This window comes from Lissotriton vulgaris, chromosome 5 (assembly GCF_964263255.1).
Source record: "Lissotriton vulgaris chromosome 5, aLisVul1.2, whole genome shotgun sequence".
Taxonomy (NCBI): domain Eukaryota; kingdom Metazoa; phylum Chordata; class Amphibia; order Caudata; family Salamandridae; genus Lissotriton; species Lissotriton vulgaris.
In genome coordinates, this window is record NC_141693.1 from 1,854,752,582 (window position 1) to 1,854,824,670 (window position 72,089).

The 72,089-nt window shown below is 46.8% G+C and overlaps 1 protein-coding gene across 1 annotated transcript; it reads left to right on the top strand.

The window, feature by feature from the left end:
• Positions 1-31,748: 31,748 nt before the first annotated feature.
• Positions 31,749-46,452, top strand: LOC147717529 (P43 5S RNA-binding protein-like). The gene is made up of 9 exons (XM_086920524.1): positions 31,749-32,042; positions 35,989-36,089; positions 39,998-40,082; positions 40,831-40,919; positions 41,394-41,467; positions 42,204-42,284; positions 44,134-44,363; positions 44,627-44,680; positions 45,763-46,452. Exons 1-9 carry the CDS (start codon positions 31,911-31,913, stop codon positions 46,012-46,014), a joined length of 1,098 nt encoding a protein of 365 aa, XP_086776650.1. The 5' UTR covers positions 31,749-31,910; the 3' UTR covers positions 46,015-46,452.
• The last annotated feature ends 25,637 nt before the right edge of the window (positions 46,453-72,089 follow it).

Here is a 72,089-nt window from a genome sequence, read left to right on the forward strand (position 1 = left end):
GGAAAGTGGTCGTCATTGGTAAGTGGCGTTAGTGAGAGCACTGATTGTGGTCAGTGTGTATACCCACAGGATTGTGGCTTGTGTAAAAAGAACAGTCTTACGGGACTCTAAAGATAGAGAACAGTCTTACGGGACTCTAAAGATAGAGAACAGTCTTACGGGACTCTAAAGATAGAGAACAGTCTTACTGGACTCTAAAGATAGAGAACAGTCTTACGGGACTCTAAAGAAAGAGAACAGTCTTATGGGACTCTAAAGATAGAGAACAGTCTTACGGGACTCTAAAGATAGAGAACAGTCTTACGGGACTCTAAAGATAGATGGGCTTGAGTGAGCACTGAGGGTAATCAGTGTGTAATGGTAGATAATCAGAACTGCCCCAGGGTAGATTAGTCTGGACCCATGTGGTCGCGAGACTATGAGGTATGAGTGTGGTGTAGGGCATGGATGTCCTTAGTAATCAGTGAGTATTCTTAGTATCCCTATAGATTTAGTGGTGTTTCTGATGATATGAGCTTGTATATTGCGAGTGCCCCATCCTCAGGTAGGTACCCAGGTGCCTGGATAGATGGGTCCTGAAGAGGGAGGTGGTTACGTTCCGGCTGGGTTGGAGGGGCTCTCAGGAGCTGATCCCATCTGGTCTAGAACCCGGTCGTTACATCTGGCGTCGACGAACAGTTTACGAAGCCTGTGTGCGCTGTATTTGTTTTTATCTTGATGGTTTGCACTTGGCACGAAAATTGGCCTATGGACTTGAACAGTTGCAGTGTAAGGAGATTGCAGTACATCATGGCATTTGACTTATGCAGGGTGGAAGAAATGCTTTTCATCTTGGTGTTTGAACTGTCAGGCTTGAAGGGTGACATTACATGAGGGAGCCAATTACATCTTTGTGATGGTCCAATTGTACAAATGTGTGTGAAAAATGCTTTTAAATTGCCCATTAAATTGCTTGCTGCGTTTGCTTATGCTGTGCAATGTGAAATGTGTTCAATGTAATATGATTTGTGGAGTTCCTTGTAAATAGCGCCATGTAAATGTGGCTTGTGAGGTGCATGTTCTCATTTTGACTTGCTGTGTTTCTTGTGAATTGCGCCTTGTATATATGCCTTGTGAAGAGCATGTCATTATTGTGACTTGTTGACTTTCTTGTTAATATGGCTTGTGAATAGCGCCATGTAATTATGGCTTGTGAGGTGCATGTTCTCATTTTGACTTGCTGTGTTCCTTGTGAATTGCGCCTTGTATATATGCCTTGTGAAGAGCATGTCATTTTTTGAACTTGTTGACTTTCTTGTAAATATGGCTTGTGAATAGCACCATGTAATTGTGGCTTGTGAGGAGCATGTTCTTATTTTGACTTGCTGTATTCATTGTGAATTGCGCCTTGAATATATTCCTTGTGAAGAGCGTGTCATTTTTTGAACTTGTTGACTTTCTTGTGAATATGGCTTGTGAATAGCGCCATGTTGATATGGCTTGTACAGAGCATGTTATTGTTGCGTTAGGCAGGAGAGAGCTGGATCTCTTTCAAATGCTTGGGAAAATGTTTTGTAGATGTGCGCGCGTGTTATTTGAAAACGTGGAGTGATACGTTCTTGAATTTCCCATGTACTGCAGACATTGGGGAATGATTGTGTTTGAGCTGCCAAAGGGTTAATATCTTGAATTGTGACGGCAGTATTTATTTTAACATGCTGTTTAACATGCATGGTTATGTGAGCTGACACTAAAAGTCGGTGATTGTTTAGATGAATGATGGTTTGATTTGACTTTCATTGGTTGCTGGGTTCTGCCTATGTGCTTTGTCAGCTTGCTGACAGAATGGTAACATCTTGCTTAGAGAGAAAAGCTATGTTCATTTAACATTTTATTTGAAATGCGTCCACGTATTTGTGTGGGTTTGCCTTGGAACACATTATTTAATGTGTCTGACTTAAAGGTCGGAAAGTTATAAATCAACCAGTCGGATTGAGATAAGGGTTTTCAGCTGTGGATGGCACACGAACCAGTGTTTTAGAATTAGTGCGTTAGCGGTTGTGAAGAACGAAAATATAAAAACAGACCCATCATAGAATGTGCTTTTAATTAGTGAAAGGCAACCGTGTGCTTTTAAAAATAAAATGTGTGTTCTAGAAATTATACATGATTATTATTTTTTCCAATGCAAGCTGCCCCTTAGAATAGCGTGTGAAGGTTAACCCACTCAGTTAGAAAACTGGCTATTTGAAAAATAAATGATGTTGAATCTGGCCCTTTTTAATAAATAGAATAGAAGTGCTTGCACTCTAAATTATAAATTCTTGGTTATGTAATGCAAAATTACATGTTGTTATTTTCAAAAAGAAGTATGAAATGTGTTTGCATCTAATTATTTTTTCCCTTTCAGCCAGTAGCTGTTTTTATGATAGATTTATTTTAAAATGCTAGCATGTGACTTAGTTGCAAAAAATATGTCCTTATTAATTACTGATTTTAGGATGCTTTTCATCACGTTTTAATTTTGCTTCGGTTAGTTAGAGAATAATGGTTAGCTCTCTGGCCTGGGAACAGATGTGTTTTGAGTTACAGAGAATTTGAAATGACCTTGACTGATATGAGCCAGGCACCAGTTCTCAGCTCGGAGCTTTGTAAGGGAGGAGGCCCAGTGGGTAACTTCTGAGAGCAGCGAGAGCCAGCTTGTTATTCTTGGCTATATTCCAATTTCTTTCCGCAGAGAAATGTTTATGTAAGGGGGGGTCAAGTCGCTCTTCCTTGCTGTCGGCGCAGACAGCTTCATTGCCTTCAGATAAGGGATCCTTGCACATGCAGAATAATTGGCAGACGCTTGGCCCTTGGAGTTAGATAAATACAGTAGGCCTAAGTGAGCTTCCCTGACTAGAGATTAGAGATGCTTGGACAGAATGGTTGGCAGCAGCCTTGCTCCTGCAATGAGATCAGCACTTGGCAGTGATTCAAAATTACATCGCACTGTAGCCTGGCTTCTGCTTATTTTGATTGGATCGGATTCAAAACTCTGAGCGCAAACATCTTTCTGAAGGGAGGGGCTGTTTCTCGGATGAGTTGAGAGTAGCTAGGGCCCCAGCCCTTCTGGCTGTGTATGACCAAATTGGATTTTGCCCAAACAAATTTAAAAGAATATGATTTAAATCATTCCTTAAATTTAGAATAATTGTTTTTATAAATTAGGAGGTTTCTTTCGACAATAAAAAGCACTTGGGGTGCTCTTTAAATGGAAAATTTATTTTTGCTAGATTAATGATACTTATTTTTTCGTTTCAGGTTGTTGGGTTGTGGTGTTTGGTGTGTGCGTCGGCCCACCCCCCTCCCACTCCCTTTGTTATTTTACTTTTTTGTTTTCATTTTTTATGTTAGTTTGTTGTTTTTGGAAGATGGAACCAGACCAGACCGGATTGGTGGCGGATGAACGGCGGAAGCTGGTGACTAATGACCAGATCGGAGGAAGTGCTTCCTTGCCACCGGATACAGATGAAGATGAAGGGTGGTGACCTACACTGATGAATCCACAATTGACTGCCTTGAACCCCAAAATTATGCTAAAAGAACTCATTTTTATTTGGTTATGATGTTTCCCACAAAAGGAATCTGCAATGTTGTTTTTTGGCCTGCATTCTTCTATTTCAGATGGACATTATGCCACTTTTGCAATTACCACAAACAGGCCCCAATTGAAAATTTCTCATGGTTTTGATTTTATGCAGTGCCACATTTATGATTAGGCATTTGGTTTAATGATTCCTTTTGATATATGCAAATGAAATTGTTTGAATGTCATAGGGTGCTATGTATAATCAGTGAGCTGCTTTAGTTATATGATGCCCTGTGATACATGATATTTTGATTTTAGTATGCTATGCTATTACAGATTGACTTTACACTGGTTTATCTTTCACCTATTTCATAGTTTTCCTGTTTTCTGCAAAACAGTCTTGCCAATGGAAGAGTACACAATGTTTTAACTGGTGGTGCACACATGTGTTCCACAGTGTGATACAGTGAGAAACTAGGTGCTAACTGTTTTGTGATATTGTGTCCTTTACCTATTGCCTTTGGCATGGTTCAAATTTATCTTTTATATATACACCACATTTAGATAACTTTTTTCTGATTTCATTCTTGATAAGCATAGTGCTACAACAGCTATTTTGTAGGAATGGGGTTATCCTTATTTTCCTGTTATTCCACTTTCACTTTGTTTCATCAACTCTTACTTAGAACAGTGGGATTAGTTCCAAGGGTGGTCACCCTAAACTTTAAGTTGTCCTGGGAGTTGTGTCTTTTAGTAAGATTATGTCTTACATCTATTAGTAATGTTTGCCCAGACCTTGAGGACCGTTTGTCATGTTTATTTGTCAGATTTCACCAAATTCTTTCTTAAGTTGACCAAAGTAGGTAGGCCTCATTTAGGCCCATTGTTATTTTTATTCCACACACATGGCCCTACACCAATAGATTTCATGAGTTATCATTAGAAGTTGAAGTACATTTAGTTCTTAAGTTGACCAAAATAGGTAGGCCTCATGTAGGCCCTTTGTTGTTTTATCATTAGAAGTTGAGGTACATTTAGTTCTTAAGTTGACCGAAGTAGGTAGGCCCCATTTAGGCCCCTTGCTGTTTTCATTCTACATACATGTCCCTACATCAATAGATTTTATCAGTTATCACTAGAAGTTGAGGCACATTTAGTTCGAGGGTGCTTTGGTTGGTTTCTGTTGTTATCAGATCAATCTTAGATATGTTTCAGCATTCAGGTCAAGGGTGCTTTGATTTGTTTTCAGTTGGTTATTAGATTTGTATTCCCTACATCAAGTTTCAGGTGGAATTTCCTTAAGTTGTCATTTATTTTAGAGAGCCTTTTGGTTTTTGGTTTTGTTGATAAATTATGTTGATGTTTGTTTACTTGGATGTTGTTGTTTATAGATGTTCGCAAGATAAAGTCTAAGGGTGGAATGTCTTGACAGGCTTTTTGGCTCTATTTCGGAGTGATACAGACTTTAAGCTTGCTCACATCTAGGATCTGTATTCTTAGATGTGTTGGCCCTTTTAAGCCCTTTCTTCCAGACCTAGAAGAGGATAGCTGCTTTATATGATGATAGATCCCTTACTCGAATCCATCTATTGCCTATTGGCTTTGCCTTTCATTATTTTGCCTATAGTAGAGGGTGGATCCTGTGGTTCTGACTTTATATTACAGAGCTAAGGGTTATTTCATCCTTCTCAGGCCTACAAGGCCCAGAACTAGAGAGACTCCATTTTGCTTTCTATCCCTGCAGAGCTGAGATGCTTTAAGGGGAAAGGTAATGTTTATAGTTAAGGCTGTTGTGTGCTAGGGGAAAACCAGCCAGGACTGGTTCTTATCGGAAGAATGTGTTTGTCTCTTGGGCCCAGACGTAACATGCAGATGGCCACTGCGGTTGCGCAAAGAGCTCTGGAGCTAGCACAGGAATTCGGTGGGAGGCAGCCCTCTGTTGGAAATTTCCATGAGGAGAGAGGAATCCATATCAGCGAAGTGCAGAAGAGGAGGAGTGGTCAGTTTGGTTCTTGAAGAGTGGAGAGTAGGATGTCTGCTGGAGCTGCAGAGTGCAGTGCAGTTCTATTGGTTTTCTGGAATGGAGAAAGAAGGCAGATGCTGGAGAGAGAGACTATCAGAATGCATTAAAGCAGATGGAGGAGTTGAGGCTGTAAGCTGAAGTAATTGAGCCATAGGCGTGAAGCTGTGGTGACGGAGGGAGAGACAGAGAGAGCCCTGATCCCACCAGAGACAGAGAGAAATCTTCCTTCTAATAGGTGAGGTAGTCTAAACTAGTCCGCTTTACACTTACACCTTAATCTTGTCTTTATTCCCTAGGCTATTGTATGTCTAATCCTTTTCTTTCAGCTGTGTGTTAAAGTTCCTGTTAATCAAGAGACCCCGCAGATAACCTTGTCCTCATACTCTATGTCTAATCCTTTTCTTTCAGCGGTGTGTTAAAGTCCCTGTTAGTCATAGAGACCCCGCAGATCTGTATATGAATCCTTTTCTATTGTTATTGTAATAAAGATACCCCAGTTCTTAGTGAACTAGTGTGCATGTGTTGTTCTTATGATAGAGAGCGTTCTAATCAGGTAATCATACAGTGAGTGTCTTCTATTCTTAAAGCACAGGTAACCTTTCCTTCTAGTCAGGGGTTACAGCCAGAACAGATGCTGCCCCTGATCCGGTAAGTAGCCTTTGAATAATTAGGGAGAGAGAGGAGCCCTTGAGCTAGGGAATTATTGACACTAAGTGATTCGGCCATCCCATAATATTATTGTAGTAGCGAACCCTTAGTGAATAGTGAGAGAGACTTCCCAATATAGAGAGACAGAGAGCTGAAGGTATTCATAGGAAAGTGGTCGTCATTGGTAAGTGGCGTTAGTGAGAGCACTGATTGTGGTCAGTGTGTATACCCACAGGATTGTGGCTTGTGTAAAAAGAACAGTCTTACGGGACTCTAAAGATAGAGAACAGTCTTACGGGACTCTAAAGATAGAGAACAGTCTTACGGGACTCTAAAGATAGAGAACAGTCTTACGGGACTCTAAAGATAGAGAACAGTCTTATGGGACTCTAAAGATAGAGAACAGTCTTACGGGACTCTAAAGATAGAGAACAGTCTTACGGGACTCTAAAGATAGATGGGCTTGAGTGAGCACTGAGGGTAATCAGTGTGTAATGGTAGATAATCAGAACTGCCCCAGGGTAGATTAGTCTGGACCCATGTGGTCGCGAGACTATGAGGTAAGAGTGTGGTGTAGGGCATGGATGTCCTTAGTAATCAGTGAGTATTCTTAGTATCCCAATAGATTTAGTGGTGTTTCTGATGATATGAGCTTGTATATTGCGAGTTCCCCATCCTCAGGTAGGTACCCAGGTGGAGGAGGGAGGTGGTTACGTTCCGGCTGGGTTGGAGGGGCTCTCAGGAGCTGATCCCATCTGGTCTAGAACCCGGTCGTTACACAAGGCTTAATGCATTTCAATTGAGGCCTGTAGTCAGGCTAAGTTAGCTGAGCATGTAATATGAACTTGAGCACATGATTGTACATACACATGTATAATATGAATATCAAGAATAAGTGCAAAACGTGAGCAAAAGATTACATGTTATATATTCCAACTGAACATTAATGTGAACATGTATAAATATCTAATCCCTACAATGGTTTCAATCCATTAATACATTTAAATGTTTCACTCATGTTAATGGAGTTAAGGCACACAGGGAATATAATGTACCTCCTCAACAGCACTACCCCGGACATAGAATTCTTATATTTAAATTATTTTTTATTTATTTTATTAACAAACATACAGTAGGTGGTGGTAATCACAATCAGGCGAATAACACTCACATGTGCATTTCGGGGAATCACATTACATACATAATACATTTAGTGCAGAAGATGTTCAGAATAGTGCATCGTAATACCTTTACAATGTGAGCGGTTCGTCAGTTGGAACAATTCGGGATGGGTTCACAAATGTTGCCTCTATAGTCATTCAAATTGGACCACACTTCTATCCATTTCCGCGGACATCCTCATGCCACATACACCGTTTTCTCCCGGAGCATGCACCAGTCAATATCAATCTTCCAGGATCTCAATGTAGGAGGGCCGGTCGTCCCCCAAGGCCTGGCAATGTTACGTTTAGCGATGGTAAATCCCAATGTCGCCCATAGCTTCCCCCGGGTGGCAGATCTGTGGGTTCCCAGATGTTTAGGAGGCACCTCTTTGCTTCCACTCGTAGTTCCACCCCCCAGACCTCCTGCATACAATGGGTCACTCGGGTCCAATAAGTCCTAATCAGTGGGCATTCCCACAGTATATGGAAATAAGTCCCAACCTCCCCACATCCCCTCCTGCAAATCCCATCCGCACTCCGGCCCATTTGCTGCAGTCTAGTACCAGAGAGATATACTCGGTGCAGAATTTTCAGCGGAATTAGCCGCAGACTGGCCGATATGGCTACCTCCTTAGGGGAGGCAAGTGCATTACCCCATTTCTCCTTGTCTATTTCCAGCCCATCCGCTTCCCATTTCCCTTTGAGGGGCAGCAGCAGTTCTGGGGAGTTGTTAATGATTTTTTTATATGTGAGTGAGATGGCGTGTTCGGGGAGGTGGCCATCTAGGAGTCTATCCTCCAGGGGGGAGTAGGCAGGGGTCTGTGTTTCCGCGGGGATGTTCGCCTGAAGGGAGTGCCTAACCTGTAAGTATCTGAAGTACTCTGTGTGGGCCAGTTCATAAGTGTGTTGGAGTGATGAGAAGGATACCACACCCTCCGGGCCCCACAGGTCCTGAATGCGGGAGATGCCGATGAGGTCCCAGTTTCGGAACCCCTTGGTGCGGCCCAGCGTTCCCAGCTTCTCTGAGTCCCACAGGGGGGTAGCCATCGTGAGGGTGTCAGCCCATCCCAACTTTCGCTGCACTATGTGCCACAGCTGTACCGAGTGATGCGTGGGTCCAGTGAGTTGATACCGACTAGGCCTAGAATAGAGCGCCGCCTCGAAGTTTCCCCCCAGCAAAAGCCAGCGATCCATGCTATACCCTGGGTCGTTACCGTCACAGTATGTGCCTTGATTGATGGCTGCGAGGTGGGTAGCCCAGTAGTATTTACGGATGTCTGGGAGCGCTATGCCTCCGTCAAACCACCCCAGGGTCAATTTTTGGAGGGATATACGAGGTGTTCCAGGCCACAACAGCTCCCACTGCGTGGCCTCAATGGCCGTGAAATATGAGTGCAGGACCAAGTCTGGATAGTTCTGTAGGGCGTATAAGAATCTTGGCAGCGCCATCATTTTGAAGAGCACCGCTCTTCCAAGGAGGGACAGAGGAAGCTTCCGCCAGGAGGCCGCGTCCCTCTTAAATCGTTGCAGGGGCGGCAGGAGATTCCTCTCATATCTGGTGGTCTTGTCCTTGGAGATAAAAATCCCCAGGTAACGGAACCCCTCAGTGGCTACTGTGATCGGGCAGTTTCGTGGGGTGACTGGAGGGCTTCTCTGCAGGGCATATAGTATGGATTTGCCCCAATTGATGCTGTATCCAGAATTCCTCCCGAAGCTGGTGAAGATGTCCATGGCCACTATAAGGGACTTACGAGGTCTCGTTAGGTATAGGAGGATGTCATCCACATAGAGCCAAATCCTGTCCTCCCATCCGTCAGCCCAGCGTATCCCTTTCAGGGAGAGGTCCTGTCTAATCCAGGCAGTTAGTGGTTCTAACGAAAGCGCAAAAAGTGGGGTGAGAGGGGGCACCCCTGTCCTGTCCCTCTCTCAAGCGCAAACACTTCAGAGGTTTTGTTATTGACAGAGACCTGAGCCAGGGGTTCAGAATAAAGGAGACTCACCCATCCTATGAAGCTAGGTCCAAAGCCCAGTTTTCGGAGGACCTCCATCATGTATGGCCATTGGAGCGTGTTGAATGCCATTGCAGCGTCTAGAGACACTACCACAGCATCTTCCTGGAGGGTATGGCAACGCCCCAGCACTCCGTGTAGCCGTCGGAGATTGAGCGCTGTATTGCGGTAGGGCATGAAGCCAGACTGGTCTGGTTGGACCAGAGCGGGAAGGACAGGTTTGAGCCTATTCGCGAGTACCTTTGCCAAGATATTAGGCTCTGCGTTTAGCAAAGATATGGGCCTGTAAGATGCGCAGGAATCCCTTGGTTTCCCTTCTTTTGGGATAGCCACTACCGTGGCAATACGCTGGTCGCGTGGCAGAGCGCCCTTTTCCCTGCTCTCCTCGAACATTCGCTTTAAGTATGGACTCAGGCCGTAAGGCGTTAGCTTGTACAGCTCTATCGGCAAGCCATTGGGCCCGAGGGCCTTTCCCGGCTTGAGGTCCCTGATTGCCCTGCTCAATTCTTCTACAGCAAGCGACGCTTCCAGGACGTCCCGCTCCGTATCGGAGAGGACGGGCATACAGATGTCGGCGAGCAAGGAGGTCGAGTCTTCTTCCGGCCTGTCAGAACACCTGCTGTAAACTTTCAGATAGTGCGACGCGAATTCCCTGACTATCTCACGGGGCTCCACAATGACTTCTCCAGACTCAGTCTTGAGTTCTACCACCACCCTCTGAGCCTGTTGCTTTTTATCTAGCCAGGCGATTAGTTTGCCAGCTTTGTTCCCCTGGTCATATATTCAGGCCCTGTACTCCGCCGCTTTGAGTTCCATCAAGTGTATTGTTCTCGGTTCACCTCCCCACTTGGGCCGCCGTTTCCAGCGCGAGGAGGTCTTCCTCCATGGTAGCCATTTGTTCCTCCCGCTCCCTGTGGCGTCCGGCAATAGCAGACAGGGCCTCCCCTCTTAGCACGGTTTTAAAGGCCTCCCACAGCACCATTGATGAGGCCACCGTGCCATCATTGTCCTCAAAGTACCGGTCAATCGAGAGAGTGAGCTTTTTCCTATTTCATCGCTGCGCAGGTACCAGGCGTTTATTGGCACAATACAGCCCCCCTGCCTATCCCCGACTGTGAGGTGGGCAACCACCGTTGAGTGGTCCGATATGCCCCTTGCGAGATGTGTAATTTCGTGAATCGTTGTGTCGGGCTGCATGGGCGTTAGTATGTAATCTATACGGGAGAACGATCTGTGTGGGCCGGAAAAGAAGGTGTACTGAGTGTCCCTTGGGTGGCGGAGGCGCCATAGGTCAGTGAGACCAAATGCCTCAAGAAAATCTGATAACCACCGGTGCCCCATTGGCATGTCTTTGGGTGGGTTTCAGTCAAGGGTCCCTGAGACTACAGCGTTAAAATCGCCTCCCACTAGAAGGTGTCCCTCTGGGAGGGAAAGGAGTAACTTACCTAGGTCCTGATATGATTGGGTTTGAAGACCAGGCGGAATGTAGGCCGTAACCAGATTAATCCTGCAACCCTCCCATCAGCCCGAAATAGCCACAAAACGCCCTAAGGGGTCAGTATCTGTGTGGTCGATGACTAGGGGAAGATTGCGACGAAGCAGAATGCCCACCCCTTGGGATCCAGAGGTGAAGCCGGCATGTGCCGCCAAAGAATAGCCCCATCTGTTCAGCGCGTGACATATGTTGCCTAATAGATACGTCTCCTGCAGGAGTACCACATCAGGGGGGTGCCTCTTGACAAATTGTAGTACAATGGTTCTTTTAAGCTTATCCCCCAGCCCGTTGACGTTCCAGCTCATTATCTTCAGACTTTTATCCCACTTCATAGTAGTGCATGCATCCTCCTGAAACACCCTCCCCAAGATTCCCAACCTCATGCACATGCGTAAGCACACATTTCTGACGTAACGCCCTATGTGGACTAGTGGTGTGTGCTTCCTGTGTGACCGCTTCCACCAAACACCCCCAACTCCAGGCATTCTGTAAACATATAGCAAAACATTTCTGGTGTGGCCCTTCCAAGCATCCTCCCCCGCCACCCTCACCTCCCCCCCCAACTCCCCCCCCAACTCCCTCCCCAACCCCAGCATCCATACACCCCCGCAGCCCCTTCCCAGTCCAAAGGGACTCACCCCCCAACTGAACATTTCACCCCCCACCCTGCTCCCTGCTCCGTAGGTTTCAAACTACCCACTGCCCCAATTAGCAGAGCGCCTTTCGCCCAAATACCAACCCAGGAGAGAGGGAAAACAGCCCCCTCCCGTAAAAAAACTTCTGTCGGGGAAACGCGCACCGGCCCCACCTCCAGCCGCCGCCCAACCCCGTCCCCCACTCCTTGTAAGTACCCTGAACAGTGAATCGCTCAGTACAATCTTAAGTGACCAAGGGGCCTTGAAGCAGGGACGGGCTAGTTCAAGAATAGAATCAAATGTCAGCAGCCCCCGAACCCAGTGTCATACATTACAGTTCAGCTGTGTTCCCATCCTGTGGTCGCCACCTTCAACTGTCATTGTGTCTCGTCCGGATCCCCACTTGGGGCTGGCCGATCTCGATCTCCACGATCGCTGGCTCTGGGCATCCTCATCCAGTCTGTCCGCCACTGACCCAGGCAAGGCGAGGCGGTTCTCCCTCCATGAGCTACGATCTTGCTGCGGCTGCTCGGGCGGGGGTGTACTGTCCAACCAGCTCTGGACCTCTGCCGACGATGTAAAAAACAGGGACTTGCCCCCCGTGATGACTTTAAGTTTTGCCGGGAAGAACATCATGTATCTGAGTCCCCGCTCGCGGAGCGCCGCTTTTACTCCCACAAAGGATCTTCGTTCCTGCTGGACCTGCAGAGTGAAGTCGGGGAAGAAACGGATCACGGCTCCTTCATGCTGTAGGTCGCCTCTTTGCCTTGCCGCTTGGAGGATGGCATCGCGGTCCCTATAGTTGAGGATTTTAGCTATGAAGGTTCTTGGCTGCGCCCCCGGTTTGGGCTTTGGGACCGGTGCACGATGTGCACGCTCCACCGTGAAGATCTTGGACAATCTCTTGGGCTTGAGGTGGGTGAGGATAAGATGTTCCAGGAACAGCTCTATGCTGGGCCCCTCCACCCCTTCCGGAACTCCCACTACTCGGATGTTACTCCTCCGGCCCGTCCTTCCTGATCCTCGAGCTTGAGGGCCAACTGGCGGTGCTGGTGCACCAGGTCGTTCACCCGGCGTTCAAGTGCCTTGGAAGAAGCGTGCAGCGTTTTTATCTCAGATTCGTTTGCTTTGGATCTATCCCACGTTTTGCCCAGGTCCTTCGGATGAGGTTCATTTCTATGGAGATCTTATCAATTTTCGTTTCAAGATTTGCACCCAGCCCCTGTATCGCCGCCATTATAGAGGTCAGGGACGGCTCCTTTTGGCTCACCTGGTCTTCTGTCGAGCTGCCTGTCTGTCCCTGTCCCACCGGAACTGCGTACTTGTCCAGTTTGTTGGTTTGGGTGCCAGCCCCCCCCCCCTTTAGGCCTCATGGTGATGCGATTTCTGACCACGTGGCAGCCCGTCCCCGCTGTCGGGTCACTTCCGGGGTTTAGGCACTGAGGTGAAGTACCACTTGTACCTCCCGTAAGTCCGAGGGCTCTCGAGCCAGTGGCCCACAGAGTGTTCGAGCGTCGCCAACCAGGGATCTCTGAGCTGTCCGCCACCAGGCCCGCCACCAGCAGGTAGCTTCAGCACTTCCAGCACCACTCCACGGGCCCCTGCGAGGTACGCGGTGCGCAGACGTCGTCTCCCGGCCCAACTCCGGGCACCGTGGAACACACTGGGTTTTCAGGGCCCACAGATCCACTGCCAATGAGTCCGGTGCACACAGCCAGCCAGCACCCCCACCGCTGTCGAGGCCCCACCGACAGCTCCACCCTCTGTTATCTCCCTGGGTCCGGTTCCTGCCTCCACACTTGAGGGGCCCTCCAGAGGTCCATGCAACACGGCACCACCAGGCTGCGTCTGGTTAGGGGCCGTCGGCGGTAGGCCTCCGCGACGTAGCAGCCAGGTGCCTCCGGGGCACTCCCGCCGGTGATCACTGGGTTGGGCCAACTCTGCTCTCCACAGGGGCCCCTACCGCCTCTGCACTGCCAGGTTTTCCCTAGGTCTGGCCCACCACAGACCTCGGCTCACACGCCTCCCAGCTGCAGTCCCGGTGGTCTTATCGGCCGTGTCACTGTTTCCCCCCTCCTGTCCTCGGAGCCACCAGGGGGGGGGGGGGAGAAGAAGGGGGGCCGTCTCCTCACCCCGGCAGCCTGGTGCAATCCGCCGGAGCCTCCCGGCCAATCTTCCCGCCCGGCGCGGCAGCCAGGGCACCACCCCGAGCGGCCGCCGTGATGCACCTCCGCAGCTAGGCCCCAAGCCGGGGCCTCCAGTAGGCAATCTGTCCGGCCGCCGGGCTCCCGCGCCGCACCTCCACCCAGGCCGCGGGTATGTCCAGGGGCGAGTCTCCGGCCCCCGGCAGAGTCAGGGCATGAAAAGGATTCCTTCCGGGAGCGCTTCTCGTCGGGTGTCCAGGGCGCTCGAGCAGCAGCGCCCCGGCTCAGATTTATGGTGGATATTTAAGGGGACAGGGTCAGTCCCGGACGAGCTCGCTTTCTAGGCGGCCATCTTCGTTGGCGCCCGGCCACGCCCCGGACATAGCATTCTTTAAACCTGGACCAACACCACCTCGGGACCGGACATCGCCATCGCCATTCCCCAAGGATACAAGATCTCCAGGAAGGACCGCCCCACCTGCCCTGGAGGAGGAATCCCCATCGTCCACAAATCCACCCTCCGCATGAGCACACTCCCCGACGAGCCCACAGACCCGATGGAACACCTTCACTTCAAGATACTGGCCAGCCCTACCTCCACACTCTGTGGAACCCTCATCTACTGACCACCTGGGTCCCGCTGACTTTTCGCCAACTCCATCACGGACATCATCTCCCTGCATGTCATCGCGTCCACCAACTACACCCTATTGGTAGACCTCAACTTCCACTTCGACAACCAACTGGACCCCAGCACCCCTTCCCTCCTGGACAACCTCCACAACATTGGACCCCGCCAGATCGTGACCGAACCCACGCACTCAGCAGGATACACCCTCAACCCATTCTTCACAACAGGAAACTCCATCACCTTCAGCCACACCACCAAACTCCCATGGACTGACCATCGATGCGCCCACTTCACCTTCAGAACACCCACCATCCACAGACATCAGCACCTGCTCCCACAAAGAAACTGGACCAGAATCACCGACAACCAGCTAACCTCATCACTCAGCAACTCCACCACAACCATCGCGGAAAACAATGACGGCAACACCGCAGTCCGAACCCTGCACAGATGGATCTCTGACAGCGCCAACACCATAGCCCCCCTCAAGAAAAACAACCACACCCACGCCAAGAAAGCTTTCTTTCACCACCGAACTTCGAGAGTCCAGACGAATTTGCCGCTGCCTCGAAAAGGCCTGGAGGAACACCAAATCCACAGAAACCCACAACAACTTCAGAGACGCCTCCAACGCCCACCACCAACTCATCAGAACGAGGAAAAAAGCAATTGAAGACAGAATCTCCACTCATGCGCACAACAGCAAAGAACTCTTCAACATCATCAAGGAGTTCGCCCAACCCACCAGCGAGTCCACCGATATCCCTCCTTCACAAGACCACTGCGACATACTCAGCACCTTTTTCCACCACAACATCAAGAGCATCTACGACAACTTCAACGAAGACAACCAACACACTGAACCCTCACCAATCACCCACGACACCCTGAAGCCAGCGATCGACAATTGGACAGCCCTCACCACCGAAGACACACTGAAGACGATTAGGTCAATCCACTCTGGTGCCCCCACAGACCCCTGCCCCCACCACATTTTCAACAGAGCCGCCGACACCATCGCACCCATGCTCTGCCACACCCTCAACCACTCCCTGGCAACCACCTTGTTCCCTGATGACTGGAAACACACTGAGATCAACCCCCTCCTGAAGAAACCCTTGGCAGACCCCACCAACCTCAAAAACTACAGACCCATTTCTCTGCTCCCGTTCCCAGCGAAAGTGATCGAGAAAGCCATCAACAGCCAAGTCGCCACATTCTTCGAAGAGCACAACATCCTTGAGTCCACCCAATCCGGCTTCAGAAAAAAACACAGTATGGAAACCGCCCTCCTTGCCGCAACAGACGACATCCGTACCTTACTGGACAAAGGAGAAACAGCAGCGCTCATCCTCCTCGACCTCTCAGCGGTGTTCAACACATTCTCTCACCACACCCTAATACGCAGACTCCACAACGCAGGGTTCCAAGACAAGGCCCTCGACTGGATCCGCTCCTTCCTTCCTTGGCAGAACGCAGCGGGTCAGACTTCCCCCTTTCCTCTCAGACTCTACACCTACCACCTGCAGAGTCCACCAGGGGTCCTCCTTCAGCCCTACACTCTTTAACGTCTACAGGGCTCCGCTCGCCCCCATCGTCAGAAACTACTGACTAGTCATTGTGTCATACGCAGACGACACCCAACTCATCCTCTCCCTATCCAACAAACCCAACACCGCCAGACACAACTTTAGAGAAGGCATGGAAGCCATCGCTAAATGGATGAAAAATAGTTGCCTACAACTAAACACAAACAAAACGGAAGTACCCATAATGGGCCCAAACCCAGACACCTGGAACGACACCTGGTGGACCCCCGCCCACGGAAGCCTGCCTACCCCCACGGACCACGCACGCAACCTGGGAATCATCCTGGACTCAGAGCTCAAAATGGACCGCCAGATCAACTCCGTCTCGTCCTCCTGCTTCCACACCCTCCGCCTCCTACGTAAGACCTTCAAATGGATCCTCCTCGAAACCAGAAAGACCGTCACTCACGCCCTGGTCACTAGCAGGCTCGACAATGGCAACGCACTCTATGCTGAAATAAACAAAAACCTCACCCGCAAGCTACAGAACATCTAAAACACCGCCGCAAGACTGGTCCTCAACCCGCCATGCCACTGCCACATCTCCCAGCACCTGCGCACACTCCACTGGCTACCCATCGAAGCTAGAGTCACCTTCAAGATACTAACCCACGCTCACAAGGCCCTCCAATACACCGGACCAGCATACCTGAACAGCCGACTCAAATTCCACGCAACCCAAAGGACCCTACGATCAGCCCAGCTCTCCCGCACCAGAAAGACCAGATCGGGAGGCCGCTCCTTCTCCTTCCGCGCGGCCAGTGCCTGGAACGACCTTCCAATCCACCTCAGACAGATAACATCGCTCCCCATCTTCGCGAGAAACCTCTAAACCTGGCTCGTCGACAGACCCCCTTCTTGATGGACTGGAACCTGCGAAACCCCCCCCCCCCCCCCACACACACACACACACACACACACCCAGCGCCTTGAGACGCTTAAGGGTGAGTAGTCGTACTTAACAAACACCTGATTTGTTTTGATTTATAAAATACTGGTATATATTTGTAAAATCGTGATGTACAAAGATGGAGCATCAAGAGCCCTCCTCCAGCAGTTTTGAGTTCATTCCTGATAAGATTAGATTCCGTGAAGTGGTTAATGGTAGTTTTGGCTGTGTTGACTGCTGAGGAAAATGTTCTTCAATATGCTTTCTTGCCATGGTTCTGACGGTGATTCTAAAGCACACAACAGGCTTTTGTGAAATGGTGTGTTTTTTTGCAGATAGATGGTTGAAAGAAATTATCTCTATTATAGAAGGAGTTGAGAGGTGAAGGCAATGTTTGAGTTGACTTCCAGGTCTTTCTTGTCTATTCATCAATATATTTTTCCAGATCTTTGGCTTTGGAGATGATGTGGTCTGCTCAGGGGTTACATTGACTTTTTGTGTTTTTAGACTGAGCATTCTGGATTCTAGAATTCTGCAGGTATCATGTGAAGTTCTATAATTAGGCAGAAGGCTTCAGAGGTGTGCTGTGGCTCTACAGTCTGGTGTAGTACTGTAGGGGCAGTTTGCCATTTTGTTAGTTTGTTATTTCCTATTGCCTTTCACAAGATATTTTATTTGATTGATTTTAGATCTGGTGTCATCCAACCAGCTTCTTACCATTTATGTGATGTTTGAAGACCTTCAATTGGATGATATTGTCAAGGATGGATATTGATCAAAAGTGCAACTGCAGAGTCGTCATTTTTTATTGTTAGGTAAGAAGTTAGTTGAACATAGGAAGTTGGGAATGCCCAGTTTTTTCAATGCTTTAACAGCTGATTTAAACATTGTGGAGGTGCACTTCATTGGCAGAGAAAAGATGCAGAGGCTGATGTTTTTGTAACTGAGATAGGGTTATGAGCCGCAAATATTACATTGCAAGTGTATGCCCAGCTGTGTGGATAGGGCTGCTAATAAGTGATTTTACATGCATTAGATTGTGGACAATTCAGGTTTATCACACTGGGTTTTGAAGCCTCCAGGGATGCTGAAAATGGGGTTTTAAAGTGGTATCAGAGACTTAGGGCCTGATTATGTATTTGACAGTCCTCTTGTAGGATTTTTTTTTTAATCTTTTTTTTTAATAACCAGCTCCGTAACATGGCACATCAGTTAGCATTGGCAATACATCGGCAATCAGCCATAGAATCAAACACAGCTGCACATCCAATAGTTAGGCCCACCACCCACAACAGTCCCTCCCACCAAGCATAGACGTAACCCCAGCATCTCCCACTTGCGACTCAGCAACGCACATCCAGAGTATTCACTACCCCCGACCCCACTCCCCCCTGCCCCCATCAAAACCACACAACACCCCTCCTGAAAACCATCACCGCCCGAGGAGTCCAGGCCAGGTCAGGCACCCCAGGCCCCCCATAATGAGTGCAGCAACCCAGTGTAAGAAGGTACACCCTGTTCCCCCCTCATGTTGGGTCTCCATGTCGCCTGAGAGTCCATCCACTCCGGCACTCCCCTCTATATCGCCTCCACGCCACCCATATGTGGTCCCATTTCTTAGGGCAGCCCCGGCTTTTGTAAATCACCTTCTCCGCCCGCTGGCATCAATCCAAATCGAGTTCCCACTCTTCCACCGTAGGCACTAGATCACTGCCCCACAGCCTTGCAATGTTTCTCTTGGCCACCATACTCGCAAGGGCTAGCCACACTTTGTCCCATTTCGGCCAGGTAATGTCACTGGTGACCCCCAAAACATGCTATCTGGCCTCCAGTGGAACTTCCGCTCCCACCACCTCCGACATGATACCTATCAATCTGGACCAGTATGCTCTGATCCTAGCGCAGTCCCACAGTATATGAAAGAAGGTCCCTTCCTCTCCACACCCCCACAAGCAAAAGCGAGAGTCTACATAGCCTATCAGATATTGCGTAATTCTTGGGGTGTATGACCTATGCAGGATGCGTAATTGGACGAGCCGGAACCTCGCACGAATCGCCACTTCCCGAGGACACTGCAGGGCCTCCCCCCAATCATCATCATACAACAGTCCCAGATCCGACTCCCACCTTTCCCGCAGGGGCCCCAGCATGTCCGGAATGTTGTTAATAAGTTTTCTATATATGAGGGAGATTGCATTCTCTACCATGGGGTCCAGTAGTAATCTATCCTCCAGCGGAGCATACTCCGGTAGCTCCTCCCCTGGGGGCAAAAGACTGTGCAAGGCAAATTTAAGTTGTTGGTAATGTAGGAATTCCCCACTCCCCATCTGATATTCCGCCTGTAAATCCACAAACCCTACCATCTCTACCATCTTCCAAATGTCCCCCAGTACATCAATGCCGATTAGACTCCACCGACGTAGATCCTGCAACCTCGTCACTGCTGGCAAGAAGATCCCGGACCGCAAAGGCATCCGCTCTGTAAGCATTGCCTCCCATCCAAGCAACTTTGTCACTCGCTTCCACACTCCAACGACCGCTGCCGTTTGGGGAGGTAAAGGGCGGCCGTGCCTTCCCTCAGTATATAGGGCTGCGAAATATGTGCCATTCCCCAAGGCTAGCGTATCCATCCTGTAAGCTGGTTCCTCCAATGGGGCAAACACCCATCCGTTCACATTAATCAACTGTGTCGCCCAATAGTATAAACGGATATCTGGCACAGCCAGACCTCCCTCATACGACCCCCTCTGCAGTTTCTTAAGAGCGATTCTGGGGTACCCACCACTCCAGAGTAAGGAGCGTTGTTCTGACTCGATCATTTTAAAAACTTGGTCTGGGACCAAGAAAGGTGCACACTGCAATGCATAAAGCAGGCGGGGAAGAGCCATCATTTTGAATAACACGGTTCGTCCCATCAGGGAGAGCGGTAGAGATTTCCAATGCTTCACGTCTCCTCGAAGCCGCTCCAGTTGCGCCGATACATTCAGGCGCAGGAACTCCGAGTCTGATTGTGTGATCCAGATTCCTAAGTATTTGAAGACATCCTTCCAGGCTATACCCCCACAGTCGGCCAATAGCTGTGGTGGCGGTCCCACTAGGACATGACCCAGGGACTTATCCCAATTTATACGATATCCGGAGTAAGTGCCGAACTCGCATAGGATTTCCATTAACCTCCGAATGGAAGCAGCCGGCCTCTGAACATACAGAAGGATGTCATCAGTGTAGAACGAGATACGCTCCTCCCATCCCCCCCCAGGTCTATGCCCCATACCAAGGGGTCTGCCCAGAGGCGTAACTAGAGCCAAATTTCGGGGGGGCTAAGAAAAAATTTCGGGGGGGGCTGAACCTTTAATCAGTAGGCAGAGTGGAGCTGCAGGGGCTCTTAGAAGGGGTGAAACAACTGCAAGGCCTAATTAACATTCAAATGGTCTTTTAAAGACCTGTGAAACATTAGGGTGAGACTCTGTGTGTGCCTACGATCTGTCTCATCCGGGCTACCACACACGACAGGGGGGCTGAAGCCCGGTAAGTCCAATGGGTGTTGCGCGCCTGGGTCTGCCCGGATCAAGTGCGCCAGTGGTTCAAGCGCCAGCGCAAACAGGGTGGGTCAAAGGGGGCAACCATGACGCGTGCCCTGGCTCAGGCGGAACTCTCGTGACATCACTCCATTTACTCGAACTCTTTCGAGTGGCTCGGTGTAAAGCAGCTGCACCCACGCTCGAAAGTGTTCTCCGAAGCCCAATTTCTCCAGGACTGCATAAAGATATTGCCATTCTATGCTGTCAAAAGCCATATGGGCATCAAGGGACAGTAGGGCCGCCGGCACCTCCGGCCTCTCAGACACTTCCTGCAGAACCCCAAACAAACGCCGAAGATTTAAGCGTGTGCTCCTGTGGGGCATGAAGCCCGACTGGTTCGGGTGGATCAACGACTGGATAACTGCCCTCAGTCTCGTAGCCAGGATTTTACCCAGGACCTTTGTTTCAAAATTAAGCAAGGAGATGGGCCTATATGAGCTACACAGCTTCTGCGGTTTGCCGGTTTTATGTATTACAACAATTGTAGCCGATCGCAGATCCTTGGGGAGAATCCCTACCTGTTTGGCTTCATTAAACGTCCTCTTGTAGGATTATGTATTTTCCCATGCCTGGTGTTTTGGGCTAATCAAAAATTTTGAAGTGGTAAAAATGAAAGTCAGCGATGATTATCCATAGAGGACAGAATTATTTTTATCAAGTCGCAAAAATAGAGAAAGGGTCTTACATGTACATGTGGAGTATCCTAAACGGCTGACAACTAGTATAACAGAGGAACATATCGAGAAGTTAAGCAAACCCAGCTGGCGATCCCTTTAGAAGGAATTCCATCTAAAAATGGAAGCACCTGGTTTGAAAACACAATAAGTAAGTTGGTGGATACCCTAAAGATAAAATTTAAATCAAGAAAATCAGGGGCTGGAAGTCACAGAGTCATTAAAAAGGCGAACACTTGGTTTGACAAAGAATGTCGTATAGCCAAGGCACAAATCACACAAAAGGAGAGAAGACTAATGTGAAATTATCTCAGACCCTCCTGTCATCAAGGATAAAATATAAAACTTTAATTAGAAATAAAAAAATAATTTATAAAGATAACTGTTGGGCACACATGTTTGAGGTAATAGAAACTAGAAATGTCAAAGGATTTTGGAAACTGGTCCAAGAAAGTGTGGGCAGAAAAGTAGGATCCCTAGACTGTATGGTCCCTGAAGATGACTGGGTGGGTTACCTGGGAGAAATATATGGGAAATGGTCTATACATGATAAGGCAAGGGGGTTAGTTTGGTCACGGGTGAGAGATGACATAAAAGAATATTTTACTCCTAGCCATGTAAAGAAGATTATAGTAAGTTTGAACCTTACTCGTGCCGCAGGCCCAGATAATCTTCCGGCAGTGATACTAAAAATTAGACCCGAGTGGTGGGCTGAGTTGCATGCAAGGATGTTCCAAGGGATCTTGGAGACAGGGATTGTACCAGAAAGCTGGAAGGGTGCAATTATAAGACCAATTTATAAGAAGGGTGGTCTAAAATCACCAAAGAACTATAGCCTAATAAATCTCCTGGATATTGGGGAAAAAGTCTTTGCGAAAGCCATTTTGGGTTTACTTAAAGACTGGGCAGAGGAAAATCAAATTATAACCCCGGAACGGGGGGTTTAAAGCACGCAATTCCACAATTGATCATTGCTTTGCTCTCTGGTCCATACGTGGAAGTCGATCGAACAGCAGGGAAGCTTGTTCTGCTGTTTTGTGGATTTCCAAGCAGCCTTCGATTTGGTGGACCGGGAACTGTTGTGAGAGGCACTAATTAGATATGGTATCCCAAAGGATTTGTTATGCCGGATACAAATGCTCCATACAAAGAACTGGGCCAAGATAATCTTAGATACAGATGGAAGTTTGTCTGAGAAGATTGAGATTGGTAACGGGCTGCAGCAGGGATGTGTATTGGCCCCCCTGCTTTTTCTCTGTTCTTAACAGATCTGCAGTTGACCTTAGGGAACATAAATGGAGCAAGCCCGAAACAAGATGGTAAGAATATGGCTTGTTTGCTCCATGCAGATGATCTTGTGATCATGGATCAAACCGAAATAGGCCTGCAAAGGAAACTAAATATATTTAATGATTATTGCTTCAAGAAAGAACTTGTTGTAAATATGGACAAAACTAAAACCTTGAGCTTTGGACGGAGGAAAGTTGGGTTTACATGGTTTTTGGGGGCTGAGAAAGTTGAAACGGTTACAGAATATTGGTATTTGGGAATGTGGCTAGAAAAAAGTTTGAAATGACATACCCACCTAGATGCGTAAAAATTAAGAACATCAGCATCGATTAGCGGACTGAAACTATTCAATAAAGCTTATGGTGTGATGTCAGATAGACTAGTTTTAAAAGCATATTCGGCCATGGTACCCCCGCAATTTCTGTATGGCGCTGAATCGCTATAGCTGAGCGGCAAAGAGAGTTGGGATGTTGAGGAAGGTAAACATTTTAAAAACCTATTCACTCTTCCTCTGTCGTCAATGGTCCAGGATGTATGATCGAACTGGGATTGACATTATGGAGTATTTTAGCTGGTATGTCCCTACTTCGCTTCTGACAACGCCTAAGAGTAAAATATCACAATGGTGTAAAAATGAAATCCAGAATAGTGAATTAAAATGGGCGAGAGAAACTAGAGCTATCATGACGAAGCTGTGTTGTCTGATGAAGGTTAAATTGTGCCCCATTACTTATATGATTAATATTGATAAGAAGGTACTTAGGATGCAGGGGAAAGCAATATCGTAGGCACAGGACCAAAACTATCTTTCAAATAAAATGTCAGTACAGTTTATGACTGCTGCATGGAAAAACGAACAATGCTTCCCCTACATTGACAGGTTACCTGATTGTCATTTACGAAGAGAGGTTCTAACGGTAAGAATTGGTGTGAACCCTTGTTATGTAAATAATGTGGTAAAACGCTTAATGAATGATAAGACAGGAAGCTGTACTTGCACTTTAGGCACCTCATGTGACCTGTTACATATGTTAATGGATTGCCAGAAGTTTCTCGATATTCGAATTACGTTTTTAAGACCGATATTTAGGAAATATGAGATTAAAAATAGGACATAGGCAGTAAGAGTGAAGGCATTTTTTATTTCTTTATCTTAATTAGTTCTTAACATTTACCCTGATATAATTGATGGAGGGTTTTATAATAATGTGTGTTTTAATATGTGTTTTAATGTATTTGAGGATGTGTAATTTTAGATGTATTTTAACGATTATATGTAATGTTTGAGGACCAATGGTCCAAATAAACGTGATTTTAAACTGAAACTGAAATGCCCTGCTGACCAGTGACCACTGGATTTGGACTGGGCCCTGCTGTTGGTCTCTGCCTTACATCCTGTGAGTCTCTAAATGTCTCACCTGAGGCTGTGGGGGTTTTTCGAAGTCCTGGTCAAAAAATGTGACTTAACAGACTAAGTTAGAAAATAAAATGTTTACCGGGATGAATCTGGTTGGTGTATCTGACCTGTAGCTCATCCCAGTCAGCCTCAAATAAGGCCTAGGTTCTGGTCTACCACGATCATTGACTATCTTTGGCACTTTGTGCTTTTTGGTGCAATTTCTACTTAAAACTTTAAAAATCCATACCTTACATTCTCATTATTGAACTTTTGTTATTTTTATGTAATTTTGTTAATCAAATTTTATTTTATTTTTCTTGTTCGCTTGGGGAGTTTTCTTGTTTTACATTTTGACTTTAATACTGTTTGGGTGCTACATAAATAATTTACACATTGCCCTAAGATAAGCTTGTCTACTCTGTACGATGCCTACCAGGGGGTTGAGCTCGGTTTAATTTAGTGACTTTGAGGGTTCACCTTGGCAAGGGCTGTGATTGTTCCTTGAGGTGGGTAGTCAGTGTCACCCACCACAAATAATATTCCAATTTCTTACAAACAATAATAGTAAAATCAACACTACAAGCCCCAGAACAGAGTTTTGTTTGTAGTAGCTCCCGCAAACTTCGTTCTTCCCACCTTGCCCTACTTAATATCCCCGCTTTTAAGTGCAAGAAACATGGTGGGCTCAGATTCTCCTTCTTGGCCCCTTCCTTTTGGAATGGACTACCTTTAGAATTTAGGCTCACTGTTTCTTACCCTCTTTTTAGGTCCCTTCTCAAAACTCATCTGTTTCGTAAAGCACACAACTGAGTTCCCCGCCGTTCTGTCCTCAGATGTTCATAGCGCCAAGAAACCGGCAGGTGGTAGTCGCGCTTTACAAATATTTTACATAACATAACAGTAGCTGGCACCAGGCGTTTCCCCGGTGGGCCGTCAGGGTGAAGTCCGGTTTTGGGCCCCTGGGGGGCCGTTTTTGTTAAGGGCCGGCAATATTGGCACTGTGTAACAAAATCATCCGAAACCAGCCCTAGTAAACAGCTCGGATGCACTGCCACCCCCAACACCGTGGGTTGGGGTGGGGGGCGGCCGAGCAGTTTGCCAGGGACGGTTTCGATTCCCAGTCCGGCCCATATCAGACTTAAAGGTGTCAAACATGATTTGTGGCTTTGTGGTAGCTATGGCATCCTGAGAGCAAATGAATTGCCATATATCACATCATTGTCCCTTGCTGAACCACATACAACCGCTGGGATGATTACAGAGCCATGTATCCCACCATGGAGACCATTATAGAGCTAATAACACTTGCCCATATCACATCCCTCTATAATACGTCTTTACAGACCTCCATATTATCCATGGGACATAAAATAATGATACTTCATCCCATGGGCTAATATATGACAATACCATACCAGGGACCATTGCACAACTACACACTACACTATGGCCATCATCATCTCACAGGCATTATAGAGCTGCAGACCACACCAGAGCCACATACAACGCAAAGAGCAGTTAGAAAGCCATATACACGGTTCGATGGTCATTTTGCAATCACATACTACTATATGGACTATTACAGAATCACATCACCTTATGCATCCAGTAATAGCTGCATACCACCCCAAGAGCATTATAGAGCCACATACCACTCCTAGGGTCATTACTGAGGTTCTTACCACTGCACATACCATTATATCGACACAGCAACACCGTTGGCCATTGTAGGACTACAAGCCACACCCTGTGGCATTATAAAGTCACGTAACATCCCACAACACGCATTCTACCCAAAGAATGTTTTATACCACAACATGGGACATTAAAGAGCCACTTCTTTACCCAAAGACCATAATGAACAACATGCAAGCCATTGTGAATTAATGCACTCCGTGCCTCTGTGCACTTTCTAAATTACCTGAATAGAGTGTTATGTGTGGGTGTATGTTTTTGTTTCTCTTGGATACAGCGTGACTCTTTTAGTGTTTTTTAGAGAGGTAAGTTGGTGAATCAAGGTCTGTGACTGGTGGTTTATTTGTATTTTGTCAGCTTTTTTTTTTTAAAATGTAAAAAATTTGTTGTTTACAAAAAAGCTTCACCCACAGGCCATAAGTCACATTTGACCCCATAGAACGCATGGCTCATTACGGAGACACATACCACCTCGTAGTCTATTTGGGAGACACACGTCATTGTTTTGGGTCATTATAGCCGAATGCTATCACGATTTTTTTCAGAATCAAACATGGCTCCATACCAGTAGTAAAAAGGGGCGGAATTGGAGGGTCACGACGTGCCCATACTTTTTTGATTTATGAAATACTGTTCCCCTACTTTTTGTAAGAAAGACACCAACAATTTAAATGCTTCAGCTAAAGTGTCATTCAGTGAGTCTCCTGAGCTGTGAAACCAAAGCTGGGCAGACAGCTAAACAAGCCTTCCTGCCAGGGTGCCTGCTGCCTGAAAGAAATGCAAATGTTAGTTACAAGTTGATCTGCAAATGTAAACAGTAATTTGCAAATATAAAGGGTACTTTGGAGCGGGTCCTGGCTTTAATTGATCTAATCACTCAAAGCTTTGTAATGACAAAGGTGTATTCTTTTTGAGTGGCAAAAACATGGGCGAAAGATTCCTCGGGTCCAGACCTGGTGGAAGCAGTTCCGGAAGGCTACTTCTTCGCTAGGCTGGATAGGACAGGTCGTATAGGAGGAGGTCTAGGTATCCTATACAGGGATAGTATCCTGTGCCACACTACACCGCTTTCTGACCCTAAGGATGATGTTCAAGTTCTACATTTTTCCTTGAAAGGTTCTTTTGAGCTTCCGTTTACTGGTGTCCTTATTTACCGCCCCCTGGGTCTAGAATGGAGTTTGCACAAAATATGCTTAACATTCTTGAACCGTATTTTGGCTGTGAGCATTTTACCGTTCTGGGAGAACTGAATTACCATCTGGAGAACATGGAGTCCAGTGACACCTTCTCCCTGATCGATGCTATGTCCGCCTGTGGGCTGAACCAACTGGTGAGGGGTGCTACCCACCAGGCGGGTCATACGCTTGGCGGAATCTCAGCGGTAAAATACCATCACTCCGCATTTTTTACTCCGCATACTTTCACTCCTCATACCATTAGTACGCAGGTACCTTTACTCCGCATTTTTTCATACCGCATGCCTTTATATATTATATGCTTTTATCTCGCATGCTTTTATGACGAAAATCATTGTAAAAGCATGATTGGTAAAAGTATATGTTTTAAGGTAAGTTGTAAGGTAAGTATATGGGGTTTTGTTTGGGTTCAGGGGTATTTTAAGGGTGGGTTTGGGTTATGGGGTGCATGGGTATTTAAGGGTTAAGGGGTACAGGGGTATTTTTAGGGTTCAGGGGTAGGTTTGCGTTTTGGGGTACAGGGGTATTTTTAGGGTTCAGGGGTAGGTTTGCGTTTTGGGGTACAGGGGTATTTTTAGGGTTCAGAGGTTGTTTTGGGTTTTGGGGTACAGGGGTATTTTTAGGGTTCAGGGGTTGTTTTGGGTTTTGGGGTACAGGGGTATTTTTAGGGTTCAGAGGTTGTTTTGGGGTTTGGGGTACAGGGGTATTTTTAGGGTTCAGGGGTTGTTTTTTGTTTTGGGGTACAGGGATATTTTTAGGGTTCAGGGGTATGTTTGGGTTTTGGGGTACAGGGGTATTTTTAGGATTCAGGGGTTGTTTTGGGTTTTGGGGTACAGGTGTATTTTTAGGGTTCAGGGGTAGGTTTGGGTTTTGGGGTACAGGGGTATTTTTAGGGTTCAGGGGTTGTTTTGGGTTTTGGGGTACAGGGGTATTTTTAGGGTTCAGAGGTTGTTTTGGGTTTTGGGGTACAGGGGTATTTTTAGGATTCAGGGGTTGTTTTGGGTTTTGGGGAACAGGGGTATTTTTAGGGTTCAGGGATAGGTTTGGGTTTTGGGGTACAGGGGTATTTTTAGGGTTCAGGGGTTGTTTTGGGGCACAGGGGTATTTTTAGGGTCAGGATGGGTTAGTGTTTAAGGGTGCTGGGGTATTTAAAGGGACTAGGGTGGAATTAGTTTTTAGGGTTTATATATATATATATATATATATATATATATATATATATATATATATATATATATATGTATATATATATGTATATATATACATATATATGTGTGTGTGTGTATTATTAATATAGTTCTAAATATAATGTAATTTTAAAGACATAATTCTTCGTTTTATTTAAAAATATATATATATGTGTGTGTGTATATATATATATATATATATATATATATATATATATATGTATATATATAAATATTTATATATATATCTTTAAAGATAAAGTACTTTTACAAAGTATATGACTTCACCACACATGCATTTGCGTTATAATTGCATGCGGAGTGAAGTCATATGCATTGTGAAAATTTGCGGAATTATGGCTTGAGGAGTAATGGTTTTTGCGGACTTAAAAATGCGGAGTGATGGTATGCGGGATTTTTTTTTGCGGAATGGAAAGATATATTCAATCTTTTCTAATGATGAAAGGTTGATAGTTAGTACCCCTTTCCCCCTCTCATGGTCCGACCACTTTGCGGTGCCAATAGAATTGGCATGTACTACTCTGGACAGTTTGGAAAGGATTCCAAGTAAGAGGGTAGCTAGGTGAAATCTTAAGAACATCTCAAACAACCTGCTGGCCCCTATGATTCCCATTATGACAATCTCTCAGGAGGTAGACATATGTCTCTCAGTCTCGCAGTTTGAGAAGGCTGTCACTGTGGCTCTAGATGAATTTGCTCCGGTCCGTTTACGATGCTCGGCCAGGAAAAAGCCGTCGGCTCCCTGGTTCTCAGAGTCTTTAAGACTCCTCAGGCAGGGAGTTAGGAGGCAGGAGCGTCTCTGGTTGACCAGTTGGGACTTGAGGGAAAAAGAGGCCCACAAAACCTTATTGAGGGGCTATAAGGCGGAGATAATAAGAGCTAAGCAACAATACTTTACCGCTTGTACCATCTCACTCACCTCCCCGAAAGAGCTTTTTAAGATTGTGGATTGTCTGAATACCCTGCAGGTTCCTGATCCGGTTATTTGCTCTCAGCTGTTGTGTAACAGCATTGCCTCTTTCTTCCAGGCAAAGATTGCTGATCTGTATTCGGCATTAGAGCTTCAGAAGGCTGAAATTGGGGATTCCTCTGGTTCCGTTGAGTTTGTTCTATCCACGGTGGAGGTTGCTCCTTAGGGACGCTTGGCATCTTTTCCTCCCCTTGTATCTCAGGAACTAGAGGACCTCCTTTCTAAGACTAGATCAGGCTCCCCCTTAGATCCCTGTCCTCTCACGCTTCTCAAGCAGTGTAAGAAGACCCTTTTACCTCCCCTCTTGGAGATCATGAATGGGGCAATGAGGTTTGGTACCTTCCCTCAGCAATGGAAAAGGGCTGTGGTGAAACCATTACTTAAGAAGCCAACACTTGACCCTGGGTTTTTAAAAACTTTCGCCCCATTTCGCAGCTCCCTGCTGCCACAAAGATGCTGGAAACACATCTTAATAAGCACCTTGCGGCCTTTCTGGAGAACTCTGGCCTGTCAGATCATTCACAGCACGGATTTAGGAGGGAGCATAGCACTGAGTCAGCCCTTACCATTGTGCTGGATAATATCCGCACTCGAGCTGATAGGGGCCAGACCACCCTCCTCATCCTGCTAGATCTCACTGCTGCGTTTGATACCCTCTCTCCATCGGTGTTAACATCTCGCCTGAGGGAGATTGGAGTGGAGGGGTCCGCTCTTGATCTGCTGACCTCCTTCCTAGACCAGAGGGAACAGAGAGTGATGCTGGGGGAGTTTCTGTCTCCATCCCGGTCTGTGCAATGTGGGGTCCCCCAAGGGTCGGAATTAAGTCCGACCCTCTTTAACATCTATGTGACCCCACTTGCCAGACTGATAAGATCTTTTGGGATGGAGATAGTTTCCTACGCCAATGACACCCAGATCCTGGTCTCCCTCTCCCAGCCCATTAACAAGGCTGCCTCCAATTTTACATCTTGTTTAGAGGCAGTCGCAAAATGGATGACTTACAATTCATTAAAACTGAACGGGGAGAAGACGGAGATTCTGGTGTTTGGGGGAAAGGAGGACATCTGGTCGGCAAATTGGTGGCCTGCTTCATTGGGAGCATGTCCGGTACCCACCGTTCTGGCAAAAACCCTAGGAGTCCTGATTGATCCTACCCTCAATATGCATCAGCAGGTGAACAGAACATTCTCTACCTGTTGGTGCATAATTTACATCTTGAGGAGAATCAAACACTACTTATCCCAGCAGGCCAGAAAGCAAGTCGTGGTTGCTCTTATAGGCTCCCGACTTGACTATTGCAATGCGCTGTATGCAGGACTCGGTAGGGGGCTGCTGCAGCGCCTTCAAATGGTCCAAAACGCGGCAGCCAAGGATCTACCCAAACGTGCGTCGGCCACCTACGCTAGGAAGGCGTTGCATTGGCTACTTGTTGAGGACAGGATTTCTTTTAAAATCCCGCGCCTTACCTTTGGCGCCCTAGCGAGAATAGGTCAGTGGGGATTGGGGCTCTTATGGCCCCCTATAGCCCCTCGAGGAATCTGTGCTCCGCCAACAAATCTTTGCTATCTGTACCACGCATTCGCAGAGCCAAATGGGGTGGCAGAGCTTTTTCCACAGTGGCACCAAAAATGTGGAATGCTCTTCCCGTTGAAATTAAGGCCCTTCCCACTCTTCAGTCCTTTAGGAAAGCTTTGAAGTCACTGCTATTTGCCAAAGCATACCCGTAGTTTTGCCTCTGCCTTTTATGATTTATTTTATAGGCGCCTTGATGCCTTCGGGTTTTAGTTGCGCGTTATAAATTTTCATTCATTCATTCATTCATTCATTCATTCATTCATGGCAGTGCGAAGAGTTACCAACTGCACTGTGAAGTGTGTGCTTTTAATTTTAATTGAATTCATATAGTGTTTACTAACCCTGTAGGTGTTGAAGGGATAGTATTGTAAAACAAATTGCATTACTACGCTCTGGGTATTACTAAAATCTATATTTTGGAAGCACCATTTTATCTTTAACCTTTGTTGCCCCTTTTGTAGCAGTCTATCCTATACTGTGTGTAATGCAAGTTGAAAATGATTTACATATTCACAGTGTTTCCTATCACAGGCTATGACCTTGTAGCACTAAAAATACACAAGTTACTATTCTCCATTACAACAATCCAGTTGTAATTTTGTGACTCTCTGGTTACGCACAGACCTCTGCAGTGCAATTAACTACCAGAGGTTTCATACTGTACTATAGTGCTATTCCCAATGAGTGAACAACTTTTTTTAAATGTATATTTCATTTAAGCTGCACGTTATTTTATATAACCGGACGGTGAAAGCCCAAAAACAATTACAGAAAATATTTTTTTAGCCACACCGTTGACTTCGCCCCCACTGCATTCAGAATCACAGCTCCAACACTTTCTTATGCACTTCGACTGCTGCTCCATGCACAAAAACAGAGCCATAGTCCAGCATAGCCCATCTCATGATCCAGTGCTGCGCCATATACCAAGTTAAAGACCCACACATCATCTCACGGGGCCATTACAGAGCCATAAACCGCCCTAATGGCAATTTCATAAACTCGAACCACAGAACGTCCGAGCTCCAAACCAGAGTAGCCCGACAAGTCCGGGTTTATCTTTGCAATCAAGAAGGAATTGAAGTCGTCGTTATTATAAGAGGATAAGTAGAACTAAAAAAAGCCCGAAATGCAATTAAAAAACCCTGTACTGAAGCAGCTGCCCACGCATGGAACTTTTAAAAGTGAGGGCCCCGCTTGCACACCCTTGACCGCTGCTGCGCGCGCCCTCAGAGCTGGGAGTTTGCAAAGCACTGGGCGAGCTTCTTCAGCTCGCGACATGCGGGCGGAGAGGGCTCTGGACTGGGGAGCACGTGCAGTGGTTCAGGTGTTGCCTCGCGCCATATTACTCACAAGTGCGCCGCCCCCGGGTGTTGTTAATGAAGGGGGCGGGACTCAACTGAGCCAGGTGTATATCAAGCTGGTAACGCGCCCCCCGCCCGGGCTGAAAGTGAAGAGTTTGAACTACAAAGAGAGCGGTAGCAAAGAAGCTGCGTGTGAAACCACCGAGCAGTGTCTGTGGAGAGGCCCGCTGAGGTCTGCGACTATGATGTCGGGAGTGGCTGCCCCCTGGGAGGCTGCCCCTGCCAAGAAGATGAGCTGCCCCGTGAAGGACTGCGGGGCGGCGTTCAGCAAGGGCTGGAGGCTCAAGGAGCACGTGTGCACTCACAGCGGGGAGGTAAGGGCGGTGCGTCCCGCCCGGGGTCAAGGCCGGTACTGCCGTGGAGGAGGCGAGGAGTGGAGGCCCAGTCCAGCTCCCCACACCCTGCATGCTTCATCTGCCCCTCCCTCCATGAGCGGGGAAGGCAGTGATGGATGCAGAGAGCATGGGATGGTGCGGTACAAAGCAGTGGTCAAAGTGGGCGGGATCAGAGGGCCTAGATTTTTAATCTTTTTTAATTAAAGCAGTCCCCTTGCTTTTTGTTGAAACTCAACATTCCTGTGAGGGGGGCAAATTCAGTCGGTTAAAGTGCTCCAACTGGAGTGTAAGACTCATTTGCTGTGAAGCCGGGGGATGGGTAGGCAGCTAAATGAGCGGAACCTGCTTCCTGAAAGAAAGGTAAATGTGATCAATCCTTCACTCTGGAGACGTAAAGGGCGCTTGGAAGCCAGTATTGGTTTATTAACTGAATCCCTTGAAGCTTCATGACCCTTATTATTTTTGAGTGGTACTGCAAGGGAGTAACCAGCTGAAGTGTGTTTTAAAGATTTTTTAAAGAGCTAAAAAAAATGCACGCGTACGGTCTAGGTAATACTAAAACGTATGTTTTGCAAGCACTTTTATTATCTTAAGGCTTTTTTGCACATTTTGTAGCAGCCTATCTTTTAAAATGGGTGTAATGCTAGTTTAAAATAATGACTTGAACGTTCAGTACTTTTTGTCCCTTTGTAGCACTAAACAAGCAAAAGTTCTTATCCATTTCACCAACCAGCCTTCAGTTCTGTAGCTTTCTTTACGCACACCGAACTCTACAGTGCATTAATTAACTAAACGGTTTCATGACGTACGATAGTGCATTATTTTCTATATAGTTACTTGACGTAAAAGTCCCAAGAAATGACATAATATAGATCGTTTTCGCTGCGCTTTTGATCACACCTCCCCCCCCCCCCCTGCGCAAAACCTGTTTCTTTAATTTTTTGAAAGTGCACTTCGGCCCTGGGGATACAAGGAGGTCCATTCAAGAAATGCGGGGCTCACAATTTGTAGGGTAACTGGTTTTGCTATCCCTCAATTCAATACCAGTCAGTCCCTCTGGAAAGATGGCCTGAGTTGACCTTGAACCGTGGCTTGGATATCAACAGCATGTGATGAACACGCCAATCTACCACCACACCTTAGAATCAGCACTTTCAGTGGGTTGTTTTTACTGTGTTCGAATACAGAAACGGGTTTAAAAAAAAAAAACTATTTTATTGTTTTACATCACGAGTCAGGTACGCTTACTGTGCAATCAACATTTACGTATCCAAATCGCTTCACATTAACCAATTGCCCCAAACTACTGTACCAACATATTCGCCGTAGGCCCAGCGCTGCCCTCTCAATAATGTGGACTAACCATTCTGCACATAGTTGTGATATACCGCTCGCTCAGAATCAAAACTAAACAGTCCTACTTATAAACTACTCTTAATCCAATGAATAACCATCTCCTCTCCCCCACCCCTCCCCTTCGAATACATAAACTGATGTTGGATATAAACACGTGACTGGCTCGAGGTGCCTTATAACCCACTGCAGCAATAGCTGCTTTACGCGATCTGTATTTGTTGGGGGTGGGGGGGGGGAGAGATGTGCGCGCGCAAGACTAAAGGTATAACTAGTTGTCAGGATTGCCTCAAGTTAGTGACCGCTCATCACCCGCAATTTAGAAATGAGATGTGCTACTTACAAACACAAACCCCGTGTGCCTGAACGGGCCTTGCCGTCGCCAATATGCTTCAGCTGTGGGTTTCTGGTAAAACACGGCTCAGTGGCCCCCGCAGAGCATTCTGGTCAGTGTGGTCCATGATCCACCTGTGCTTATTTGAAGAGCTCACGCAGAGTAAAACATGCCTGGGGATAAGAAAATTAGATTGGTAGAAACTAGTTATTAGGTTGTTCTTTCTGATAAAGCTGCAGCTTGGAGGTTGTAGGTACGAACCACCCTTTATATTAAAAGTAGGGAGTGGAGTAGCTAGGAGCCTTTCACAGGGGTAAATGAGAAATACTCCTTGTAGTCGGCTTTGACCACCATGTTTCAGTCATGGACCTTTCTGCAACAAATGATGCATTGTGGGTGTTAGTGTTTTGACAGCTGGGATGACAATTCTGGTTTGCAATACTTAAAGCCTGCCACTGGAACTCTGTGCCTGTTCATTTGGAGTTAAGTGAGTCATGTGTACCCACGAGATGGATGGACAGACATCCACTTTTGATTCTTGCAGGCTGGGTAGAACCTAAAAAACAAAATTGTTGAGTAGCTTCTGAAGTGAAATTACCTCGGTCCATGGGAATTTCCACCAGTTTGTGCCTAACAACTTCATTCGTTAAGGGCTCGATGCACAACTCTAAGGTGACCTGCTGGTTCAGAGGTATCAGGGACAGATGGGGTTAGTAGTGATTATATTGTATTGTAATTGCATTTATATAGCACTTACTACCACTGACAAGGCGTCAAATCGCTTTTTCGGCAAGTAGCACGCTACTCACTAATTAGTATAGTGAAATATGAAAGTGATTTAAGTGGTGGATAGGTTACTCAATTATTTGGATGCAGAAGGATAGGGGGGAAAAGGTTTGTATTTATATAGTGCTTGTTACCCCTGATGACTGCTCCTTGATCCTGCAGATCCGCCCCCCCCTACTGGAGCACAGATTGGTCACTACTCCCTTGCACCTGTCTCTGTGGTGGTAGGCCCGGGCTCCTAACGTGTTGGTTAGGAGCTGTGCCCACAGGTCTTGGATTGGTCCTCACTGGTGTCTTGGACCGGTGCCCACAGGTCTTGGGCAGGTCCTGGATTTGCAGAAGCCAGTCCATATGTACTTGACCAATCGGATCCACCCGCCGCCACGTAACTGAAGGGTGAAGTCTGGTACTTAAAGTCAATCTACTCTGAGGTTGGTGCAGAGTGTTGTGGTGCACAGGAGAGCAATGGGTACCTGCTCACAGGTCTGAGAGGCAGTGGAGGCTTGTACTAGGATGCCCGCAGGCCACGTGCCTGCCCCACACGCCCACATTCCACAAAAGGCTCGCTCTGAAGGCGGGCTTCCTGAGCAGAGGTCTGAGCAGTGCAAACAGTCTGTTTTCTCAGTTCATGGATGCGGCCTGCCTGACCCTGGAGCACAGGCTACGGCTCTGAATGAAAATGGAGCACCTTTGCTTCCTCGGTGGGCCGGGGCCCAAGTTGAGAAGTGGTTGGGGAGGTTCCTCTACGCCTCTGCCCAGCAGCCCTCTTAGCCAGAGGATCCTTAAGCACTAAATACCCTATGCTTCTTATAAGGCACTATAAGTTTAGACAAAGGAATTAAATGGGTTTGTTTGAAGTCATTGGCTGCTTTATCTCCCTCCTCATGATCTTGTGGATTCTTCCCACGTGTTGTGAATATGGAAGACCCAGGGCACCTGGACATAGTAGACCCAGGGCACCTGGACATAGCAGCTGGATAAAGTTATCATTGTAGTAACTGTTGAAATTAGTAAGGTACCCCTTACTAATACACTCCTGCAAAACGCTTTGCTCTTTTTAAGCTATCACACCAATTGTCTCGTAACTCTTTTATGAACCTTTTTTAGTTGAAAACTCCAGATGTTGGGAGCACTGGTCGAACAATATCGGTCTTGGTCTTGTAAATCCTCAGCGTTGCCCCCTCGGCATCCCTACTTTTGATAGGATTTTTTGATTTAAGTAGTGAATGTAAGGGGTTGCAAAAATCATAGGAATGTGGCTTTGTATCCATGTAAGCACAGTAGAAACTGATTCAGAACTGGCTCCCTCCCTTCCAATTAGGGGGCATGTTAACTGTATAGCTGCAATCGATAGGCCTTGGACTGGGTACTGCAGGCATTCTACCATAAATCAGTGATCAGTTCTTCTAGATTGTTAATGCCAAGATCACCTGCTCTTCTCTCTACATGTAGAAACCTCTCCGGTGTGACCGCCCGGACTGTGACAAGAGCTTCACCCGCAAGGACCACCTCAGGCAGCACTTGGCCAACCATGCTGGCCAGAGGAATTTCAGGTGAGTTGGTGGCTGGGCGCAAGACCCTTGGGTTAAGCTGAAGATGGGTGCACCAGTGGGTGAGGAAGGGATATGTGGAATGCTTAGTACACTTCTTATGCATAAGTTGAGGGGTCACTGCTGCAACCTTTCAGTCCTTCAAGCTCCTTGTTCAGCTAACAAGAGGACTGGGTCCCAGGTAGAGTTTTTGGCAAGTGTTCTTCTACCCAAGTAAAAATAAACTGGTGTACAGGTTTCCAAGTTAAGTCTCAACCACTAAAATCCTCCCTGCTCGGCTAAACGGTTTGTACCTGTGACTGTGCTGTCGGCCACATGTAGCCGCTCCTGACCCGTGTCACGTTTGTCCCTTCTGTTGAAGTTTCTCCTCTGCTAACTTTACGTAATTGGAATTGGGTATTTATAGAGGGCACAGCTACTCCATGGAGTGTCCCGGCGCCAATAACCACTGAAAACAGGCAGAAAAGCACTGCTCCAGGATTAGTGCTTATTATCGAAATAATGATTCAGAAAAGGGGGTGGTGATGAACAGAGTGTCTGAATTAAGCAGACCACTCTTACCCAGTACAAAGATCAGGGCTTGATCCATCACCGTTATTTATCTCACTACACCACCCCAGCTCAGAACCTGGCTATATGCAAATCAGTCTGTCCCTGGCCCAGTGCATCATGGGTACAGGGCAGACTAAACTACCAAGCCAATTCTTCACCAGAAAGGAGACAAGCTACCGGGGACCGGTTTCTGGCATTTCAGCCGTCTTTGGCCCGGCTTGCTTGAATCCTGAGCTGGGATGGTGCAGTGAGCTAAAAAACGGTGTTGGATCTAGCCCTGATCTCTTGACTGGGTGAGAGTATTCTGCTTAATTCAGAAACTCTGTCCATCACCACCCCTTGTTAAATATTTTGTCCACCCTAAGCGTGGAAGGGTATACTCAGATGTGAGTCCCTTGCTCATTGCACCATCAGGATTCAAGCAAGCAGGGCCGACGACGGCTGAAATGCCAGAAACCGGTCCCCGGAAGCTTGTTTCCTTCCCAGTGTAAGAATTGGCTTGGTAGTTTGGTTTGCCCTGATCCCATCATGCACTGGGACAGGAACAGACTAATTTGCATATAGCCAGGTTCTGAGCTGGGATGGTGCAGTGAGCTAAAAAACGGTGTTGGATCTAGCCCTGATCTCTTGACTGGGTGAGAGTATTCTGCTTAATTCAGAAACTGTCCATCACCACCCCTTGTTAAATATTATCGAAATAGCCAGGTCTTTAACTTCCTCCTGAACTCGCCTCGGTCAGTTGTCTAAGGGCAATGGGGAGACCGTTCCATAAGTGGGGCGCTAACACTTGGAAAGAGCGGCCACCCCTGCAAGAACGGGAAAACCTAGGAATGGTCATCCGATACTGCATCGCGGACCTCCGTGTCCGTTTCGGGGCATAATGCTTTATGCTTTCCCTAAAAGTGAAGGTCTCTGGTCCTAGGGACCACTATGGTGCCTGCTGTAGAGCACCATGAAGGGCTAGGGATGATGTGCCTTCCAAGGAGCAGCAAACTGCCTCTCAACCCCAGAGCAAGAGCCCAGTCTGGGCGTGGATCCCATGGTTCAGGAAAGCTTACTGTGGTGGGGCTAGAGTCCTCAGCCTTACTATGCCATGGTTGTCCCGACTTTTCTAAATTCCTGTAACTAGGCAGATATCGAGGAAAGGGCTGTTGCTAGCTTCTGGTGTCCCAGGGCTTAGGGTGTGGTTAGACTAGTGTCGTCCCTATATCTTGGGTATTTTTGAAATAAAGACCTTCTGATATAGGCTGATGAAACTTAATGTTAGAAAACTCAAATTGATGAAATTATAGAAAAGGTAAATTCTTTTTTTTAAAGAAAAGATGGTTACAGTAGTAATGTCTTCAACAACCCAGAACGTTAAAAAAAATGGTAGGAAGAAAGGTAGCGTGGCACATATGAGAAGGGAAAATGGGTGGGTAAACATGATGGGTTCATAGTTCAAGAAAGGGATGAGGGAAGAACTGAATAAGGGTGGGAAATGTCCCCAAACATTAAGAGCCAAAAAGACCATCCTGAAGAAAGGGCAGTTTAATGAAAAGATTTCACTAGATTGTTTCTTCAAATTGACGAACACATTATTGCCATGAAGTCAAGATTGGTTCAATGAGAATCTTTTATCAGAACCACTTTTGTGTTGGATTTTTGTGTAAACCACATACAACAGTTAGATTGGGTACTTGGAGGCGTCCTACACGTACAACAGATAGCAGAAGGTCATTGTGTTCATAGGATTAGACCCCCCCTGTAATGTTTACCTCCTGCCCTAGCAGAATCTCACCATAGCCTGGCAGTGGTGGCATAAATGAATTGGATTTAATGTAGCTCATGCTTATAACTACGAGCAGTGGACATGTGCTTCCTGAGGAGACCTGCTTGCTGTCCATTTGATCCCAGCCTGGAAACTGTATGCCGGGCTACTGATCTGCCCCTGGGCTCATCTTCCTGCCTCACCCAAACAGTAACTGAGTGGTAGACCAGATAAGGTGATACGTCTAGCACATAATTGCTTATTCCAAAGAGCGTCTTGTCTGCAGGGCTCCACCCTGTACCATTGCATTCACCTAAGTATCTGGAGATGCTCTGGCTCTCTTCAGACTACTTCTGTTGCACTCCACCACCCAGCATGGCGCACGTGGTCCAAATTGATCTTGTGTACACGATCTATGATCCCTTTGTAAAATGGTAATCTTTACCAAAAAGGAGCCACACCAGCGACCCTCCAGTGTCCAAGACAAGTAGAACCAAAGAGTTGCTGAAGGCTTCTCTTGGCCACCTGACTTGAAATGCATTGCAGTCCTTGAATCTTGATGGCCACCAGCCCATTCCAAGACAGACCTGTTTGTCTGCCAGAACAATCCCATCACCCTTATAAAGTTCCAGGTGCACCTAACCATCTGACTGCAGTTTTGAGACCTTTGCTGTTTGCTTTCCCAGAAGACACGTATTTCTTGCCATAGAGGACTAGTGAACAGAGAAACGTTTCTGCAGAATCCAATATATAGAAACTTTAGTCCGAAACCCTAAATGTAAAACCCTGTGCCCTGCTTTGGAGAATCTTTGTCGTTTGGCAGGGTTTACAAAGATGCTTGCTGCTGGTAGACTCACTTCGTTGTATACATAAAACAGCTGTTTTTGAAGCAGTCTCTGCCACTGCTGCCTCTAGAACATCTAATCTAGATCTTGCTTTAGTGGTTGCTTTGTTGGTATAGTGCAAGTAGGGCCTTGAGTGCTAGGTACACCTGCCTTGTTGGGTGAAAGCCAGAGCTTGCATGTCAGATTGATCCTCCTATCTACTTGGAGGGTGGAGCGAGCGGATGATTGGGCAGAGGTGGGTTAACTATTGGTAGTTTTGTCCCATATACAGCGATTCACACCAAGGGTCACTTACTGCAAACACAAGCTATTTTCTAAGCTGTGCAGTTGTATTACTTGGCATAGACTGAAATTGTTGGACTTGCCTGTATGTTAGTCATTACATAGTAAGCTAATGTAGGGTCTACATGCGTAAGTAGGGGAGGTTCCCATTTACTATTAGATCAGATAAGGTTTAAGGGTTGGGCCATAGGGTATATGCATCGAAATGAAGTGCCATACACTGAACATCCAGTGTCTGAAACCAGCTCTTAATATGCAATAACTGCTCTAACTCTGCCATCATAAGAGCGCCAGTCTTGATAAGCGTGCTACAATTAACAGTATCCAGCATCCTGGGTCATTGGGAAGGCGGCAGTTAATCTTTAGCACTACTTGATGCACACTGCGAATCCCAAGGCTCGAAGAGAAGGCAAGGCTCTTTCTCATGCTGCTATCAGTCTGAAGCTTCTCACTCATCCTGTGCCTGTCCCCTCTTGTTTCAGGTGTTCGGATGCAGGCTGCAAAGCTGCCTTTGCCATGGCGAAACAGCTCAAGAAGCACAGACGCCGCCATGCGCAGAAGTACAAGGTAACATTCACCCTCACAAGTAGGACATCTGCCTGTTATCCTGTGAATCTGATTTGGAGACTGTCTGACTTGGCTCAGCCTGTCCTGTCCTTCAGGCAGCCCATACTGATAGTCCATATGAAAACAGTGCATAAAATTAGCCTTTTGTGGACGTGCTTGTCCCATCCTCATTGCCAAACTCTAAAATGGCCTTGCTTTAACATGAGTTGTCTCCTGCCCCCGATGTTGGTGAGCCTCTGAAGAGGGGGCCTTGGCTAGGGCTTCTGAAGAGGGGGCCTTGGCTAGGGCTTCTGAAGAGGGGGCCTTGGCTAGGGCTTCTGAAGAGGGGGCCTTGGCTAGGGCTTCTGAAGAGGGGGCCTTGGCTAGGGCTTCTGAAGAGGGGGCCTTGGCTAGGGCTTCTGAAGAGGGGGCCTTGGCTAGGGCTTCTGAAGAGGGGGCCTTGGCTGGGGGCTTCTGAAGAGGGGGCCTTGGCTGGGGCTTCTGAAGTGGGGGGCCTTGGCTGGGGCCTTCTGAAGTGGGGGGCCTTGGCTGGGGCCTTCTGAAGTGGGGGGCCTTGGCTGGGGCCTTCTGAAGTGGGGGGCCTTGGCTGGGAGCTTCTGAAGTGGGGGGCCTTGGCTGGGAGCTTCTGAAGTGGGGGGCCTTGGCTGGGAGCTTCTGAAGTGGGGGGCCTTGGCTTGGGGCTTCAGGTTAAACCCAGTTTAATGTAGCTCTTGGTGATCAGATATACATATATTTTTTGCCCTGCTAGTGTACCTCTCCTGGATGCCAGAAAATGTTCGCGAAGAAAGCGGCTTTGAAGACTCACCTGCAGGAGCATGGTGTCACATTCCCTTTTGAGTGAGTGCTGTTTTCTATATTCTGATCACAAGTCAGTTGTGGTTTCTTGAAGCCCCAGCAGCTCTTAGGCTGGTAGATTTCTTCTTGAGGGCCCTTGACCACCTGGTTTATTGAATCTGGGGCTCAATGCCAGTCTGTCTTAACTCTGTGGCCCAGTCTATATATGATGGACTCACTGGATATTTGCACTCTGCCAGCTGCTAAAAACGTTGCCTCAGAATTGATTCTGGTAAAATGGCAGCTGGTTGTAGTGATGCATTTTTTTTATTGCGTTCCTGGCAGACAATACCTTCAGGTTCCTGGGAGACCAGGTGTATTTAACTGAATTGCAGTGCTTAAGGGTGAGGAGGGTGCAGGATATCCCACTTGGTTGGAGTGTGGGTCTTGTGCAACCATCAGTTGGTTAAGACCCAGGAGATTAGTTTATAGGTCTGGTTGTCATTCCCTTTGCTTTTGCTTTTTCTGTTCTTCTAGGTGTCAGCATGAAGGCTGTGAAATGAAGTTTGAAAGCTCGGCCAAGAGGAACGCTCACCATAGGAAGCATGCTGGTAGGGATGGCTCTGACACATGTAAACCTACAGTGAAGGGGGGTTTGGTAGGGCTTAGACTGAGACTTAACACATTAACAAGTTTGACCTTCAATTACGATGGTGGAATTTCATGTTACACTTGAGCAATTTTGCCATTATGTCAGATAGATGATTACACCGCCATTCGCAAACCTCCATCCCAGGAGCGCAAGAACAGCCAGAATGCAGAAACTGTTCGTAAATGTCTTTTGTGTTCTTTTTTCAGTACTAAATGTTTACACATGTCTGAAATTGACACAAGGACACATTTTGCACTACAGTACTAGAGAAAGAATTTGACAAATATATGAAATTTTTCGAAAGGCAAATTCCACATTAAGCAAATTACGTGAATTTTGCACCCCCTTAAACAGCTCAACAGTTTAACGTTGTGCCATTGTTTACATTGGTAATTGTATTGGCTTGTAAGTAAGTATTGCAGTGGTATACTGATATTATATAATAAGACATTGGTTGCCTTAACTGTGTGGGGAGGAGCTGGTGTTGGTGTCATGATCCTATCATGGTCTGGGTGTTTTTGTGGGGCCATTCCTACATCTGTCCAAACCAAACGCCTGCCGCCTTCCGGAGTCTCCTGTAGACAGGCACCTCACAACTGTACATTGGTTGGATGAAGGGCTCGGCCGGCGCTGGACCTAAGTTGAATATTGAGGTGTAGAACAATGGAGGTAATTCCTATTGTCACATTTTCTAGCGTACCCGTGCCCCATTGAGGACTGCAAGGCCGTCGCCAACTCCTGGAGCGGGCGCATGAAGCACCTCAAGACTCACCCAGGTAAGGCGGGCGCTTTCGGGATGCTAGAGAATGAGGTGGTGTGCTTCATGCATTGTGCTTTGGCTATTGCATGAATGGTGGAATTTATTGTTGGAGTTCAGATCTAGGGGCTCTTAAAATCACTTCCGGGATCGTAAACCAGATTCAAATCTCGTTGAGTTTTAGTGGTAACCCACGCAAAACTACCCAACCTGGGTCAGTATTACAGTACACTAGAGTAGCGGTCGTGGTAGCTACATTTTTGACAGAAACAGATCATGTAAATGCATTAACCACTCTAAATTTGTTATGATTCCCAAATCTTAATTTAATTCTAGAATGGATGACCGTCCAATACAATATAACCTCAAAGCATTAATGACTTGCAAAACAGTTACTTCAATTGATGGTAGTGCAACCAGTATTTACAGTGCTCTTGTGGTGAAGGAAAAAAGAGGAAGAGTAAGGTAATTGGTGGTGAAATTGTGGTTAAGGGACAGGGTAAAGGTATAGTGACATATACACATTATTAATATATGGAATTGGACCTTTCCAGCCTAACATCGGTCAATTGTTCCCATATGCAAACATAGCTCAAATGTACATATTATTCGTAATAGTCAGTCCTTTGAGCTTGTGATTGGGTTGTTGGTTGTCTACGTTTCAACCCCTGGGGTTTGATGGTGAATTGGTCCTCTTGTTGGGGTCTTCGTCAGGACAGGGCTGAGAAGAGCACTTATACAAGGAACTACGGTCCGTGTTCGTTCCTAATGAGGGCAAACATGTGGCTCCTAAAGTTTGGTAAATGGGGTTGCTGTCAGGGTAGTAAGTCTCTCGCAGGAAAGAATTATTACAAAACATTTTCTCTATGGCGGCTGTCCGGCTCAGGAGGCCCTCAGATTTAAATCTCAGCAGGGTCCATTTCTTTTTGTGACCTGCAGGCAAACATTTGCAGCGGTTAACTAACCAGTCAACCCTACTTGTTAGAGATGGACTTGAAGGCTGCATAAGTGGAGGAAGCTTGTTTAGATACCAGCACTGCCCTTGTGGATGCTGTTTGCTGTTGGTGGGTTGGGCTGTCGAAGACTACCACTGTTAAAGCAGGCCTGTTGCTGCTATCTATAGGTCACTGGCTCCGTTTGTTTGGAATCTTAGTGGGCAGTTTTATTTTTCAACCTCCAAAACCAGACTCCAGATCCACATACAATCGGCTTACCCCTCCACCCTATAAAAATCTTCTCTATTTCTAGCCCTATCTGACTCCTGTCCAAAAAATACTGCAACATCACTTGCTCGTGGGCATTGACTGGCTCTGTCGTTGGGTCTCTTAGGTTCTGGAAGGGAGTATGGCCTTCCTCTGAACATTCCTTTCTGCTGGCTTTTTCTTTTCCATCAACCTAGAGGGACTTTGTCTCCATCGTTACGGGTTGACTGACCTGCTGTTTGGTGTTCCGAAGACCAATGTTCACTGTGTATATACAATTTCAAGCCTGCTTTCCTCCGCAATTTCAAATTATTAATCCTAGGGATTTAGCTGTATTAATCTTAGTTTGGCAATCTTCACTTCTTGGTTACCATGGAGAATTTCTAATTAATGTAGAAAAATGCTGTAACTTGTGAGTGATTGCTGCATTTTTTTATTTGGTTTCTCTTGTAGGTTCTGTAGATTTTTGAGGGGGGGATTTATATTGGATTATATGTGTAATATGTATTTGTTGACCTACACAATCTATAAAAGAAATTGGTTACTATTTGCTTCTGAACGTCTTCTACTTTAGACGGATGGCCAGGTGTAGCCTGGTTGGGGGTGAGGGGGTGTGGGTGTATTCCCTCCACATTACTTGAGGCATGTTTGGTCTCTTCCCTCCAGTGGAGTACAACTGCCTCCTCTGTGGGAAGATCTTCAAGAAGCAGAATGGCCTTCGGCGCCATGGCTTCTCTCATGCTCCCGCTAAGCCTGTGCTGCTGTGCCCCCGCGACGACTGCAAGGCCTTCTTCACCACTGCCTTCAACCTAGAGCACCACATCAAGAAAGACCACCTCAAGGTCCTGAAGCACCATTGCTACTTCCCAGGCTGCGAAAAGGCCTTTGCCATGCGGGTGAGTCCTTGCACACTCTGCCACCCCTCCCCCCGCCCCACCCCCCATAAGGAGATGCAGTGTATGGTTGAAGATCTTCCTCAATTTGGGTGTGGTGCATCACAGTATTGGGGGTGATGAGCTCTGTTACTAGAGTGTTTGTAGATTGGGTGTTTAGACTACCTTTGTTGTGGTCTTGCCTTGGGATGAGGGTGTAGCGTTTAAATGATTCGCCCCGCAGGTGCTGTTTGTTTAATACTGAACGTTTGCGCTTCCTTTTCTAGGCCAGCCTGAACCGGCATCTTGTCGTCCATGATCCTGACAGGAAGAAGCTGCAGGTAGGTACAATAGCCACTTAAAATAACCAGGAGGCACCAATGGGCCCTGGGAAGTGCTAGTGCTCTTGGAGTCACTGTGGGAATCAAAGTGAGTCCTAAAGAGTTATCACCATCAATGGCTCTGGTGTTTGAAGGAAATGTGGTACAAGAGGGGGTCTAGAACGGTGAAGAGTAACTATTGTCAGTATAAGAATCTGTCACTGGGAGATACCGGAGTTGGGAAGGCTGCAGTGCAAGAGTATGTGAGCCTTCATCGCATCGGCATGGCACTCTGGCTCTAGAGATGGGGAGTGGATAGTGACTTGGTGCAAGGGTTGCGTTTAGTACACTGCCTCCAGCATTGGGGGTTTCTAATGTGAAGACTGGACGTGGTATTGTCCAGGGGCATGCATCTGTAAAAGTGCAACAATTGATGGATCTGAGCCTGGCGCGTGTGAAGTTAACTAAACACGTAGTGGTTGGAGGGCAGTTTTATTGTTGGGACTTGAAGACTGGTTGTTTGTAGTGTTGGATCGACTGTTGCTTTAAGAGTCTGGATGTATAGATGGGATTGCGTTTCTATGACAAATTGATCTGCTTGTTAGTGTGGTAGGGTTGCTTGGGTGCTATGGAAGCTGGATAGCTTTGTGGCCTGATCTTAATTGTAGCTGTGAGTAGACGGTTTGGCTATAGATGGAAATTGAAAGTAGCACAATTATTTCTGAATGGAAGGATAGTGTATAAACGCAGTGTGGCAATCCCACATTGGAAAGTGGCGGTCACTGAATCTGTACATGAGCAGGTTGGTATGATTGATCAGTTCAAAGGTATAACCATGTGTAGTGGGGGTTTGAGGTATGTACAGTATATTTTATAGGAAATGGGATCATGGTGTGCATGTGCAGATAGTATGAACCTAGTTTGTCAGCAAGAGCTGTGTGGAGTAGGGAAATTCTGGGTCCCATAGGTGTTCCTGAAGAAAGGGGACCTCCTCGGTTAGCCCAGGTTGAGCATTGCTTGAAGCGATGGTTATCAATGTTGCTAAGAATGTTGCTGTGCAGTTGCTTCTTTGCCTTCCATGCAACTAATTGTTTCCCATTCAGTTGAAGCCACGGCGTACTAAGAAGTCCTGGAAAAGGCGCTGGCAGAACCGGAGCCATGATATACCAATGGTGGAGGACAATCTGAGCCGCCTCTTCAATCGCAAGCTGGCCTTCCGTTTCAAGACCAAGGTGGAGAGTAACCTGTCCGGCCTCTTCAACGAGCGCAAGATCCGGACCACCCCTGCTCCAGAAGTCAATTTGGAGAACCTCTTCTACCTGCCGAGTGGTCGGAAGGCGGAAAGGGCCCTCTGAGGCCTGTTTCTACTGACTGAGATCTGTAGGACAGGCGAAGCGTCTTGTACCTACAAAGACTCTACCTAGCCCCGCTGGCAACCATATAATCTGTGGTCAAGAAACCACTTTTCACCAGTGGCTAATGGGATATTTTGAGAGCCAGGTGGATTAACTTTGAGTTGCACTTAATTTAATTTGGATTAGATTAGTGGAAGGAGCAATGCAGTCCTCATGTTTACTTTTTTGCCACAGCCCTATTGCAGAGTGAACTGAACTCTACAAAACTGTTGAATAAGTGAAGTACGGCACTTTGTCATAAGTTCAGTTATGTTTGTGTTCCCGAATGTACAACCTCCAGAGTGAAGTGTTTATCTGGTTTGCTTTCAGTTGGACTTGTTTCTATAGATGGAGTGTACATTAAACCTGTGGCTGAGCATGCTTGGCTCAATTTAACCAGCTGCTGGCATATGGACTCGTTCTTTGGGAGGTCTTCCTCCAAGCAGAAGTAAAACAGGGATGAGGCTGGGGGTTGTGATAAGGTGAGCAGACTGGGATGATGTGGGGGGTTTGGGGGGGGGGGGTGAGCTGCTGCTGGCTGGTACAGAATAGCTGAACTGGTGGGTTTAGATTCCGTTTCGGCGGATGGAGACATTATTTTGGGGTAAGCAGTTTCCTAGTATAGTGCTAGGGCAGAACAAAACAATTTGTTACATTGTCGGAAGGGACGATTTATTTTAATAGTTTTGTATATAGAACTCCAAGCAAGGAATGGTAGGAAAATCTAATAGCAAATCAGAGGGTGAGGTTTTAATTTCTCAACTACAAATCAAAGGTGGGATATAGGCCCTGAATGTTGGGCTTCAAAGTTAGTATGAAAAATAAGTTGGTGCACCCCTAACATGATGGAGTAACTCTTTACTCGAGGAGGGCAGAAAATAAAATGCACCGTGACAAGTATGTGGAGTGTAACTAAAACTGACCATATATAGGGTGGGGGCTAAAGAACAGAAGCATTTGAACAAAACCAATGTAACCACTAGCAAAGAGAAAGGCAGCCAACAAAGTTGGCGAAGTAATAAATGTGTAAATAAACTGAAAGCATAGTTACCTCAATAAGTGATAGTTGAGGCGAAGCAAAACAGGTTTCAAGCTGCAACTTCAAAGAATAGAACGCCCACAAAATGGGAACAGATTTAAGAAACAGATGCATACAACTGAGGGGGACTTTGAACTAAGGTTGAGCAGAAGTGAAAATGGATACTAATCACATGGCGGGGGCAGGTTGGAGGTGGGGAGTTTGAGGGCAGTGGTGTTTGGCTTCCTCCTGGGTGGAAAGTTACTCTTCTTGGTTGTGAACTTGCCCTCTGGTTAGTGTCTTGACGAAATGGAAAATGGTTAAAACTAGGCCAGACCTAATTTGCCGGCTGATCCCTAGTGACACCTTTGCCACTGAATGAAGTTTCTTCTCGACCAGAGTACCATCGAAAAGTATTCGAAGAAAGTCTCGAGTACTTGACTCAAATTTGGGAAGCAGATTCTGAAGGTCTACATTCAGACTAACCAGGAGTGAGCGTGGGCAGTATAGTGTCTGCTTAACTCTAGTTTTGTCAAAGCCCTTCTAAATTTAGCTATATTAACCAAAGGTCCAGCTATGCACTTCCACCTCCCCTATCTTGCAAATCTTCTATTCCCTGGGTGTTCAGGCAAAGCTGCATTCCTGTTTACCACTACTAAATGTGTTGGACTGCTGCAAGATGCCCGTGTGCAACAAGACCATTCACTGGTGTCGAAGCTAGACCTATGGAGGAGCAGCAGGTCTGAGCTGCGAAGAGATGGCGCATGCAGAAACTGGCTCTGTGGTTATTGGAATGTGCAAAGATGCTCCGGGGCATCACTGTAATAGGATGAGCCGCTGTGGGCTGCACTGAAGGCCACTGGATGGGTCGGAGGTGGTTTGGGATTCATCTCTGGGTAGTCTCACTTCTGGGAGTACTTGACGATATCCAAGCTGAGAGTAAAGGTTTAGACCCTGATGCTGGTTACAATCCATTATCGCAAACCTGGTTTGGGGGAGGTAGGGGGGCTGCTGTACAGAGAAGCATTGTGGTAACACTCAAAACAAAATACACCAGAATGATGCTAACAAAGATGCAGACGTGTATAGGATTAAGTGTTGCGATGAAATTCTAGTTTTGTGTGACTCCTAAGTATAAAAGGGTCGGGTCTTGGGATGATCCTTGTACCAGTCTTGATGTTGCCAGGAAATAGTTGGATGTGATCTTTGGTCGAGGAAGTAGGAGAGGAACATAGCGGTAAAGATTTAGGCCTAATACCGAACCAAAGTATGCTGTACTGTAAAACAGGCAATGTGAGTGTTTTTGGCATGTACGTGATGGCATGGGATTCATGGGAAGCGCAGTAGTCCCAAACTTTAGGGGCAGAGCGTGAGGTTCTGTCTGGGTGCCCAGCTTCGTAAGACTGTATTCGTTTAGGCACAAACTTGGTACAACATAAGGGTCTCTGTACATAACATGATGTTTCTCAGTTACAGGGGACAATTTTTCTGCATGGAGCCAACCACAATTTCCATAGCTATTTAACACGTTCTGCATCTGGGTGCCATTTATCAATAAATTATTGTAGGAAACAGGGTCTGCTTTCATGGTCACAACCACTTTTTGCTGCCGCCATTATGTTTAACTGACTAGGATCTTGCTAATCAGGTTCCCAGTCCTGTGCTTCACTAAATTGGACGTGGCGAGTACTTGGGTACACTCTGCTTTAAGTGGGATGAAAAAACTGGGAGGTCTCTCAAAGGGGCTTGGACAATGTAATTAAGGGCATGGCTTAAAAACACGTGAGCTAAACATCTGTGCTTAGCATAGTGTGCACCCGACTAGTATCTTGCCGTTTGTCATTGCATCCAGATATGATACAACAAGTAACATACCTACAAGTCAGGACTATTGGATTTGTCAATGGTTGTTAGTTGCATAAGATTAAATAAGCAGCAACTATGGCTAGAATATAATATTGAAAAAGCTTCCAATTAAACCCCTTATGACATTATCACAATGTTGCTGCTCCTGAGTTTCAAAAGGAAGGGGAAATCCAGAGAAAATGACTTTTGAAAGGATTTCCCTTCCAACGCTCGCCTGGCATGACGTCATGCCTTAACCTCTCCACTAGTGAGGAGTGAGCAGTGCGAGCACACGCACATCGTTGTGCCTGCTGTCACTACAGGGCACCAAACTGAGCCCTAGAGAGACCTGTTTTAAGGCCCCCTTTAAAAAGCTGCTGGTGCTCAGCACTGGTGAGACCCGGCCTACTTAAAGCCCAGGGTACACTCAAGATTGAATACTGGTGTACCCTGAAAAGTGCCTAGTATGGTACTAACCTATGTAGGGCTGATGTACACCAGGGATTTCCAATGGGCTGAGGCCTGTATTATGCCACCCATAATACATGCCTGCAATCACATTTTTCCATGTTTTTTAGAAACTGCCAAAGCACATGTAACTTCCGGGTGCAATACATGTTCTAGGTAAGTAACGTCATTCAGAAACTTCATTTGTTGATCTTAAGTCAGTCCATCTATTCGCTTCTAGGATACTTGGCTGTTTATTCATTCATGTCTTGCCTCATGATTAACATATCCTCTTGGCATGGAAAGAACACCCCATGCATGCCCAAACCATTAATGAGCTTTTGGAAAGCTGCTGCAGTGGGCACAGTCCAAATGGCATGCAATGAAACAAAGGGTGGGATGAATCTTGCATTCCAGATGTAGTGGCATGTGATGGTAGGGTGTAGAGGCACATGTCCTACAAAGCTCACTGTCCTATATTAGGACTAAAATTTATGAACTGCAAGTAACAAAAGGAACTGATAAAAGCAGTAACCTATTTACGTAAAATATTGTCATCTGCATGTTACCGATGTGCTTTGCAGGAGTCCTGTTAATCCTCTGCTACTTTGATCAAAACGGGGACTAGACCAATATGGATCTCACCATGCATTAACCTCCTTTATTCTCAAACTTGCTCGGGCACGAATATTTCTGCAGCAGGGCCTTTAACCACATAATATCTTGACATGCACACTTTAGCAGTAAATCTGTCTGCTTAATTAGTTGCAAATTTAATCCTGCTGCCTATTTGTTTGTGGCAGAGTTTCAAAAAATAAATATACAAGTTGAGGCCCAGATTTTGTTGGTGTTGCTATTGCTGGACTATGGTGGCCAGAAAAGGCTGAAATACCGCCTCATACCACCAACTCGGCCCCCAATCTGGGGGTGTACTTCGACGCTGACCTGTCTTTCAGACAACAAGCGGCTAGAGTGGCAGGCATGTGCTTTGGGGTGATAAAGGGACTGAGAAAGTTCTTTGATTTGTTGCCCTTTGAAGCAAGAAAAACAGTTACGGTTGCACTAGTAACATCACGCATCGACTATTGCAACAGCCTCTACGCTGGTACAAATAAAGCAGTCACACAAACTTCAGATGGTGCAGCATGCTGCAGCAAGGCTGGTTTTGAAATGGCCGAAAAGATCATCAGCAACCAAAGCCCTCAATGCACTACACTGGTTGCCCATAACAAAAAGGGTCTTGTTTAAAGTACTACTAATTACCTTTCGAGCTGTTCATGACCTAGGCCCATTATACCTAAAGAAAAAATTTAGTAGATACTGCCCAACTCGAGCATTACGATCCTCAACTGCCAAACTGCTTACCGTCCCAGGTTTCAGACTCCAAACCCGAGGGGGAAAGTCCCTGGCGGTATTGGGTGCAAAAGCGTGGAATACTCTCCCCCCACATCTGAGATTATTGGACAAGGAAATAGACTTTCGTAAACACCTAAAAACCTGGATCTTTAATCTCCAAGATACAACTGCCAGAAGCCTAGTGTGATTTTGGATCTGGTCAAGCAAGCATAGAGGCAACCTGACATCTGGTTGTCCTTACTCGGGCGCCTAGATGCTCCTTGGAGCGATTGTTGCGCGATACAAATTGGCATTTACATTTACATTTGCGTCCCCCTTTTATTGGCTCCACACTGACATAAAATGTCAGTTGTTAAATCTCAGTATGAACAAATATACTCATGATTGAACTGCTAAACATGTCTGAGGTCTTAAGATCTGATGTCACATGCTGTGATAGCCCTTCCTGTGATGTCATGCGCCATGATGTCACCTCTATACTGCCTAACTTGGTTAGTCCCTCTGCTTCTATTTTTAGGCCTTGCCTAGGCATCGCATGCAGAGTCTCTTCAAGACCTGTATTCAGAATATGGAATTTAAGCTCTGGCCATTTTCTCACCCTTGTATTTTATTGGCTCCTTTGTCGTTACCGGTTTTCTTTTCTTTAGTTAATTTCTTGAATACCTCTTCTCCTGTTGCACCATCCCATAAGGACTGCCCCTGTTACATGTTTTACTCGACGCACGATTTTGTTAATTACTTTTTGCGAGCTGCTGTTGCAGGGGCAACACAGTAGATTGATTCCAGAAAGCAGAGTACACATGTTTTCTGGCTGAGCATTTATTTATTAATTTGTAGAGCGTATGGTTACACCAGCGGTGTCGCCACGCTGAAACCAGACTCTGGAAAGATGCGGCTGCCCGCTGCTTGACCCGCCACTCTGCGCAGCCCTAAATCGATCATTATCCTTTTATAAACAGCCAGGTCTTTAGCTGACTGCAAAATCTGCTTTCGCATGGTTCTATTCTTGGATCCATTGGTAGGCTGTTCCACATTTTTGCTGCAAGGTATCTGAATGAGTGCTCCCCCATTCTTGCTCTAAATATTCTCGGTACAGTCACCAGATCCTTCTCAACGATCTTAAACTATGCCCTGGGGTGTATTTGGCAATTAACGTTTGGAGGTATCTTGGGCCTTTCTTTAATAGGATGCAGTGGCACATTGCCTTAAACGCAACTCTTATCTACTGGCTGCCAATGAAGAGTTGTCGGGGCTTTCTTCGTGTTGGATCTTCTTGGTAGGCCAAGAATGAATCGAGCCGCCGCGTTCTGTACCCTCTAATTTGGGCAGACCTTTCTTTGTCGCTCCAAGATATAGTACATTCCTGTAATCCAATTGGGAGGTTATTACTGCATGTACTATAGTTTTCCGGGCATTAGGTGGTAAGAGATCCAGGATTTTCCGCAGGGTTTTCATGACCCCGTAGCATTTACCTGCTACATTCCGAATCTGGCTATCAACTGTCAAATCGGAATCAAACCAGACGCCAAGGCTTTTCACTTCTGTTTTTTGGGTGGGTAGTTGGCCTAGTGATTTCTGGCCACCATGTGGATGGCATCTTGCCTACAACCAGTGCCTCTGTTTTTTTTTTTTCCTGTTTAGCTTGAGGCAGTGATTCGACATCCAGTCTGCTACTTCTTCTAAATAGTCGGAGAAACTGATAGCTGCCTGGTCCGTGTCCTGTGATAGCATCACAATTAGCTGCGTATCATCTGCATCGGAAATGATTAACACCTTGTGTTTCTCCACTTGCTCTGCCAGTGGTCCTGCATAAGTATTGTACAGTGGGGCTCAAAATTGAGCCACGTGGATTCCCCTGGGACAAGGGAATAATTTCAGATAAATAGGTTTGTTGTGACTTGGAAGCTCCGTGCTGAAAAACTGTCATCCAGCTCAGAGCACTATGTTTGATGCCACATGTCTCTAACCTATGAAGGAGCAGATTGTGGGATATTTTCTCAGTGTTTCTGTGGCCATGAGTGGCACTGACTGGAATGGGCCAATCTAAAACCTGATTGGGAGGGATGCAATAAGTTGTTCCTGTTTATGTGGTCTACCAGTAGTTTGATTTCTCAGCAATCTTAGCCACAAATGGTAATATTGAGATAGGGTGTAGATTTTCTAATGTTTTTTCTAATGATGGTTACTTTTTACGTGGCTTGACAATGGCCTATTTCCATTTTGTGGGGACCACGCCATTTTGAAAGGAGCGTAAAATGAGCTCCGAAATATGGCATAATTGCATTCACTCCTTCCATTATCTTTGGTCGAGCTGGATCTAAAGGGGAGCTGGATTTTATCCCTTTTGCTATGGCTGTAAGTTCTTCTAGTTCCTGGATCTTGAATTCATCCAGCGTCACCCCTACAAAGTTGGCCCGACTTCTGCATGTCAGGCAGATTCCTTGTTGTGCTTCTACTGGGAAAGTGTTGTATGCCTTAGTAACTTTATTTGCGAAGAAGTCTGCCACCTTGTTACAGCTCTCAACAGAGGCGGTTGTGTCACCTCTATTTTCGTGTGTTCTGAGGGACTTTAATATTGCAAACATTTCTTCGGAGGAATTATTAGCCCTTTTGATTCTATCAGTATAAAATTTACATCTGAATTTCTTAATGTAAGATTGTTTTAATTCCTTTTTAAAGATTTCTTTGGTCCTACAATATTCCTTCCTCCATACTCGCTCAAGCCTTTTACATTTTTTTTCTTGGCCATTGTCCGTTCGTCATTGAACTAATGTGCTGTTTTGTTTTCTCTTTGGGATCCTGGCGCTCCAAGGTGCGGTCTTATCTAGTGCCTCTATAATCCAGGTTTCAAGTAAGTTACTAGCTAGGTTGATGTCTATCTAGTATGGGCTTTTTTCCCAACTGCCCCTGGGTGAAAGAGGTGGAGTAAAAATTCTCGTGGATGCCACACTTTCTTTTACAGACCCTCCCTCCCCACAGCAGTCGTCAATATGGTATGTTTGTATGTTTCCTACAAGCAGCACATCACGCTGAGTTTCTTTAGCAATGGTGACCTCATGCCTTTTTTGTTTTTCTTATGTGTACCTTGCCTTTTTTTTTATCAGAGCGGCATGCTGTTAGTGTCTACAATGGTGACTGTGTGCCTTTCTCTTCTTGTAGCACTGTTGGCCAAACTGTTTTAAAACATTTTTTTTTAAATGAGTGTAGCGCGCCTCGCTTGATCTTCAAAAATGGCTGCTGTGCGTTTTTCTTAGGATCGCCAGCGTGCCCAACGGTTTACATGTCTTTTCTAGTCTGCAGTGTTAGAGTCCTGGCTGTATTTAAACATAGCATACTTCTGTTTTACTCCTTTGTTGCAGCTGCATAAGTGCCTGCCTGGGGTTAACCTCTGCCAATCAGGGGGCTCGAAGTAGTGTTTACCATGACCATGCACTGTGCCTTGTTGTTTTACGTTATAGCCATAGCTTTAGTGTACAATTCATATAAATGCTTATAATATAGGATCGCCTTTTTTTTGTCATTAAATATCACTCCACTGCAAATCCAAAAATATAAACAAACATAATTTAGGACTCCAATAGCTACAAATGCAAGACCCATTGCATTGCAAATGCTTGTTCAGTATTTGTGCCCACAGTACAAGACTGGTTCTATCTGTAACACTTTGGAATCCTGTGTAAAAAAAAAAAACAAAATTAAAAAAAAACACTAGCAGTATCTCTTGAAGGGTCTGTTCTACACCCAGTGCTTGAGGAAACAAACCTTATCTCTTACATATGGGATCACACTATCTCATTTGAGTTTGTAGTCCATAAACTTTTGAGAGGATGGAGTCATGATGACAACGTAGACTAATGAGCTGTGTGCTTGTCTGCCTGAGACCACTGACTGACTTTGTGTGGATACGCCACCCTTCAGGAAAACTCAGAATTCACCCAACAAGGTGCTAGAGCGATTTTCAGCAGTTGTAGCTCTCTGGGTCTTGGTAAAGTTGGACGCAGTTCCTCCCCCTAGCTACAAGATTGCAAAGCCCTCCCAAAGACCCCAACACCGCAGCCGGCAACCTCAGACAGTGGATCGACGCCTGCGCCCTTGCCCCGCTCAAGAAACCCTACAACAGTCACACCAGAAAGAAAGTTAGCTGGTTCTCCGAAGGCCTCCAAGCAAACCTGCCGAAAGCTAGAGAAGAACTGAATCCATGAACAAACACTGGAACCCTATGCAGCCCACAAGAACGCCACCCGCAGACACCACCACCACCTCACCAGATCCGCCAAAAGGACCTCCTTCAAAGATTGCCTAGACAATAACGCACACAACAGCAAAGAGCTCTTCAACATCATGAAGGAACTCTCCAACACAGACATCCCACCTTCACAAGACCTATGTGACTCGCTGGCCACTTTCTTCTACCGCAAGATTGCAGACGTCCACGACCGCTTCAACACTGTGACTGCCCCGACTACCACTGAAACCTCCACGACCACCAACCGCCTGATCTCCTGGACCCGCATCAATGACTAGGACACCACCAAGATCATGAACTCTGTCCTCCTTGGATGTGGAGTGGCTCGGCTCACTGGTTAGAGGCGGCAGACCTGTAAGCAGAGAACGGCCCGGGACTAGGGTTCAATTCCCGATGTGGCAGGGTCGTGGACCAGGGTCAAAATGGACTCGATAATTCTCGCCTCGGTGCCTACTCTAACCAGGGAACACACTCGGCAACTCTGGGCATTAAACTTGCCTCATCTCTACAACGGCCCCCCACAGACGCCGGGGATGCCTGGTTTCACCTTGGAGATACCCAGAAAGGGACCATCTCACAGGGAAAACCAGGACGGGTTCCCCAGCGGTCTTCAGAACCAGGATACTCCATGGAGTCGCAGTGCGCTTTACAAGTACACCCACATTTACATTTATGTCCGACCCATGCCACACCATATCTTCAACAAAGCCAGCACCACCATTGCACCCCATCTCTGGAAAGCCTTTAACATCTCCTTCGAGACAGCCACCTGCCGGAGAGCCAGAAGCACGTGGAGATTAACGCCTTACTCAAACACAAGCCTGACCTCAAGAACTTCTGGCCCATCTCCCTGCTCCTGTTCCCGACAAAGGTCATCGAAGGCCATCTACAAACAACTGACCAGATTCCTTGAGGAGAACATCCTGGACCTGTCCCAGTTCAGATTCCGCAGCAACCACAGCACTGTAACTGCCCTCATCACCGCCACGGACGACTCAGGACCCTGATAGACAATGGAGAAACCACGGCCCTCATCCTCCTGGACCTGTCAGCTGCCTTTGACACGGCCTGCCCCTGCACACTACGAACACGCCTTCAGGACGTCTGGATCCAAGAGAAGGCCTTGGACTGGACCACCTCCTTCCTCTCTGGCAGAACACAGAACGTCTGCCAGGGCTCATCCCAACGCTGTTCAACAACTACATGGCACCGCTCGCCCACCTGCACGACCTCCACATAATCATACGCCGATGACACCCATTTGATCCTCTCCCTCACCAAAGACCCCCACACTGCCAAAACCAACCTGAATGAGGGTTGTCGCTGGCTGGATGAGGAACAGCCAACTGAAGCTGAACTCTGACAAGACGGAGGTCCTCATCCTTGGATCCAACCCCTCGGCCTGGGATGACTCCTGGTGGCCAACTGCACTAGGAACAGCTCTAACGCCCACCGACCACGCACACAACCTAGGGGTCATCCTTGAGTCCACCCTCTCCATGATGAAGCAGGTCAAAGCCGTCTCCTTCTTCTGCTTCAACACCATCTGCATGCTCTGCAGGATCCACAAGTTGATCCCCACTGAAACAAGAAGCGCCGAAACAAGGACCGTCACCCAGGCCCTCGTCAGCAGCAGACTGGACTATGGAAACTCCCTCTATGCAGAAGCCTCGTCCAAACTCCTCAAATGCATCCAGAACGCCTCTGCATGCCTGATTCATGACATCCCTCGCTGCCACATCACACCCCACCTGAGAGGCCTGCACTGGCTCGATGTCAACAAGAGGATAACCTTCAAGCTCCTCACCCACGCACACAAGGCACTCCACAACAATAGACCAGCATACCTCAACAGTAGACTCGGCTTCTACATGCCTGCCAGCTCCACTGACCACGCCGTCACCGCTGTCCCCTTCATCTGAAGAGTGACCGCCGGTGGCAGATCATTCTCCCACCTTGCTGCCAAGACATGGAACACTAGCCCCATCTGCCTATGGTAGACCCAAGACCTACTGACCTTCAGAAGACTCCTCAAGACCTGGCTCTTCCAACAGTAGCAGCATTTCCCCCATCCCTCAGCGCATTGAGACCCTCGAGGGTAAGTAGTGCTCTTTTACAAATGCTTGCTTATTTCATTGCCAGGCAAGGCTGATTTCACAAGCCCAGAGGGAGAATTGCTATCCACAAGAACACAATCGGCTGCACAACATCCATGGACAGTTCCTCCTCCAACATGGAACACCAGTCATTCGTGCTCTACTTCACAGCCAACTTCAACCTAAGTGGCACTCATTTACAGACCACCAGGACTGCACACCAACTGCTTTAGCTGTCTCGCCTCTCCTAGCTTGAAATACTTGCAATGCCCTTTAGTTAATGGGACTAGAATAGAAGCCCTGAGGGATACAAGTGCCAGTGTCACTAAAGGTGAGATTCACTGGTTTCCCCAGGACAATACCTGACTAGAAAAACCTATCCAGTCACCAACTCTGACAGTGTCACAACAGACCATTCAATGACCATTCAATGGCGACATTAGATTGAGGGACGGAGGAGTTTTATTGGACTTAAGCAGGTAGTGGTCTCGTGTAGAGAGAGCAGTTGATGGGCAGAATGCAGAACAATGTCATACATTCACCCCAGTATGGAGATCTGGGCCTAAATCCATAGTTGTTTTGCTCACCATGCCAATCCAGTGTGAACCCAGATCCTTGTGACTGAGGGTGAATATTTGCTTTGTCCACCATACCGTCCATCAATTGTTTCTTTTCCAGGTAGTGGTCTCTCCAATCTTCCAGCTGCCTGTATGCTTGGAAGTGGAGGCATGGGCTGAGGTATAACTGAAAAACCATGCAGCAAATCCCTGAGAGAGTCTGTGAAGATAAGGGCACAAACTCGAGCACAGGGTGAAAAAGAAGTGTTGGAGCCTGAAAGGATGGCCTAACCTTCCAAGAAGAAAGATGAGAAGACTGGGGAACCAGCTTCTACACAGCATCAAGCTCGCAACCCCTCTCCTCAGGGAGAGGACTTGACATCCCCAGAGGGGAATGAGTATATAGAACTTGGACCTTACCTGTTTGAGCTCCTGGGCTCAGGGTGACCCTCTAGGGAACAGCTGTGCTTTGGACAGCAGGTCAGTCCTCCTCTTGTGAGCCTGTGAAGTCAGGCCGCTGCCTAGGACCAGCAAGATGCCAGTGGCTCCCACAGGGTCTATTGGGAGGAGGAACTCCTGCACATTGAGGCCAGACACCCCAGACCTGGTGCCACTAGAAGAGTGATAGTGCCTCAGCTGAATAGAGATTTCTTACTAACATTGTTTCTTAACATCCCCCTGGTCAGGCACCTGGACCAGACTAAAACATGGGAAAGGCTTGTCAGCCATTTCTACTAGTACTAGATGTCCCAGAAAATAACTGAGTCTGTCCGCTCCTGTGTTACCTGTCAGGCCAGTGGCAAACCGGGTGGACACTCCAAGCCACTCTTAGTTCCACTACCAGTAGTTTGGGTTCCCTTTGAAAGGGATATTATGGACATAGTGGGTCCACTTGAGCCACCCACTGCAGCAGGAAGCCAATCAATACTGGTAGTAGTGGATCATTCTACCAGATATCCTGAGCAAAGTCCTCATTGGTATCTTTACCAGGGTAGAGTTTCCAAGGAGGTAGTGTCAGGTAGAGGTACCAACTTCATGTCTGCATACCTAAAACACATGTAGGATGTGTGGAGTGAGCTACAAATTCACTACATCGTACCACCCACAAAGCAATGGCCTTGTTGAGAGATTCAACGATGTTGAAGGGCATGATCATGGGGCTTCCTGAAAAACTCAAAAGGAGATGGGATGCCCTCCTGCCACGCCTGCTTTTTGCTTACAGCGGAGTGCCACAGAAGGAGTAGAGTTTTCTCCACTTTGTACTGCTGTTTGGGCATCCTGTGAGGGGACCACTTGTAGCGCCGCCCGCCCTGCACTGCATTTAGCTATATTTGGCCACCTGGCAGCATCGTATATTATAGTATTAATTTTAGCTGTCCCAGGCGACCTACTGCCCCTGCCTCGCCTCCCCTCTCACCTCCATCTTGTTTGCTGTTGTTGTTTTCCCTGCCCCTCCTCCCCGCTACCGCCTCCCAGCTGCTGACCCTCCCACCCACGTTCACAGAGCCTACCTCGTCCTTCCAGCCCCTGTGACCGCCCGGACTCGCTCCTGACCGGTTGCTCCCTTGCTCCTCTCCCAGTACTGCTGCTGTCTTCCTGGGGATCTTCACACTGCTAATAATATCACGGTATCGCCTGCATTCTGTTAATCATTGGTATCGCCTGCATGTAACCAATTTGCGCTGTGTTTTAAAAATATCATTGCTCACAGCGCATGTGATTATAGCGCCACCCGCCCTGCATTGCTTGTGTTTGTAGCGCCGCCCGCCCTGCACTGCATTTAGCTATATTTGGCCACCTGGCAGCATCGTATATTATAGTATTAATTTTAGCTGTCCCAGGCGACCTACTGCCCCTGCCTCGCCTCCCCTCTCACCTCCATCTTGTTTGCTGTTGTTGTTTTCCCTGCCCCTCCTCCCCGCTACCGCCTCCCAGCTGCTGACCCTCCCACGCTCCGCCCCCTCCACCATCCATTTATGGCCAATGCCTCCACGCGCAGCGTCCACGCGCTACGGCCACGCCGAAGGTGCGCCAAAGGTAAGCCCGTCTACGCCCGTCCGCGCCTGGACCGCGCCCAGCGCCAGACCCCCTGCCCCACGCATTGCCCAGCCCCCCCGCGTTACCTACGATGCCGCCACCCTCCTAGCCCTTGACCCCGGTCGCGCCCCCAACTGCGTCCAAGCCGCTCCTGGACACACCCATGGACCTTTCTCCTGCTACTCCTGCAAATTCAGCGGCACCGTCAACAGCTCCGCCACGACCACATCACAGATCCCCGACCCCAACCACCTACAATGCATCCTTCTCAACACCCGCTCGGTCCACAGACACGCCATTGACCTATGGAATCTACTAGACACCATCTCTCCGGACATCGCCTTCCTAACGGAAACATGGATGAACGCTTCCTCCGCACCAGACATCACCATTGCCATCCCTGAAGACTATAAGATCACTCGCAAAGACCGTACCAGCCACACAGGAGGAGGGATCGCTATCGTCCATAAGAAATCCATCCGCATCTCAACCAGCTCTGACACCAACCTCGCCAACTCCGAACACCTCCACTTCCAAATACACATCGACCCCAAGACCACACTCAGAGGCACCCTCCTCTACAGACCACCAGGACCCCGAGCTAAATTCAGTGAAGACATCACAGACTTCATCACTCCACACGCGCTCCCCTCCAAAGACTACATCCTTCTGGGAGACCTCAACTTTCACCTTGAAAAGATCAACGACCGCAACACCGCCACCCTTGTGGACAACCTCGCCAACCTCGGACTTAAACAACTAGTCACTTGCCCCACCCACATCGCAGGTCACACACTCGACCCCATCTTCACATCCAGCAACCATGTCTCCTTCAGCCACACCACGGACCTCCTCTGGACCGACCACAGCTGCGTTCACTTCACCTACAACAAACCAAAACCCAACATCCACCTCCAACCTACCCTGCAAAGAAACTGGAACAAAATCACCACGGACCAAATCTCCGCATCGCTCCTTCGAAACTCCCCAGTCCTCTCTTCTAACACCAACGAAGCCGCCGCCAACCTCACCCTATGGTTATCCAACACCGCCGACACCTTAGCTCCACTGAAAAAACGTCTAAGCAAACCTGGCAGCAAGAAGGCCTCATGGTTCAACGATGATCTCAAGAAGTCCAAGAAACTCTGCCGCTCCCTTGAAAAGGCCTGGAAAAAAGACCCAACCACCAGCACCAAGGACGCCTTCAAATGCGCCACCCGCACTCACCACCAATTGATCCGAAAAGCCAAGAAAACAGCATTCAAGGATCGACTTGACAACAACGCCCATAACAGCAAGGAACTTTTCAACATCGTCAAGGAATTCTCCAATCCCTCGGCCAACTCCAACGACATCACCCCCTCTCAAATCCTCTGCGACTCCCTAGCCTCATTTTTCCACAACAAGATTGCAGACATCCACAACAGCTTTGACAACCAACCCGGAAACCAACCCACCCCGCCATCTGCTGATCATCTCCCCCCCGTGAACACCCTTAACGACTGGAACCCAATCTCCACTGAGGACACCATCCGCCTGATGAATTCCATCCACTCTGGATCCCCCACAGACCCATGTCCTCACCACATCTTCAACAAAGCAGACTCCGTCATAGCACCACACCTCCGAGACGTCATCAACTGCTCCCTCAACTCCGCCACCTTCCCGGAAGACTGGAAACACGCTGAACTCACCGCCCTTCTGAAAAAACCAACAGCAGACCCCACCGAACTCAAAAATTACCGCCCCATCTCGCTTCTCCCATTCCCGGCCAAAGTCATCGAGAAAGCTGTCAACAACCAGCTCGCCGCCTTCCTCGAAGCCAACAAATCCCTCGACTCCTCTCAATCTGGCTTCCGAGCAAAACACAGCACTGAGACCGCCCTCATCGCAGCAACAGACGACATTCGAACTCTACTGGACAATGGAGACACAGTCGCCCTCATCCTCCTTGACCTCTCTGCAGCTTTCGACACAGTCTGCCACAGCACCCTTTTACAACGCCTCAATAACATCGGAATCCAAGGAAAAGCACTTGAATGGATCACCTCGTTCCTCACTGGAAGAACCCAGAGAGTCCGCCTTCCTCCATTCAAGTCCGAGGCCTCTGAAGTCATCTGCGGCGTACCACAAGGATCCTCGCTCAGTCCCACCCTCTTCAACGTATACATGAGCCCCCTCGCGGCCATCGCACGCCAACACAACCTCAACATCATCTCTTACGCGGACGACACTCAACTGATCCTTTCCCTCACCAATGACCCCAGCACCGCCAAAACTAACCTACACGAAGGAATGAAAGAAGTTGCCGAATGGATGAAACAAAGCCGTCTGAAACTGAACTCGGACAAAACAGAAGTCCTCATCTTAGGTACATCCCCCTCTGCATGGGACGACTCCTGGTGGCCAGAAGCCCTCGGAAAAGCACCCATCCCGACAGACCATGCACGGAACCTCGGTGTCATCCTGGATTCTTCACTCTCAATGAACAGACAAGTCAACGCCGTATCCTCTTCCTGCTTCAACATTCTTCGCATGCTCAGAAAAACATTTCGCTGGATCCCCTCCGAAACAAGGAAAACAGTCACCCACGCTCTGGTCACGAGCTGACTGGACTACGGAAACACCCTCTACGCAGGTACCACCGCAAAACTCCAGAAGAAACTCCAACGAATCCAAAACGCCTCAGCCAGGCTCATATTAGACATCCCACGCAACGAACACATCTCTGGTCACCTTAAAGACCTCCACTGGCTACCCGTCGATAAGAGGATCACTTTCCGTCTGCTTACCCACGCACACAAATCACTCTACGACATCGGACCAGATTGCCTCAACTCACGACTGTCCTTCTACACCCCCCCCCCCGCCAACTACGTTCTTCCAGCCAAGCCCTCGCCACTGTACCTCGCATCAACAAGACCACCATGGGAGGCAGATCCTTTTCATACCTGGCTGCTAAAACATGGAACTCACTCCCCGCTCACCTCCGCCTTACCCAGAACCACCTAGCATTCAGAAAGCAACTTAAAACATGGATATTTGACAAGTAATCCTCCTCCCCTTCCTAAGCGCCTTGAAACCCTATGGGTATGTAGTGCGCTATACAAATTCCATGACTTGACTTGACTTGACCACTTGCTCTTGTAAAAGAAGGAAGAGGCCTCTCCATGAACCTAAACAAGATGTGGTGGACTATGTGCTAGGCCTCCACGCCAGGGTGGCAGAGTACATGGAACAGGGATCCAAAAACCTTGAGGCCAGCCAACCGCTTCAGAAGTTGTGGTACAACTGAAAGGCGGCACTTGTAATTTCCAAAAGGTGTGGGTTTTGGATCCTGTGGCACCACGGGTCCCTCAGGACAAATGGAGTGTCCCTTACCCAATCCTGGAAAGAAAAAGTGAGGTAACCTACTTGGTAGTCCTGGGCACTAGCCGGCACACCAATAGGTGATCTATATAATCTGCCTTTAACCTGGTACCAAGGGACTTTTGACGAGAGCGGGCTTCTAAGTGCTGCAGCACGTATTATGCCACTATCAGACCACTCACCTGAACACCCACACACTGTCACTGCAGGCTGTGTGTTCTGGTGCAGACTAAACTGAAGAGTTGACATGGCACCCATCCCGGAGTCCCATGCCTCCCAACAATGCCTCTGGAATGGGTAAGTTACCCCGGGTAGCCATGCGCTATAAAAGAGTTATTTTCATTTCATTCACTTTGGGTGGGAGAATTGGCCGAAAGACCTAGCCAGGAAGGGAGTTGTGCCCACCGTTGTCAACCCCACGCTTCAGGTGGGGGAGGCAAAGTGAAGCACACATCTCAGTACCCTCCTTCTTGAACATTTGGGGACCCCCCCACCCCCAATCAGGAAGAGACCTATGCCCCCCCCCCCCCTGGAATGTGGTATACTAGGGGGTGTAGACATATCAGGGAAGAGACCCATTGGTCCGGACCTGCACACCCATGGGACACCCCTAAAGCTAGAATTCAGTGGCACCCCTTAACCTTGCCTCTTCAGATTCCACTTGGTAGGAAGGACTGTAGAGCTGTGCTACAAAGAAGAGGGTGACCACAACTGCTTTGGCATCAGGCCTACCCCTGCTTCGGAAGCCCTGCAAGCTGAAACCAGCAAGTCCTGCAGCCAGCTGCTTCCAAGAACCCTGGTGACCTGCCTTCCAGAAAGACCCTGATCTCCTGTGGAAACCAGATTGCTCCAACAGCAACCCCAGCTAGGACTCTAGGTCCAGCTAGAACTGCAAATCCTCCCTACTCTGCACCTGACGCCCACGGCCAGAGTTCCAGTGGCTCTACACCCCAGCGAGGTCCCCCCGGGGATCCTGACCTGGGATCCATCATTAGACAACCACCTCCTACCTTCTCCTCAATGCCTGCATCCTCATATGAAGAGTCTCCTCGAACTGGAGAGAAGAACCTGACACAAAAAGACACCCCTGCACCCGCAGCGCCTGAGTCATGAGGAGCCTGGCTGATGGTGTCCAGAAACTCTCCAACTTCACCCTCCAGTCATTTGTTCACTTTTTTCGGTCTTCTTGCTCCAGCCTGCAGTCTTTATCCTCGACTGGCAAACTGCATAGGAGCGCATTGGGCTCCCCACACTGCCTAAGCACCCTGCACTCGGCTACCCCTGCTCTGCTGGTGGCGTAGTATTGGTGCTGACCTGGGACCCCCTTTGCCCTCACCTTAACCCCAGGAGTTTGCCTCCTAAGGACAAGTGGCCTGCCCGTGAGCAGCCCCCAACCGAGGTGCCCCCTAACCCCATTGGCTAACATTGGCACCCTGCACTCGCACCACCCTAGTGCCGCTGGTGGTGCACGTGGAGTGCTAACTGGAAGTTTGGTTCTACTCTTCAAAACTTGGTTACCAAAACCATTTACTTACCTGCATTGTTCTCCATATGTGTGGTTAGTTTTTCTCTGAAAAATGTAAGTGTTGACCCTGTCTTGTTGTGCAGCAAAACAAACCTAGTGTCTTTAAAATAATTAACTTGCTTACTGATGTCCTGTAATGCCTAAACTGTGTTAGTAGTTTGTTTCACTCCAAACTGGAAAAGTAACTAGTAAGTAATCTAAAGTAATTACTAGTACTCTAAAGAGCTCACAACCACAAAGTAATTTGTATGCTTCTGCAAAACCAGTACACAAATTATCTTGAAAAGTATCATTGTATTGAAAGTATTGCTTACTTGCTACTGAGTAAATCTTGGTTTCAGTAATAAAAATAATAAAGTAACAACTTTTTATACAACCAATTGGTCTGGATTCTGTCTATTGAGTGTGTGACAACATTTCTTGACCGAGTGTTTATAACAAATGCTTAACACTAACCTCTGATAAGCCGGACTGCTCAACCACACTACCACAAAAACAGAAGTGGATATGACTGTGGCCTGCTTAACCAGGTGTGGAATACGTCATAGTCCATCCATCCATAGCCCTGAGATGGCTGAGATGAGTGTGTAGGGATGGATCTGATCCCTGCTGGGCTTGATCCTCAGCAAGATCACAACGGGACCCCTCACTGTGACTGGTACAGGAAGGGGAAGTTGTACAATGGGAGAGCAGAGAAGAAGCACAAGGGAGGACCTGGATCCACCTGGACTACTTTGAAGACTGTAAGTCAATTTACTGAGTTTGGGTAGTGTTGCCATGATGTCTTGGGGGCTTTTTTAGCAGAAAGGGTTGAAAAGTTGTTGACACCGCAAAAAAGAACTAAGTACAAGAGCTCAAATGTGTATAATCTGCGGCCTATGGGCACAATTATATCTATTCTTGTTAGTTGTTATCACACTGTCTTACTTTCTCACCTGTTATATTGAACATGCGGGTTTGGGTGTTGCTCATTTAAGACATACTGCTCCTGCTCTTAGCACTTGTATATTTTTGGAATACTCTTTCTAAGCATTGATAAACTATAATTTCCTGAATACAGAAGGGATGATCATATATTGTGTATGCAACATTAATTGTGAACTATAATTCGTACTGACAAATTATGAATATGAACAAAATTATACCAGTGAAACTTACTGTCTTTTCATAATAATGATATACCAAGGTTCCATGTGTTGCTTTTGTAAACAAGATATATTTAAATCAAATAAGTTATCGTTCAGGCAACCTTCAAGGTGGCAGTATAACCAAGGGGGGAACAGGAGGAGTGGGCAGACAAAGGTCTTAATGAAGAAAGCTTATCTTCCCATCCGGGAATGTCACCGAGACTCTGACTGCCAACAATGGCCAGTTAAGTTGGAAGAAGGATTGCTCACTTCCTGGAAGTTTGGAAGCAATCTATTTCAGACCCCATGGGTCCTACAGATAGTAGAGAAAGACTAAAGGATAGAGTTTCTTAGTTTCCTTCAACTCCTCTGTAAACTGGGACCATTCAAACTCAAAACCACCCATCAGATGGATGCATATTTTCACATCCCAAATGCAGTGAAACATCAGAACTTGAAGTAGCTCAAATTCTGCTATTTCTGCATGGGTTATCAATTCCAGGTGTTGCCATTTCAGATCAAATCTGCCCTGAGAGTATTTACAAAGATGATGGGCTATCTGTGAGCCTTCCTTCATTTCCAAGTACCGAATACACAGAGAATTGTATTACAGGTCATAAAATCATCTTGAACTATGTTATAGCTACTTTTAAAGCGCACGATTATCATCGCACGATTGTCTTGGCGCTAGCTCTGCTAAACAGGATAGGAGAAATTACTAAATACAGAAAAGCCACGTTTTTCATGCTTTCCTGAAAGATAACAAGCTGGGCATGGATTTAATGTGAAAGGGAAGGAGATTCCATGCTTTGGCAGCAGATGAGAGCAAGTTACTGATTGGCTCATACCATTTGAAACTATGTCTCAAATAATCTGGGCCAGAATCATACAGTGCTTTATAAGCCATACACAAAGCCTTAAACCTGATTGGTTGTCTGATTGGAAGCTAGTGTAATTTATGAATGGCTCGAGAAGCAGGTTGAAATTTGGGGATTCCTGACAAAAAGCTATGTGGCAGGATTTTGCAATGTTTGAAGTTTATTCAAATGTTGTCGCTACATTTTTACATGACGCCAATGCTATGATCTATTTTTGAAACCACAATGCAAAGTGTCAACTGAATCCATCTCAGGAAAGAATTTTAATCTGAGCTCTGAACAACACTGTTGAAAGGATGGTCTCTCGTCCACTAGACACAGTGGAGAGACTGAGACAGACCTTATGTTATCTGCTGATACAGAAAGAAGCATCAGCAAGTCTATGGATGAGAGCACATGGGGCCAGATGTAGGTGGCCCATTACCGGTCGGTAAACCCGAAATTCGGTAATTCAGGTTTACCGACCGGTATTGAGCCATTTGCTATGTAGGGGAGATTCGGTATTTACCGAATCATCATTTACCGATTCGGTATTTACCGAATCGGTAAATGACATGTAGGAAGCACTTTGAAGAGTGCTTCTGTGCTTTAAGGATTCGTTATTTACCACCAACTATTCGTTGGTGGTAAATAACGAATACCTCTGTAAATGCAAATCTGTGCATTTACACCAGTGCCATGTGGCAGAAATACATGCCCTTAGGGCATGTATGTGTCCCACATATGCCCACAAGCACTACTTAGGGGTGCAACAGGGTGTCAATGTGACACCCTGCCACCCTTGACTCTTTCCTATTTTACCGAATCGGTATTTACCGATTCGGTAATTGACATTCCTTCCTATGGGCCTCCAGGCCCATAGGAAGGAATGTCAATTACCGAATCGGTAAATACCGATTCGGTATTTTTTACCGACTTTTTATCTACATTGCATTTACCGATTCGAAAATACCGAATCGGTAAAATTCTGTATTTTCGAATCGGTAAATTACAATTACCTACATCTAGCCCTCGGTGTCTTGTGTATTTCTAGTCCTTTTGGGCAAGATTACACATGAGACCACTCGTCACTCATCTGCTGAAGTTCTAGAGGCTGGCATCAATGGAGTACGACAAGAAAATTCCAGTAACCAGACCAATCTCAATCCAGCTCCTGTGGTGGTCATAATTTCCTCTTTGACCATGGGTTTTTCCCTAATCATGTCTTAACATCTGACGCCAGTCTAGCAGGTTGGGGTGCAACTCTATTCAATCACACAGCGCAGGGAAGATGGTCTATGAAACAGAAGCTACATTCTTCAAACTGGAGAAACTGTCGGTAGTCTGGGAAGCCTTTACATTTTTCCAGGGCATTCTAAAACAACAAAATGTGCTGGTTTAGACAGACAATCACGACAAATTGCACATTTTAACAGGCAGAGAGACAATTTTCATTCCTGAATCTGGTATCAATGAAGATAGGAGAAAGAGATTTGGCAGAGAAGAAGCTCCGCCCCCATTATCGTAGATTAAAAAAGTTGGAAATCGACAATCTCTGGGACCACTATTTCCTTCGGGTAACATACCATCCATACCCATGCTATTCTAGTGGGAAAAACCACTGACCTGGTGGGATGTCTGGCTCTTCAGCTGATGATAAACTCCCAGTTGGGCATTACTTGTGTCCAAACAGGTGATTTGTTGGGAGGCGGAGCTGGGCAAATGGCGACATGCTCCAGGTAATTGAAGAAAAGTAAAAGAGGCGTTTTCTGTGAACACGGTTTTAAATTGTTTTCGCTTTACTTTTGACAATCTAAAGTGTAGTACTACTCTGGGATGACCACACTTCAGCTGTAAGCAGGTAGCAAGTCTTGGGTTCCCACTATTTTCACAGGGTAGAGGCCATCCACCCTGCAAAGACATTGGACCCTTGTGGCGATTACGAGGATGAGGGGGCTGCATTCATGTTATGTGGTGAAAACGGGTATGTTGCAGCGAACTACAACTCCCAGACTGACTTGGGGGAGACTCGTGAGTACTAAGCCCCTCCTGTCCCTGAGAAAGGTGCTTGTCAATTGTTCCTGAAGAGTGAGAAGAGGAATGGCGGATGGTGTTCCCCGCCGGATCCCAGCGAGAAGAATTCAAGCTTGAGGAGAGAAACTTGTGTTTTGTGACTTGCGGAGAACCCGAGATTACCGAGCAGGATTTTGTATCGAAAAGAAAGGAGCGCGGGCTCGCCTCCTTTTATTCTTGGATTTGTTGCCTGGACTCTGGGTTGAGTTTTGCCAGACAGAATAGCCGCGGCGTTTGTTTCAGAGCGATTCCGCGCTGAACAACACGTGAGTAAAAGAAGCTTTTATTTTGTGCGCGTCTGTGAGTCAGACGCGTTCAGGGTACGGGCTGATAGTATAGTGAGGACAAGGGAATCGGCGCGGCTGCGCAAGGAAGTTATCCCTGAATAAGGTCCGAGTGTTTTGGATACGAACTATTTTTGAAGTCGGAGTGCCTATGACTTACGAAATGCCTTATGGGTAATGGAGTCCATGTTGTGTTTTGAACAACTATCGGAGAGAAGAGATAAGTCTCATATTTGATTATAATTTCAGTTCCTTTTGGTTCAGTTCAGTTATTTAGTGGTTGAGTCTCCTGTCAAATTCCTTGGGACTGAAACCTTTGTGCTATTGGACCCTTTAAGCGGATGGGAACCGGGTGTTTACATTCCTTTGAAGCCATACGAGGAGAAACTGTGGTGAGTGCTAGTATTATCCCAGATACTAGGAGAGTGAGGGATTTCTTGGAACTTAAGGGTAATTGTATGTTTGTTCACCTTTCAGATAACCTTGAAGGTGTCACAGAACCGTCCCTTAGACCCAGTACGTCCTGGAGAATAACGAAGAGAAGCACAACCTTATCTACTTCCCCCTCCGACGCTTCTTCTCTCCTTTTTTCCCTTCCGGGCACGAAGTCAGGCAGAGTTATATCTCTTCTCTGTTGGGGGTCGTGTAGGAAGGGATTGAAGGATCTAGCATCTGATATCGTCTCCGCTGGGCATAGGAAGAAGGTTAGTGGCGTTTCTATTACTTGCGCTACTGCCAGTCTTGACAACCCTGCTGAGATAACTCGTCCCAGTGTATTTTCCAAACACCAGGAAACATTCCTCAGCGCCTGTTTTTGTCTTGCTTATTTCAGACTACAACTGGACCCATAACAAAGGATGCATTTGAGGGGTCATCAGGCCCCCTTCTGTTCGAGTCTCCTGGCTGTGAGTGGTCTGGAGCCTCACACCCAGATGCAAATGCCGTGGAGGGGAAACCGAGGTACACACCTTGCTACCACTTCACACACCTATGTAGGAGAAGCATGCTTTTGACTTTGTTTAGCCCCTATAGAGGAGATATGCATGCATTGTAAGAATGTCAGATGCGTTGGTGTTTCCCAGTATTTACACAAAATAAATTGCATTTATATAGGGCTTACTACCCCTGACGAGACAGTGAAATAACAATTTAAATACCACTATGTTTTCTTTTATAGTGATACTCATCCCAATGCAGGCTGTCAGAGCACTTTACATCACAAGTACACATTACATCATACCAGCAATTACAAAATAAATTGAGATGCCCAAATTACACACACCTGCTGAAAGTGATAAAAGCGCAAACCTTACCTACCTTGTCTTACGCATTGGCGACCTGGTGTGGTAAAAAGGCGGGCTGTTAAATAGCCTGCAAACAAAGATATATAAGGCAGCTTTAAACCTCCCAAAATTTACATCACCAGCACAGGTTCGCTTAGAATTTGGCCTGCTGAACCAGAAGTTTAGCAGCATGGGTACGTTTGTAAAACTCTGTCATAAAGTACGCATGTCAGAAGAAGGCTCACTAGACAGCCTGTGTTGGAAAGAAATCCAGCAGAAACAGCACGAGCCTCACAGTTGGGGAGATTTCCTGTCTCAATCCTTGACCTGCATAGGAATCGACTCAACATGGGATTTGATGCCAGATAGAACTAACTTTGATAAAATTACTAACAATGCGGTCAAATGGAAATCCTACCTGGAAGACAAGTCAAGCACCGCAAAACGACGACACGGGTGGACAGTGATAAACTCTTATTCCGGGATAAAGCCACAGCCGTATTTAGAAAGTCATTTTAATATACAAATAAAACAAAGATACATAGAACATCGGCTGGGCCTACAGTTTTCAAAGGATTTGTTACCATCCTGGAAAGGTAGTTACACCAACCTTAATTGTCGCCTATGCGGATATCAAAATGAAACATTAACTCGTCTGCTATGTGCTTGCCCGGCTCTTATAGACCTAAGGAGACGGCTTTTAAAGAACATTTTTAATAACCTGAATATTCGAACATGCAGGGAAGCAGTAATTCGATGGCTAGATGGATCATCTCCTATGTTAGCTTGTAGGGGGGTTAAATATATGAGGGAAGTACAATCTCTTCTACAACAAGTGGACCCAGGAAAACACAGTGAATAGGAAGTGCACACTTGAAAACTATAGCCAAAAAAGAAATGTACAATCAAAATGAAATTTGTTATATTGTATTCATTGTAAGGACTATTGATTTTACTTTGTGAACAATTGAGCACATTATTTATTAACTTTTATTGTTCACTTCAGATGTATGTTGTAATAATTTTTAATAATTTGAAACAATAAATTGACTTACTTACTTAGTACACATTACATATACGATAAATCATATACTTTTGTCAATCAATGTACAGGATATGTTACATAGGACAGTGGGGGTATAAAGTGTCGAAGTCATATATCATCCTTCATAGCTCACTATTCTATATTAGAATGATTACAATGCAACTGCAAGTAACATAAGGATCTTTGTGTTCGAAGCAGTACCCACATGCTCATCTACATAAATAAATTCTGCTGTTTGCATGTTGCATGATGTGCTTTCCAGGAGACACACAAACCCTCTATGCCACTTTGAGTCAAACTGGAACTAGACAAAACACAGACCTTTTGAGTGAGTGAATTAACCTCCACAGGTATCTTACCATTATTATTCACTCTGTTTTACTATGAACACACAGATCGCTGCAGCAGGTGCCTTAACCTAAAAAGCAAAAACAAATGCAAGGCAGCACATTGCCCTGCCTTGCGTTACCTTATGCCAGGTAGGCATTACATGGGTGGTGCTTGGGTGTAACTGTTCATCCACCCATGTATTTTAATGCAAGCCCATATTTACAAAGACTTGTAAACAGGTTTGCACCCAACTGGTGAGTGTACCTGAGGCTGGGGTAACAAGAAAAAATATCTTTATTCTGCAGCACACACATACAAAGAAGAAATAGCCTCATAGGATAGTTTTTGTGTGGCTTTGTAAAAAAAAAAAAAAAATGATAAATAACCCAAACCTCTAGCCTAAGGCACTGCTCTCTTTCATTACTGTACATCATATAGGCATTACATGGGTAGGGCACTGGAGTTCCTGTACATCCAACCGTGTAGTTTGTGTACAAATAATATACCCAGTCTTCTTAAGGCAGGCACACAAACTTTCCCT

Coding starts and splice junctions, on each gene's coding strand:
- LOC147717529 (XM_086920524.1), top strand. CDS start 31,911: ATGATGTCGGGAGTGGCTGCCCCCTGGGAGGCTGCCCCTGCCAAGAAG. Junction 32,043..35,988: donor TGTGCACTCACAGCGGGGAG/GTAAGGGCGGTG, acceptor CTCTACATGTAG/AAACCTCTCCGGTGTGACCG. Junction 40,083..40,830: donor GCCATGCGCAGAAGTACAAG/GTAACATTCACC, acceptor TTGCCCTGCTAG/TGTACCTCTCCTGGATGCCA.